Source organism: Pogona vitticeps, chromosome 6 (assembly GCF_051106095.1).
Source record: "Pogona vitticeps strain Pit_001003342236 chromosome 6, PviZW2.1, whole genome shotgun sequence".
Taxonomy (NCBI): domain Eukaryota; kingdom Metazoa; phylum Chordata; class Lepidosauria; order Squamata; family Agamidae; genus Pogona; species Pogona vitticeps.
The window spans coordinates 9,168,876-9,236,022 of NC_135788.1; the positions used below are offsets into that span (position 1 = coordinate 9,168,876).

Below are 67,147 nucleotides of genomic sequence, written 5' to 3' on the forward strand. Positions count from 1 at the left end.
ACAGGTGGAAAAACAGGGAAGCAGGCACTCACGCAAAAAACAAAGCCTTACTTGTGGTTGATGATTAAATTTTTATATAGCTTTGATATAACCACGGCAATTAAGCTCAGGCGATGAGCAAGGACTTGTTTTGCCCTTTAAAAAGGTACACATTGTTTACTAATCCTTCTCATTTTATAGGAGGAATCTATCACCATCTGGGCACAGCTGCCACTAGCCTTTTGTGAAGGACAGGTTTCATCACACGAGCAACCCATTTTAGACTTTTCGTCTTGCTCTTCGTTTTCAAAAGGAAAGCGGCTTTCTCTTGACACGATAGGTTCAGGGAATCCACAAGGTGTGTCATTTCGCAGCTGGTATTTTCAAGAACTATTTCCCCCTTTTATTCAGGATCTAGGACAAAGCCATACACAGTGTAAACATGAACCCAGGATCTTTTGACTGATGGGGTTGGGCCTTGAAAATGACCGTCAAAAGCCTGTGGGCCATGCTTTCCTCCACGAATGGAACTTCTCGAGAGTTTCTTGAGACATCCATAAACTTCAAGCATCCATCAAAGCTGGTTCTTTACCCTTCAGAAGGCAGGGGGGCATCCAGACAAATGACTTTAATGAGGAATTAGTTATGAGTGAATGAACTGTTTCTAATTATATCAAGAACCTTTCTAAATAGTTTCACTCAGGCTTATTTGATTTCTTAATTACTGAAGTACGGAAAGTCTCCCACACAAATTGCACTGGCTTTGGAAAAGATAAGAGGCTACCGTTGTGGCGGCTGATCTGAATTAACATCATATCTTTGCAAAAAAATAAAAATATATACATTCAATATATCCTCAATGGCAGAAGAAATGTTGTCCTGATGTCACCAGATATCTTGCTGTAATGAAACAATAGTGACCCTTTCCAGATAGGACACGCAGGAAGATGTTTTCTTTTTCTCCTCAAAAATTAGTGGATGCACCATCATTTCCAGGGAGAGTCGCCAATCCCACGGTGTTTGCTGGAATCTCGGGGGAAACTTTGCTTCCTTGGGTCTCCAGGTGAGGAGACACACATCTCATGTTGGAGGCAGTTGAATCTATTGTATGGGGTAGCTTTTATGCCTCTCATCTTCTCATGAGAAGAGAAGACTCCCTGGAAAAGACCCTGATGTTAGGAAAGTGTGAAGGCAAGAGGAGAAGGGATGACAGAGGATGAGAGGGTTGGACAGTGTCATTGAAGCTACCAGCATGAATTTGACCCAACTCCGGGAGGCAGTGGAAGACAGGAGGGCCTGGCGTGCTCTGGTCCATGGGGTCATGAAGAGTCAGACACAACTGAACAATTAAAAAACAACAAACTTTTATGCCCAGGTGCCCACGTCCAGGGCTCATGGGCTCAGCACAAAGATGTTTCTATGTGTGCTGTGGGAAAAATATTTGTGCTAGAAGGAAATATAGGACTTTTTCATGCGTAAATACACACAAACCTGACTGCCATTATGGCACACAGGCCTGCCTCCTTTGACATTACTAGTTTCAGTCCTTGGTCCCACATTTTGGTGCTGAAATCTTAGAGAAAATGATCCGCTTCCCTGGCGACCCTGTTTACAGGTTCTCTCCTCCTCCCTTCCCACTTTTGAAAGGAGGTGCTGCTGGACAGGGATTTTTTGGTCCAGATGTGCCAGGAGCATGAGTTGCCCACATGCTCTCCCTCCCCAGCTCTTTGATCACTGCCTTAATTCGAACACCATTAGGCAGAACATCTGCATCAGAAGAACTCCCTATTCTCTGTACCACCATCAGCCTTCTGGAGAGAGCAAAGTAGATTTTTATTTTGTCCTTCCGTTCCAAAGGAGGAAATAAAAATCTAAAGATCCTCGCACACAGGCACAGACCAAGCCATTTTATTGTTGGAGATGTAGCTCCGGTTGGCACACAATCACCACTGTATGCACATAAAAACTGCTGGAATAGCAAGTCCATCTTGCTTCAATCCCGGTGATGGAAGTATCTCCTAGTACCTTGGGGGCATCTGGCTAGTTTGAGAAGCCCAGGATGAATTGTGTGGCCTCGCTAACACATTTTGCATAAATTAAGGCACATTTAACTAAACATGGTCTGACCTCACCTCAGGGCCTCCACTGATGTGATGGACAGGAAAATGTAGAAGAATAGTGAGATGTCAGGACAATATTAAATTCTATTGATGATTCAGAGCAGAGTTTGGGGAAATTCTGTTTGACTACAACTCCCAGCATTCCCTAGCCAACACAGTTATCCATGCAGTTTACAGGATTCTTGCGTTTTAGTTCCATATGTAATGGTTCCAAACTAGAGATGGGCAGGAATCACTTCATGCCAAGTTGTCAAAAGTTGTTGGCATGGCACCACAGATGCCGTGTGTTCTCTTCCACTACCTCCCAGCCAGCTCCCCTACTCACAAGCTGGTGTGCACTGCTCGTTCCCTCCTCATTGTGCAATCTTTCAGTCCTGGCAGGAGCACGGCCTTCTCTTCTCTGCCTCCTCCAGCAGCTGGCCACGGAAAGACAGCACTGCAGGAATCCCTGCCCCGCCTCCTCATCTGAGTGGGCAGCTGCCAGAGAAGGTGGAGGAGGGTAGCCCATGCTCCTGCCAGGACTGGAAGATCATGCAAGAAGGAGGGAACAAGCAGTGCACACCAGCTTGTGAGTGGAGGAGCCAGCCGAGGGGTGGAGGGAAGGGTAGACTCTCCTTTGGTTTAAGTCAGACTTCTTTGGCTTATCCAACTATATGAGACTGTCATGTACACCTTACTTCTTTTTTGTCCTGAGTTGCATTCAACATCTCATGCAATTCACGGGGTGAAATGCTACAATTGCCCTCACTCTTAATTAAATGCCAGCAACGCTAAGATGCCGTATGGCTTTATTCCAAGGTGCCCCCTAAGTGATCCAGAAATACTCGCTGGTTTTCTCTCCTTCCTTCAGCCACCAAGTGTGCACCCATTTTCTGGCATCTATTTGCCAATGACCGAGTGCCTTCATGCTGGCCCCCACTCCTGAACACTTCCACTGGGTCTGTATGGCAGCCTGTTTTCTGGATTGGAAGCCTCTCCAAAACCTCCCTTGGGAGTCTAACAATTACACTCCATCAGCTTGACAGAGAAGGTCAATCGAAAGAAGCGCTCCAACATCCCTCCAGCCCCCCCTCCCTCCCCACTTCCCTTCCCTGTTTCCCTGTAAGCTATAAGAGCAAGTATTTGCCTCTGAATGCAACTCTTATCACAGGCCAGAGCATTTGAGATGCCACCACTTCCCTTTCCAGCTCTATCATATAGCTGGGTGGAGGGCTTGCAGTCTTGAAAGAAAACACACTAGAGGGTGGCTGAAGAGGGTGATTTAGTAGCAGAAAGGAGAGTTTTTCTTGGCATCAGGGGTGAGCATGCCATTCAGGAGGCAGAGAGCCTTTGTAAGAAATCCCCAGCCGTACAGTGGCAGGTGGCACTTTTTGCATACATATTGAGAAACCAAGGACCTGAAAGGTTGCATATGCTGCCTCACGTCAGGACAAATGTGCAGGATTGTACCCCGTGTAGTTGCGCTCTTACTATGTTCTTCGTTGTAATTAAACATCTTTCTATCGGTTTATAGACGTGATTCAAAACACTAGTGTTGAAACTATAAATATTGTTTATTCGTTCATTCAATCATTTTTTTTTATTTACTAGCAAATGGCTTTATTGATTTACTAGTTAGGTATCTTTATATCTTACCTCTCCCCCAAGAAGCCCAAGCCAGCACAAGGCGCTCTCCTCTTCCCTAAAAGGTAAAGGTAAAGGTTCCCCTTGACATTTAGTCCAGTCGTGTCTGACTCTAGGGCGCGGTGCTCCTCCCCGTCTCCAAGCCGTAGAGCCAGCGACGACAGTTTCGATGGTCACATGGGCTGCGCAACTAGACACGGAATGCCGTTAGCTTCCCACCGAGGTGGTACCTATTTATCTACATGCATTTATGTGCTTTCAAACTGCTAGGTTGGCAGGAGCTGGGACAAGCGATGGGAGTTCACTCTGTCACGTGGATTCAATCTTACGAGAGCTGGTCTTCCGACCTTGCAGCACAGAGGCTTCTGCGGTTTAACCCGCAGCACCACCATGTCCCTGCTCTTCCCTACATCACAACAATAGCAGGTTGTAAGTGTGACTGACCCACTGTCGTTCAATGAAGCTCATGGGGCAGTGAAGAGTAGAACCTCAATCTCTTAACCTCAACCATTACACAAAATTGCCTTTTCTTATACAACTGGGGGATAGGGTAACTCAAGGCCCAATTTGTTCCTGGATTAAACTGCCTGTACCCAGAAGTCAACTGAGGAGGCCTCAAGGCCATCTGAAGACATTTTGCTGCCTGAGCCCAAGGACAAGATGGAATCCCACCTCCCCTTTAGATTCCCCATCTACAAGCCTCATGCAAAAGCTAGCTAGAATGGCCATCCATTCTCACATTAACCCTGCAATTACCTCACCTCACCTCATGGCACAGCCCACCCCAGAGGGCCACCTCAGAAATTCTCCCCTTTTGGAGTAGAGCTTGGAAAAGTTCTACTTTTTTGGACGGCAGCACCTGGTCATGCTAGCTTATGAATTCTGGGTATTATCATCCAGAAGTGTAACTTTTCTAAGCTCTGTTCTGGGATTGAGCAGGGGAGGGTTAATGTGGGTGCCCTCCCACCGGGCAGCAGTTAGCTCAAGCAGGAGATCTGCACAGCGTCCAGAGTGGCAGAGGAATATACTGGAATACAGACTGATGTGTGTTGTAGATGTTTTCCTTCACACACTAAAGCTGGCCTACTGCCCACAGGTATGGTGGCAAGGTCAAACTGCTTGTCTAGTCAGCTTCGGTACATGAAACGCTGAGGAACACCAGCTTGTACTTTGATGCAATTCCCAAAAATATCTTAGCCAGCCCTGCCCACACAATTATGAGTTCTAGGTGCCAGGTAAATACAATTCTGGCTGCCTACGCATTTTAATACAGCACATTCTGGTTTTATTAGTTACTACTACCTCAGAGTGTCAGAATATTAAGAGTTTTAGCTAGAATGTTTTTCCTACTGGCCTGCTGGAGTATTTTTAGTGCTTGAAAAAAAAGTTTGCTTTATTGCTGTTCTCATCATATAGTTGCCAGTAATTATTGTTTTATGTTGTCTGCTTTTATAGTGCATAAGCCACCTGGGGAAAAATGATGAGATGGTGTATAAATAGAATAGCATAAAACAGAATGCTTTTTTGCAATGGGGCACCAGCCCAGACACCATTGGAGATGATGGGAGCTGTAGTCTAAGTCATCAAGAGACAAGTCTCTACATGCATTTCAACTATGGGAACTGTCACTTTCTCTAGAGTTGATTTGGATCCAGCCATTTTGCAGGCTGCATTCACCCATCAGCCATGCTAAAAGTCAGAACAACTCTAATAGTAGCAGCATATTTGTCACTATCTGTTGCTGTTATAAGAGCCCCCGTTTCCTTTCCAGCCTGTTGCCAACTGTTCTCTCGAAAAGTTCCTCCATTTTCTGACTTCCTGTGATCTTACTGAGCTTCCACTTAGCAACCTTGCTAAGCCAGCACTGATGTCTATTGACATCATCGCACACTTCGGTCCTGATGCAACGGGGACTCAAGTGTCAGGAGCACTTTTATGTCTCGTGACATTGGCCCCATCTGACTTTTTGTGATGACAATTAGGTCCTCTTAGACTTTTTCTATAAGGATTAACCATGTTCACTGAGGATGATACATTCATATTCAGAGGCAAGTACAGTACACCTTGCCAACAAAAGTATGCACAGTCAAAGCTATGGTTTTTCCAGTAGTGATGTATGGAAGTGAGAGCTGGACCATAAAGAAGGCTGACCAGCGAAGAATTGATGCTTTTGAATTGTGGTGCTGGAGGAGACTCTTGAGAGTCCCCTGGACTGCAAGGAGAACAAACCTATCCATTCTAAAGGAAATCAACCCTGAGTGCTCACTGGAAGGACAGATCCTGAAGCTGAAGCTCCAATACTTTGGCCATCTCATGAGAAGAGAAGACTCCCTGGAAAAGACCCTGATATTGGGAAAGTGTTAAGGCAAGAGGAGAAGGGGACAACAGAGGACGAGATGGTTGGACAGTGTCATCGAAGCGACCAACATGATTTTGACCCAACTCCGGGAGGCAGTGGAAGACAGGAGGGCCTGGTGTGCTCTGGTCCGTGGGGTCACGAAGAGTCGGACACGACTAAACGACTAAACAACAACAACAATAGTATGTGACCCTAAACACCAGACACTAAGTGGGCCATACAGTAGAAGACTATTATTCTTTTCCTGTCTATGGCTTCTCAGAGCACAGTTCAAGAGTGGGAATATTACACTATATGGACTTCTGGTCTGCCCCAGCCTTCTCCAACTTGATGACCTCCATATGTTTTGGAATGCAACTCTCCCATTGTCCCCAGTCAGTCAGAACTATCAGGGGCCTGATGATAGATATGACCCATCAAGAGGTCTAAATCACTGTGCTTCTTATGCAGCAAGGGGTGCAAAAATTCATGCTGCTCTACTTTTAGTGATGGTTATGAAAGCATAAATATATATACACAAACACACCTTTACAATGGAAATCTGGAAGGCAAAGAACACTGTTCAACCCCTGTGTACCTTTGCCCACGCCTTAGCTTCTGCTGTACCTCCCTTTCAGATAAGTGCACTTTATTTAAATTAGGGAGGGGGGTCCCCTTTTGACAGCAAGGGTAGGTGTTTGCCGACATCTTATCTACAAATTGCTGTTTCCTTGATCTTCTCAACCAATACATTGAGCAGCTTATGTTACTATTACCCCGGCCAATGTTTTCGTCATGCGCTTGCCTACACATGTCTACAAAGATGTGATTTTTTAAGTTCCGAGAAGAGTCCAGACAGGGAGAAAAATGGAGCTCAGAGTGAGTGAGCACCTTGCTGTGCTGGCAAATGATGGAGTCTTATAGTCTGAAAAAACATGCCACCAGCATGCCTGTAAATGCTGGCGTAAAGATTTAAAACAAAAACAAAAAAACACAGAGAGTGAGTGGCTTTGACATGCAGTGCTTTGGCTGAACACTTTGGGCACCTGGATGTCAGATATTTCCAGTCTTGATGAAATCAAGAACGCCAACCAACACATATCAACTCATTTATCCCAAACTAATAAACAGAACATGAATACCAACATGAATGTGACCCAATTCCGGGAAGCAGTGGAAGACAGAAGGGCCTGGCGTGCTCTGGTCCATGGCGTCACGAAGAGTCGGACACGATTTAACGACTAAGCAACAACAACAAATAAACCGAATCCGACTGGCATTTTATGCTTCTGTTAAGTGAAACTGCATAAGAGGGTAGCAAATTGCTGCTGATTAACAAGATGCTGGTTGGATTGCTGTGTGTAGGATGCCAGATAAAAAAATTACAGTGTAATGGAGAAATAAGAGCCTATATATCTTTAATATGAGCAGAAAGAGCACGCTTGTAGCCCTTTAGATGTACTTGCACCCAGACCATTGTTAAAGTAGGAAGAAAATTTGGTTGGTGAGCAATCCCAGACTGTGAATCTCTCCCTGCATCTTCTCAGTCTTCACCTTCATGAGGACTGAAAGACAAATTTCAGGACTCATACAGTATAGACCAGGCTTGTCCAACCTGCGGCCCGAGGGCCGCATGCGGCCCAGGTCAGCTCATAATGCGGCCCAGTGCAACTTTTTATTTTTAAAGAAATTCTAAAGTTTCAAGTTACACTGCCGGTGCTTGCGGCCGGAATGTGGCTGGGGCATGTTACAACAGTAGAGGGAGAGAGAGGGAAGGAAGGAAGGAGTGGGAGGGGAGGGGAGGGGACAGGGGGGCTGCATGACTGCATTGCGCTGTCCCCGTCAATAGGTGGACCCCCTCCCGGCCCCATAAAGCTGCTGGAGTCAAAGCTGGCAGCGTTTGCTGTCTGAGATTGCAGCTGCCAGTAAGCGCGCTTGGAGTGGGGCTGCGGAGGACGGCTAGGTCTGCCCCGCCATGCGGCCCAAACCAAATGTAGGTGCGGCCCAAACCAAATTTTCATCTTCTAATGTGGCCCAGGGAAGGTGAAAGGTTGGACACCCCTGGTATAGACAATGGTTCAATATTTTCCTATATGACATATGTTTAATCCATACTTCCTCTTCCTATATTCCAAAAAAGGACTTCCAGCCTTGGAGAAAACATTGTTCTTCAATAATCCCTTCTCTGAAATTAATGAATTCAGCAACTTTTGGTTAAGGTTGCCACTTGACATGTCTTAATTAACCATCAGTCCAGATTTCCTAATTTCTTCATTTTGTAGTTCTCTGTATCCTAGCAACAGTTAGCAAATTCCACAATACAGTAATTCCTGATGAGTTGGATGAATATCTGATGTTCATTCACCCAGGTCTTGCTTCTTGATTAGAGGGGAGAATTAATTCATCAGCCACCAATGCCACCCCCACCACACACAGGTTCCCTTCTCCCTTTGAATTTGGCCGCAGTTCTTCTGCTCACAGAAAGTAGGGGGATTTTTCAGTCTCCCAGTTGGAATCTGAAAGTCTTCCAATTATGTTGGTGGGAGAATTCTGCAAATTGAGATCCAGCTCACCTGGAAGGCCTTGCATTGGGGAACACCTCAGCAGGGGATCAGGACCTCCACTTAGGTACCACTTAGCACAAATGATAAAATCTATTTGCACTGCAGTGCAGCACAAACATTACAGACATATTAAATTGGGCATCCTACTATTCTTTCTTGGAAAAAAAAACATCATTCTTTAAAAGTTCACCTTTAGTCCATAACATGGGTGAGGCATTCTGCTCTTTTGAGAAAGCAAAGTGGCAAAGCAATTAACATCTGAAAATTGGCTGGATCTTTTATTCAGCACCGTAGGTTTCTGTCAGCAAAGCTTGCTAAATATGCACCCCAGTTCCTTGAAAAGGCTCCTAACTCAGAAATCTTCCCCCCCTCCCCATATTTTACGGAGGCCTGAAGGAAAGGTTGAGATCAGGATGCAAATAGGAATGACTTGATGGGACAAAAAAACAGAGGATCAGGAAAAAACATCCAAAAGTTATATTACTTGTTTGAGTTCCAGTTTGTGTTCCCAGGGTCTCTACATTCTGCCTCCCTGAGCAAACCAGAGAACTCAGTCTGCCTTTAAAGGCCAGAGGGCGGAAGCGTCACCCCATTCCTTCCACTTCCTGTCCAGGAGAAATCAACATCCTGCTGAGTTTATTCATTAGAAAAATAGTAATGGCTCCAATACTTTGGCCATCTCATGAGAAGAGAAGATTCCCTGGAAAAGCCCCTGATGTTGGGAAAGTGTGAAGGCAAGAGGAGAAGGGGATGACAGAGGACAAGATGGCTGGACAGTGCCATCGAAGTGACCAACATGAATCTGACCCAACTCCGGGAGGCAGTGGAAGGCAGGAGGGCCTGGTGTGCTCTGGTCCATGGGGTCACGAAGAGTCGGACACGACTAAACGACTAAACAACAACAATAGAAGACAAGGTGATTGTTCCACTCATGGCCCAGCCTTCCACAAAGCCAACTGTTTCAGATAAATTTGGAATTTTTATCATTCTTTATGTTTATGCTTTCTCCCAAGCAATGAGGGGGAGGGTCTCAAAAAGGGATGTGCCTCCTCTGAACTCTCAGGGAGCACATATGCTGTTAGGTGGATTTTGACTTCTGGCAACTTTTCTACATAAAACATATTCAGTAGTACTATTTTGTGAGTACCTCTGAGTAATTTTTTCCCTAGTATTTACCTAGGTCTGAGCCTGTGCAGCTCACCCGAGGCTACACAACCTTTCTCTCCTGCACAGTGGGGGAAATCGCACCTCTGGCCTTTCAGTCAGGTTTCACAACTCACTGAGCTACAAGTCAGCAAATCTGTTGTAGTTTGGGGTTAGCAGGTGATCTCGCCCCAGATTAAATTGAGCAGGTCAGATTATGAGAACGTTCCATGTATTTATAGTCTTCTTGGAGTTGTCCACCAACAGTTAGTACTGAGGGTGACTGCCACATCAACAGCATCTATTTTCCTGAGATTTCGAGGCCAGTGCTCGAAACTAGGCAATAGGCTCTTGTGGAGGCACAAAAGTGATGTTATGGGAAGGCCCTCATGATGTCACAGAGGCAAGGCAGGCGAGAGCTCAGAGAAAAGCAAGCAGCACTTTTACAGACATCATTGCAATGAGGTAATGATTCCAGATGCCACCTGGAGTCCATCTTCACTGGAGATGGGTGCTCTGGCTCCAATAATAAAGTGTCCGGTCTCATCCAGAGATCTCTCCCCATGTCAGAAGACCCACCAACCTGGATATCCAGATTGATCAGGACCATGGGGTTTGCCTGGCCACCATCTTCCTCAGCTCATGGACAGCTCATGGTGATAGTGTTGGAGGAGGAAAAAGGAACTGTAAGAATACAAGGGGAAATAAAGGCAGAAAGATCTACCCATACTGTTTTTTTTTTCAGTTTGGGTAGACATATCTCTTTCACTGAACCGTCATGCTCAGAATACAGGTCTGGATCATCATCATCTTAGAACTGCAGTGCTGGAAGGGGCCCTTCTTCAAGTCCAGCCCCTGTCATGGAAGCCCAGTGGGGAATTGAACTCCCAACCTCTAGGAATGCTACACATCAAGACTCACATAAACCACCTCTTCTGTGTCAGCATATTCACAACTAGTGTACATGGGTATCCTTCCATCTGTGTCCAGGACAGTAGCTTTCTTTCTCATTTAAAAAAAATTCAAATGGTTTTAGACCATCCCTCACTCTAAAATCAAAGCAAAGACCCGACCCTCAAGTGATGTTGTCATTTGAGACATGAGCCAAATTTGCCCAAGTTGAATCAAAAGGCAGGCGAAACTTTCAGGGGAAGACCAAACCCTAAACTGTCTTCTTACGCTGCACTCTTGAGGCAAATTTTTATAACTCTGTCTGCACGTTCCAAGTTTTGGCGGTGGGGAGGAGGGGATCCTTATTATTTATTTATGCTTGTTGAGTGTAAGAAGTTAAATCCCCAGAGCATCTCAATTTAGATCAAAAGCAAGCTACCAAACTTCACCTGGCACACCTGGGCCTTATGACTTCTTAATTACCCGCCTAGCATTCCCAAAGCTGGAAGGCAACGGGGCAGGACCCATTTTCGCACATGTACAAATCTCTGAAATGCACCGCATGTAACAAAGCCCTTCCAGAATGCCCGAGGTGCGAACCAGTTCAAAATAATCCCAGCGATCCCAATCCACTCAACATTCCAGCAACCTGCCTCCTTCCAGGTTTTTTTTTTTGTTGCTGTTAAAAGGCGAGGAAGATGCCATGGGGCTCTCAGGCTACGGCCAGTTCTGACAGTTCATTTCTGGGGATTTCCATCCATTCATTCGACTTGGCCACTAAAATGGCCCAAAGGGTTCTTGAATCCCGGTTTCAGTGAGAATCCGGGGAGGAGTGAGGTTCTGGAATTGGGGAGTAATCATCCTGGTTTCTGTTGGCTTGCTCTGGGTTTGCATGAGGTGCATCAAAGATTGCCAAGTGCCCAAGGAAACACCGACGGACTTTCTTGACATTTCTTTATTTTATGGGTTATATTTCTACCCTGACTTCTCTATCATGAGCTCAAGCATACCCCTCTCCTCCCCACTACCTTACTCTCACAATAGTCCTGCAAGGCCGATAGAATGTGACTAGCTTAAGGTCACCGTTTTGTGACCAGGTGGCTTTGAACCCAGATCTCTTCAGTCCTGGATGAACGCTCTGATCACTATACTCTACTGTTCCCCCACCCCACTCTTTTATCTCCTGCCCTTTTCCAAGGACCTCATGGTAGTACACATAATTCTAGGAACATTTCTCCTTTAGTCAGTGGCTACCCCTGGCAAAGCAGATGCCTGCATTCAACCAAAATCAGCTGGCAAAAACTTTTCACAGCCTGCAAATTAAAGGGCAGTTACCTTGTACCTTGTACCTGTCGGGCTGGATGGAAGGCAAAGCTACAGCATCTGCTGAGAAAGCTCTGGAGGTTGGTAACCTCAGGCTCAAGTCTTGCTATTCTGCCTGTTCCAATTGTATTTTCAGTCATGCACAGAGTTTGCAGGTGAGTCCGGTCTGGCATCAACGTTGGCTTTCTGTGACGTGACTGCATTATGCCATGACGTTAGTTTCATCTAGAGATGAGTGCGAACCTTGGTTCAGAGATTCATGCCTGTTTGTAAACACGATGCCATGCGTTCCCTTCCTGCACCCCCTCCGGCTGGATTCCCCCATTCACCACCTGGCACACATTCCTCTCCTCTTCCTCCTCGGCAGTTCAGCCAGTCCCCGGCAGGAGCACAGGCTTCCCTGCCCCGCCTCCTTGGCTAATTGCCCACTCAGAGGAGGAGGCGTGACAGGTAAGTCCATGCTTCTGCTGGGGACTGGCTGAACAGAGGAGGAGGAGGAGTTGGGGAGGAGCATGTGCAGGCTGGTGGGTGGGGCATTGGCCAGGGGAGCAGGACGTTTACAAACTGGCACGAACCTACGAACCAAGGTTCATGCCCATCTCTTAGTGGCTCGTCCCATACAATTCCAGGATCTGTAGTTTTACGACACACTTAAAACTCTCTGCTAGACAGCCTGCTGCATTGCCTGTCTACAGAGAGATTCAAATACCTCTCAGAACGACGAATCCCAGGTAGTTGCCAAATCGCAGGAAAACACAGATGAAGGAGGGAGAGATGTAAAATTCTTGGACAGCCAGTCTGGTATAGAGGTTCGACTGTTGGTTTATGATTCAGGAGAGCAGGTGGCTTATCTCCACTGGACTTTCATGCTGCCTGGTGATCTTGGTTGGTCACATTTTCTCACTCTGACCTACCTTGCAAGGTTAGTGCAAGGAGAAAAGGGGGATGGGAGCTATATATACTTTAAGCTTACTGTAGGAATGCAGGATATGAATGAATCAAACAAACAAACAAACAAACAAACAAACAAACAAACAAACAAATGTCCCCCCTTCTGGCAGTTTATTTGGGGGGGGGAATCCCTGGTTCTTTCTTCTTCCCCCTGCAAAAAAAGAGACACACATATTAGCCATATACTTTCTCACAAGGGAAAAAGCATCTGAGCTATTTTTAATACAAAATCTAACAGAGGAAAAAAGATCTCCTGCTGCAGATTAGAGCCTCTATGTTGTTGTTTTTTAAGGGGTGGGATGACTAACAGGCAGTTTAGTGTAGATTAGACAGACATTACTGAACAATGGAGATCTGGAATTAACAAATAGCATCAATTAGATACTAGATCAAAGAACCAGATCTGGGGTTTAGGTTCTATACACATCAGTCTTCTGCTCTCTAAATCCACTCCTTCTACGGCATTATAGTATTTCTAGTAGCTTGACAAAAATACAAAAAGGGTAAAGGAAGCCCATTCCAATCAACCCAGACTGGAACAGACATGTTCGCTCACAGTATGGTCCGGGAAAGGCTGCTACTTCTGCGAGTCTAAATTAACTCAGCCTCTTACAAATCAGAAGAAGCCTGCAATCATTTTAACTTGAACCATTATAAGAGTGAAGTATCTCATTATATCTGAAGACAGGAGCATCAGAATTATAATTATAAAAATGTGCATCGGTACATTTGCATGAGGAGGGATTCCAGATATGGATTCATCCTGTGAGGGATCAGAGATGAAAATAAAATCTACCCTAAATCTAACACTATTCGGGTGAAAATCTCCACCTGCACAGTTGCACTAGATAGCTCCATTAGACAAGCAGTTGTGCCAGGAGTTACCCAAGAGGTTTTACAACCACATGGGCATCTGCTTGTTCAACAGAAATTGTACTGGTTCGCTCTTTGCACAATCTCCGAAAATGTGCACACACCAGCCCAATGTTTCTTGCATGGGTGGTACTTATTTATATATTTATTTAACGGATTTTCATAGAATCATTGAGTTGGAAGGGGTCTATAAAGCTATCGAGTCCGACCCCCTGCTCAGTGCAGGATTACAAATCAAAGGATACCGGCCCGGTGGTTGTCTAAATTTCCAGTGTTGGAGCCCTCGCCACCTCTCGTGGTAATTGGTTCCATTGTTGTACTGCTTTAACAGTTAGGAAGTTTTTCCTGATATTCAGCCATAACGTGGAAACATTTACCTCCACTTTTCTCCTTAAGAAAGATCCAATATTTAAAGACAATATTTAAAACTAAAAACAATAAGTAATAAAATACTAAAGAGGATCGAACAAATACCACACTAATAAACAATAAACAAAAGCAACAACAAAAACACATTCAAAGCAGCAAGGCATGATTATCCATTTAAAAACTCCACCCAGGCAGCCAGTCATTAAGGAAAAGCTTGCCTGAAGAGAGAGGTCTTTGCCTGCTCGTGGAAGGACAGCAAAGATGTGGCCAGGTTGGTCTCTTGTGGGAGGAAGTTCCAAAGCCTGGGAAGCAGAAACGGTGAAGGCTCTTCCCCATGTCCCCACAAAGCGCACCTGTGAAGGTGGTGCAACTGAGAGAAAGGCCTCTCCTGATTATCTTAACAGAGATGGATGCAATAATGCATACAGGCCCCTGGATATGCACATAAGCAACCTTATTATTATCATTGCCGCTATTACTCCTTCAGATCTTACTGAGACAGAGCATTGGCCAACCAACATAACTAAGCCAAAGCACTACACAGTAGATTCATCTTGCTATCATTATAATAATTCTCATACAACTTCCATCTTACTATAAATCTATGGAATATATGCAGCATAAGTCAACATATAGTGTAAGTCAACCGTTGCCTCATCTTAGTTCTGGGCCCATAGAAAAGTACCCAAAGACTTACCATATTTTTCTGTGTATAAGACATCACCATGTATGAGACCCCCACACACACTTTTCTAACCCAAATGTAAGAAATCTAAGTGGGACTTAGAAAGTGTAAGGGGAAAGGGATCAAAGCCATGCAGGATCACTTTGATCCCTGCTTTCCTTTCCACTTGTTTTTGTTCTCTCCTCAGCTTACTTCAGTGTATAAGACGACCCTCAATTTTTATTCTAAAGAATTTAGAAAAAAGTATAGTCTTATACACAGAAAAATATGGTATTGTATTAGAATGGGACATTATGAATTAAACCACAAACAATCGAAGATTTTGCAAGGGCAAAAACTAATTCAGCTGCTTATATATGGGGACTGATATGCTTCACATGGAAAAACTTCAACAAACCTATAATGATTGCAGGAGGGTCTTTTGGGATTCAATTCCTTTTATTCTGTGCCTCTCCCTGGTTGAATCTCTTGAACACGGAGACGGCGGGTGGCTGCTTGTGCCTCTTTAATTTAAATAAACTTGGCATGAATTAATTTTCGTTCTGAACTGCAAATCCAATTTCAGCTAAACAGCGTTAGCAAGGACACTTAACAATCAGTGCTACAATGAAGTTAAATTGGGCAATTATGATGGCGTTAGTCTGAGGCTCTCTTGCTCTCTCCCTCCTCCCCTCCCCTCCCATGCAAAATGGAAGGAAAAAGGACACAACCCACTAAACCAGGCCTGGTGAACGTGAAATGTTCTTTTTTAGCTCAGGGTTGTCCTTAGTACTGAAGACAAGCTATCTTTCCACATCTGGAATTAGAAACCAGGCTTCCAAACAGACTTAAATATACTGCAAGTCCCAACATGTTCAGCTGCCTGGGGATTCTGGGAAATGTAGTCCAAGAAATAACACGTCCGGCCTCTGAAGAAATATGAATATATTGCTCCTCTTTACATATTATCACCTAATCTTTTAGCAGCGATCACGGTACATCCTTACAGGACAGTGAGCCCGCCCTGCAAGGCATTTCCAACAAGCACATTAGCTTGGAGCATTTCCTAGTTAACACTACAGTTCTAACCTTTCTGTTCAAATCTGCAGATCTAGGTTTTAATCCAACATTACAGTAGGTTTCCTGGGCTACGGGTGGCTCAGGCCGATTAGTCAAATCACTGAGTCCATCTTGTTAATCTCAATTTAATTGACATTTCACCCCAGTTTGTAAGAAGCTGAACAATGTGCTTACCTTCCGAGAGCTGAAGACAAGATGGTCTTCCAACTCCCAGCAAAACATGAGGTGTTTACACAGAAATGGTATTTATTTTTAGCTCTCATGTCTAACAGGATGGGAAAAATCTGTCAGGGTCGTTTTCTTCCACAGTGGCGGTTGTTTGCAAATTTTTGGCAAATTCTTCTAAAATGTTCTGAAACAAAACTTTTTCCCCATCCACAGTGGCCAAATTCAATTAGAACAAGCATTCCAAGTGAGGAGAGGACTCTGTATGCTACCTAATTCTTACATAAGTGTTTAACACACATACACATACACAAATGAGCGCCACAAGCACGGTTGAATATATAGATATTCAATACTAAATTGAAAGACTTGGGCTTGAATTGCTTCTCCCACACTGGATTTTTCCAACAATCTTGTTTTCATTCTGTTATTTCTACCCCAAAGAGCAACGGGGTAGACATAAACTATTCATAATGACCACATAGGTGCGGGTGAATCACTGTTTCTAAGCAGTACTGATTTCAGTACGTAATAATCATGTGGGATTTCTGAATCCTGATGATTAAATAGAACCTCCATGTTCAGCAGCAGTGTTCTGAATGCCAGTTACTAATCAGCAGCAGTTAAGAGCAGAGAGCTGCTTTTATGTCCAGCTGGCCATTGCTGGTCCCTTTCAATTGAAAAGGAGCCATGAAAAGGAGGCACATTCCCACCCGGCAGGTTCCAGAGGGGTCAAAGTCACTCCAAGTTACCCACCCTTGGACTAACCTGGTTGAACCCTAAAATGGTCTTTTTAAAAAGAAGACCTTGGGTATTTATTTACTTAAAAGCAAGTATTAAAAATATCTTGTAGTAAAAGAAGCAAACAACACATGCTAGTTCATACCGTATTTCCCATGTATAAGACTATATTTTTGTCTAAAATCTTTAGACTAAAAATTGAGGGTCGTCTTATACATGGAAGTAAGACGAAGAGAGAACAACAACAAGTGGAGGGGAAAGCAGGGATCAAAGCGATCCTGCAGGGCTTTGATCCCTGCTTCCCCCTCCACTTGCTAAGTCCCACTTAGATTTCTTAATGTTGGGTTAGAAAAGTGGCGGTCATCTTATACATGGGGGCATCTTATACATGGAAAAATACGGTACCTCCTTCCCCAGACAAGCCACCTTCAATGCCAAAGATCAGCCTGAATATAAACAGCAAGAAAATGGAGGACATTGGGCCCTTCTTAGTGTGGCACTCTGCTGTAGATCACTCTACAAAGGGTGCCCGCAATTTATCAAGAATGCATCTCAAAGATGCAAATGTTCTATATTGTTCAAAAAGAGAGTGGTTCCAGCTGTTGTTTGGAGAAGTCATGGTCCTCAGTGCCTTCCAGGTATTTTCTGGGCCATGTTCCCCCCTCACTTGATTGCACAACTTTATAGGAATCGAGGCTGAAACATGCTGAGTCCACGGCAAAATGATCAGGATTAAAGCAGAGTCAGAGCTGACTTGGTCACAGTGCCAGGACACATTGATTAAGAGTAGTGCCATTATAATATGTCCACACACACACACATACACCATTCAGCTTTCCTGTTGTTTCTAAGCTATGGTGTCAGTGGTGTAGTGGAACCAGGGCTCATAGAGTATCTGGGACTATGATCTCTTCAGTCACTTCCCTCAAGCTCATGGAACCGTTGCAACCTATTCCTCTACTGATACCAAAGGTCTGGATCAGTAATTGGGAGTCATTAGTTTTAGAAAGATCAGCTCCTGGTTGGGAAAAAAAAACTTTTGGAACTTACCTGTTAATATGGATTGCTCTAACTGCAGGATTTTTTTAAAAAAACTGTTCTTGGTGGGGGGACTGTCATGATGAGTATCTATACATCCAAATTTAGTACTCCACCTCTTAAGTGGGCTGAATTTTTGTAGCCATTAATACAATGTTGGGACAGCTTGATCTTGAATGGCCAGTTAAGCACCCTTGTCTTGTCATTGTAGAGATTCCTAGCTGTTAGAAATGATCTATTGTAAGGAGAGGAAATGATTTTATTCAAGTTTGTGGGAATTATGGGTTTTTATTTTAAATAATCACATATTTTTTCATATTCAGAAATTCAGGAAGAACCTGATTTTTTTAATGTGGAAGAAACTGAAATGGACCGATTCTTGCATCCCGGCCTAGGATTTTGAGTGCCTAAAAGTCTAGATTTAAACCCCTCTGTATTAATCCTTCTTCATCCTTAATTAACACGGCCACTCCTCTGTCTGAGATGTTTCTCATGTTTAAAACGCCTATTGCAGCGCAGGTACAACATGATCCTCCCTGTACTGGGAATATTTCCAGCTGTTGAATTTCGCCAAGAGAAACAGCTGACAATTTCATTTCAATTGGTTTTTGAAGAATTTGTCAAAATTTGGAAGTCACAGGATGGAAAGAATTTGAGTTTTTAAAAAAAGAAATGCAGGAATAAGTGAGAGTGGTATATTTTCCCCATCCCTCGTCAATTGTTATGGATAAGTACAATCGTCTGTACAGTACTGTATTTGCAGACTCTCCTTGGGGGTGTTGGAAATGAGGACTGTCATCAGGTGTGGCTGAGCTTCAGCATCCTCTGCTATGTCATTGATGGGCCAGTCTGATTTAAAACACTTGATCTTCCACAGTGACCCATTCACAAACACAGTCTATGCTCGGCCCTGTGGTTCCTCAAATGATCATCAATAGCCATGTGTGTACTTTATTGTCTTGCAGGTCAAACTAGGAAGAGCATCTCCCAGGACAGAGGGCATACGGGCACCAGGTGACTAAGAAGGGGAGCTGACACTTTTCACATTTGGGAGGAGGCAAAGCCCTCCAAATCCTAGTGGGGAGAAATCCGAGCAGGCAAAAGGAACTTGCTGGCAGCCGAGAAGAAGAGATGTTCTCCGCGTAACCTTAATAATCTCTAAACATTTAAGAAAAAAAAAAGATAATGAATTCATCTCTTAATGCCTAGAGGAAATTCTCATCCAAAAGCAGCGTGACGTTGAGATTAGCTTCTAATGAAGGCGGCCAAGTTAGAAGGAGCAGGGGAAAGCCAACACCTGGCATTTACATTTACCTTACCTTTCAAGTAATTTATTCGGTAAATAAATAGCTGATTACCACAATAAGCTTTCCTTGGCTTTGAGAGTTGGGCTAACGATTGGAGGCGATATAATTGAAAGCCTGCGTACATTTCAAAGGGAGGGGAAACTGGGCGAGAGAGCGATACTTTTGAAACACAGCTGGATGTTTTAGTGGCGAAGAACATTCTTTATACTCCCTCGAATTTTCCTTTAAATCTCACCTGTCATCGCTGGGTAATATCCCCACCCTATCGGATTTCATAGATGCCCTAAATTTCCCATCACCCTCCATTGACTTAAAATGCTTCGGCTTTCCATCTAATTGGCTGAAGATCAGATAGTGGCTGTCTTCAAATGAAGTCTGTTGTTTTTAGAATGTTAACAGTCTGAAACAGAGCATGACAAACAAGCCAGCCTCTTCAATTGTTTCACAGGGTCTTGAGGGGAGATGCACCTTGGCAGGAACTAGAAAGACAGGAAAGTTGGGGGTAACGTTTGCCCAAACCCAACTGCAATAGATTTTCCAGGCCTGGACAATGTTCATGGCCTCCTAGAATAGGCTCCCACTCCAGTGTGAATTTCAAGTGCCTCCAGAAAGAGCATTGCCTGGTTTCCCATCACCTGTCGCTCCCTGGAATCGCAGTTCGCATGGCAGAAAGAGAGACAGGTACAGTGAAAACAGGCGGTGCTGTCTTTGGAGAGCATGAACCCTATGACTGCAACATGAGAAAACACAGGGGCGACACTGTTACGTAGTTGCTGCTCCTCAGCCAAAGGACAGAGATTAGAAAGTCAACAGGCTTCCACGGAGGTGGCAATGTTTCACTTCGAAAGCAATTCATCCCCACGATTGGTGACAACATTTAAAAGCAAAAAGAAAAGAAAAGCGTGCTGCTTATACATGTGTATATACTGCCCAGAGCTCTTTCTGAGTGGTTTACAGTTTAATTATGCAGGCTACACCTTGGGGCACCCAGCAAGCTGGATATTCAATTTACCAACCTCAGAAGGATGGAAGGCCATTTCAACCTCGAACCAGATACCTGATCCTGGTATAGTACTCAGGCCGTGAGCTGAGTCTTCACTGCAATGCTGCAGTTTAACCACAGCGCCATGAGGGTCCTTGAAAAGTCCTGGTCAGCATCAGTCAGTGCCCAAAATCCACTTAGGCAATGTCTGTGCAATGGGGAAGAGGTCATCAGTGGTAATATATTGTCACTGATTTGAGGGCTCCTTTTGCCATTTCAGAGGGCATGCAACTTTGTTGGACTGCATGGAGACTGCGCACTACGAAATCACAAAAGGAAGCTTTTATTCAGCAGCAATCTACCACCACTGGTGACATCATAACTGTTGCATAGACAGTGCTGTGCAAAAGGATCTCAGCTATTAAAGTGCTGAGGAAGTAATTGTCGTGTTATTTGCACTGCTTGTTCCTTCCTTCCTTCCTTCCTTCCTTCCTTCCTTCCTTGATTCATTCATTCATTCATTCATTCATTCATTCATTCATTCATTTATTTAGATTTACATCCTGCACCATCTTGCACATACTTGGGAGGGGAGAATGTAGGATCAAGGATGTCCAAAAAAGACAAAAATATCTTGTCCCAATGATTCTGAAAATGCCTTTTAATGCCAAACAGCTAGAAAACATTGTTTGTTACACCCAGAAAATAACTTCATTCCCTGTTTGTTACATTTTTTTAAAACTGGAATTTCATGATTTGTTATCCCTTTCCAACCCCAAGTCACTCGTATCACATGAATTTTCTTTCTTTTTCCCATCTTGAACTACATTACTATTGTTTTTTACTTTATTATATATTTTACTCTATTTTTTATTGTTAACTCCCCAGAGTAGACTTTAGTCTAGATGGGTGGGGTATAAATTTAATAAATAAATAAAATAAATAAGTATAGGTACAAGTAAATACTATGCCGTACAAAGGTCCACATAATTAAAGCTATGGTTTTCCCAGTAGCGATTTATGGAAGTGAGAGCTGGACCATAAAGAAAGCTGACCGCTGAAGAATTGATGCTTTTGAATTGTGGTGCTGGAGGAGGCTCTTGGGAATCCCCTGGACATGCAAGGAGATCAGACCTATCCATTATGAAGGAAATCAACCCTGAGTGCTCACTGGAAGGACAGACCTTAAGCTGAGGCTTCAATACTTTGGCCATCTCATGAGAAAAGTCCCTGGAAAAGGCCCTGATGTTGGGAAAGTGTGAAAGCAAGAGGAGAAGGGGACAACAGAGGATAAGGTGGTTGGACAGTGTCATCAAAGCTACCAACATGAATTTGACCCAACTCTGGGAGGCAGTGGAAGATAGGAGGGCCTGGGGTGCTCTGGTCCATGGGGTCACAAAGAGTCGGGCACGACTTAATGATTAAGCAACAAAATACTATGCTACTGTACTTGTAATTCATTATTTCCAAGCTTTTGGCCTGCACTGCATTTGGGATGCTCAGCTGATTATAAGTTCCATCTCAATGGAAACAATGGCTGAATTTTGCACTCCGGGTTCCTGTAGAACTCAACCCATCCTGACTGTATGGATCCAGCTATCTGAAACCTGGTGTCTGTTTTTGGATTCAGACATGCGGTGCCAGCTGCCCCTCAGTCTCTCTACATTTCAAATGGCAAATGAGCGTAATTCTAAGATTTATTATCATATGAGATAATGTGATACTAGGGCAGTCATGTTGACTCAAACGTATGGTGACTTACCCAGGATTTTCTGGGCATAAAGTGATCAGAAGTGGTTTACTAACCCCTTCACAGTGGCACTGCGGGACCTTGCAGCTTGACCAAAACTGCATAGGAGGCAGAGTGGGTCATTCTATCCACCATGCATGCTCTGGTTGAGCTTGGCTGGCCCTCTTTGAGGATGCACACTGGGGATTCAAGTTCCCAGTCCCTGGTTCCACAGTCAGGCACTCCAGCCCATTAACTGTACCGTATGGTTCCCTTTTTTGTCCCTCTCTCACACACATATCATTGATATATGCGAATGTACATAAACGAAACATGACTCAAGTATCTAAATCTGATTTAAAGAAGTAGCTAACCTGATGAAGAGCTCAACTGCTCTTCTTATTGTGTGTGTGTTTCGAAACAAATACCCGCAAGCAAAATACCTCATTCCTTACAGCTACTTTAGGCATTTAACTTGTCCGTACATGACTACAGCCACAGTCCCTACTGAAACAAGCGTTTTTCTTTCTCCCTCAGATTTTTGTCACATCATTAATATCTTCATTCAGAGATCATACGTCTTTACTTCAAATAAGCCACTCAACCATACAGTCAACATCTTACGACCTCACTTACAAACAACATTTGACAACTGGTAGAAGGTGAGTAATGGGGAGCCACCTGCCCTTGGTCTCTTTAAGAATTCTTGTACACTTGCTTATCTTTTTTGCTTTGAATTATCACACTGGAATCAGCCACTTCCTAATTTTAGCAGTGATTTTCACAAACGTCTTAGTTTTTCCGACCGATCCAGGATTTGGAGGGTCTTGTCTTCTTGAAATAACATTGCATATTTCAGTGGAGAAAATAGTTCAGTTCTCATTAACACCTAAAGTTTTGAAATGGAAATGCCCTTATCTGTTTTGGTTCCAATCCAGCTTTAAGTCTCAGGCAATTAGATGTGTGGTAACAACTGGTCGGCCTGCAGAGGGGTGGGGGTGGGGGGGATGTGCATCCCTGAGGCAAATCATATGATCCAGCAAGGCAATTCACTGGAATTCAGATTTATTTATTTATTTTATTATATTTATACCCCGCCCATCTAGACCAAAGGCCTACTCTGGGCGGCAATGATGAGCTTTACAATCAATTTTGCGATAGACATCTGCATCCACATTGATGCTTATGATTTGCTTAGATCTCTCTTGGTGAAGTGGAACACCTGAGCATAAATCCTCAATGAATGACTACTGCATGGCACTCTATATGGGGCTGCCCTTGAAGACTGTTCAGTATCTATCGTTTGCACTGTCTGCTACAGAAGGGCTAGAGGTGAGTGCTTTCAAATGGGAACACATTCATTTGATTCTGCATCAATGTTGTTAGCTGCCATTGCCATATGAGGCCCCAAGAGTGTCAGTTCTTATTTTTGAATCCCTTTGTGACTTGCAACTCACATTTATTTTCCAAGCTGCCTCTTCGGCATGAGCCCAACAGTGATTAGGTTAGTTTGCAACACAGCATCATTGTGCAAAGTTACTACACATCAAAGTCAATCTATCTTTAAAGTCTTGTATGAGAAGAAGATGATGATGACAAACAGGCTTTCTCAGGTTCTTGGAATGCCTTCCCTGACACATTTCTTCTGTATTCTTTCTTCTTAGGGATGCCTCCGTGAGACCCATCTGGTCCAGAAAGGTTTAGTTTGGATGGAGGACAATTCATGCTTTGGCTTTAATGACACTACTGTATCGTGAGGGATGAGCCATTGAGGGTCAAACCAGACGATATGCTTAGCATGTATTTAGAACAGATGCTTTCTCAAATGGTGAATAGCACATGTTTGACATAGCTAATGAACCTAAGGGCTTCGGTCCAAGCTAACTCAAGGAACACCTCTCCCTTTATGAGCTTGCGTGGGTGTTCAGATCATCAGGAGATGCCTTTCTCTTGGTCCTGTCACCTTCAAAAGTGTGTTTGATGGGGATATGGGAAGAGGGCCTTCCCTGTTGCTGCTCCCAAACGTTGGAGCTCTTTCCCACACGAGGCTTGGCTGTCCCCATCTTTACTGTCCTTCCACAAGCAGGTGAAATCCTTTCTCTTCCAGCAAGCTTGGCCTGAATGACTGGCTTCCTGAGTGGGTTTGCTTTGAATGTGTTTTGGTCTTGCTTACGTATAGTACTTGTTTGCTCCTTTTCAGTATTTGTAGACTCATTTGTTAGCTTTAATGTTGTCTTTTAATGATGCAAGCTGCCTTCTTAAGGAGAAAGGTGGGGCAAAAATATTTTAAATAAATAATAAATAATAGAATGGAAATGTGCATTTTTGAAATTCACTTTATGAAAACCCTATTTTAAATTGACAGTTAAGCTTGTTTAACTGTCAATTTATCAAATCCACTTTGCTTCAATGGGTTTTCTCTACCAAGGATTATCAAATGAAGGTAGGCCTCTGTTTTCTTTAGTATTTTAGGAAGTGGCACCTCAGATGGACAAGAGCCAACATTGCCGTCATCGTTGTCGTCATCATCATCAGAACAGGACGTCAGAATCCTTTTGAAAGCCAGAAATATCTCAGGAAACTCATCTGTTCAAAAATTTTATGCCTCTCAAATTTGCTTCCTTCCACTAGATCAAAGTGATTACGAGTATAGGAAATGGAACATATATGCAACTTCTAGCCAGAATATCATTTAGTTATAACCAAGTATACATTATTATCTCAGAAAGATCAATCTAACAGTGTAGTTCTTTTATTAATTTATTTACAGCAAATATAACAGTCTGTGATATTATCCAGAGTCCCACCTAAGCTGGTAAATGAAAAAAAATAAGCAGAAGAACAGTTGGGGGATTTGAATACAATACCTAACCTTGTTTCTACTCTGGAGTATGGTCTATGGTTTGGTTCTTACATAATGTTTATGTCATGGGAAAAATATATAGGCGACAGCCAATTTTGCCATATGTGCTGAGATGGAGGGAAATAATAACCCTCACACTGATTTTTGATATGGATAATTTCTCATGAGGTAACTCTATCATTCTAGTGCTGTGGTAAGGGATATATTTATCTCAACGTAGCAAACTTCAATTTTCAATTAATTTCCCTCAGATGATGCCGAATACTAGACAGTATAATGCAAAATTTTAAATGAGGTAGGAAATCATTTTGTTCTGGCGTTAGAACTGCTGTTAAGCTCTGTGGTTTAGCCACCTGGCTGCAGAACCAGAGGTTGAGAGATTGATTCCCTGCTGTGCCTTCTTGATCAGGGCTGGATTCAGTTATCCATAGGACCCCTTCCAGTTCTGCAGTTCTAAGATTATGATGATGATGACTATTAAAGGAACACAAGTTAATATGAAACCATGCTACTCACACCTGCACAGTAAGGATGAATGGAGAGAATAGAGGAATATAATGATAAGGATTATACTCTTTAAGCACTATCCTAAATTCTTCACCTGTCCTGGCCAAAGGACAAGCCAGATCTGCCTGGGATCCAGAAATCATTGTGTGGTGACTAGGTGTATGGCAGAATTAATACGGTCTTGCTACTATGCTCTGTAACATGCATGCACGCACATACATGTTCATATGCTTCTCTCTCTGTCTCTCTCTCTCTTATTTGTGCTGTCTGACAAGCCATTCCCACTACAGAGTAGAAAATAAATAGCATGCCTTTTCCCGTAGAAGACAGAGCTACAGAATATTTCCCCCCCCCCCTTATAAGTGTTTTATGAAATAGTTCATATTTATGACGTTTGTGTCTGGACTGAATTATGGGAGGTGGGGAGGAATGGAACTACGGTTTCTTTAGACACGTTTATGACGTTCACAATCAGAGAAAGGAAGACCATCATGTTCTCTATGGAAAATCAACCATTATTTGAGGAAGTGGATGTGCTGAATGAAACATCTGTTTGAGAGGCAGAAAGAGAATGAGACTCCTGGAAGAGTCTATTTCTTTTCCTAAATCTATTTATATATGGCCCAAAGCTTCTCTGTGGAATAAAACAGCCAACACAAATATTACTAGTTCTATCATAGGCAAAATGGTATAATTGAGCCAGCAATACAGCACCATCTGGTGTAGGAAGAGTGGACATGCAATACAGATCATCAACATTTATTTATCTGCAATGAGAGTTTCTGATAAACAAAAAACAATATTGAAGGAAAGAGACTTGAAATTAGGACATGGTATCCAGCTTTTTAAAAGATCAAAGATCTCTGAAGTAATGATGTAGCATCCAATTCTAAAGTATCAGAATATGAAGATTTTAAAAATATCCCACGGGTATCATGCTTCTAATTCATAACACGAAAAGGTTTCCTAGGCACCAAGCTAAGCAGCACTGAAATCGTTACAGAGCAAAGCAGTTACACCTTATAGTCCCTCACTCATCTCCCCTTCCTTGCCTTCACAACGAACATACAAATTGTTCTTCAGTAGAGCGTGAGAAGGTAGATTTCTGTACAAATTCTGAAATTTGCAGTTACCGCAATAAAGGGGTTGAGCTAGCAGGAAGTCTGAGAGCTGTAGTTGAAAAGATTACTTTCAAGGAAAATTGAAAGCAGAAGTTATTCTGGGCAGAGTGAAGGAAGGGAAAGAGACTTTTGTCTAGCTATTTGTCCACTTTTGTTGTTGTTTAGCTGTTTAGTCATGTCTGAATCTTCATGACCCCATGGACCACAGCACGCCAGGCCCTCCTGTCTTCCACTGCCTCCCAGAGTTGGGTCAAATTCATGTTGGTCGCTTCGGTGAGACAGTCCAACCATCTCATCTTAGTCCTGTGTAATAATAATAATAAACTTAGTACTGCCAAGCTGGAAATGACCCTATGGAAAATTTCCTCAAAACGTCCCAAGAAAGCATTTTTGCCCCCCAAAATGAATGAGTAAATGTTACTTGTTATATGAAAACATTGCGTTAGTAGTCATTATTGTATTGCTTTCAAAAGAAAGTACCATAAAGCATTACAAGTAACCCATCATTATGAACCATAGTTAAAACTAGGCAGGCAATGTGCAAAACTGAACCAAATCAGAGGTGGTGTCAGAACCGCTATGGGACACATCAAGTAACTGTTGCTCCTCCCGAAATGGTGAGACACCACAACAAATCTTTTATATCTCATTTGGCTTTTGTAGGGTTTTGTGAGAAAACTCACAAGCCTGATAAATCCGAACAGTGCTAAGGTTGACCAGATAAAAAGGGAGGCTGGGCTTATCCTGAACTTCTACTAATTGTGTAAGCAAGGAAGCATTTCAGCAAATGTTGCATATGTCCTTCCAGGTGTCTGTGCAATGCTGAATGAGAGAAATATTATCTTCTGTTACGAGACAGGTCCTTCAGCCAACTGTGCATAACACAACATATCTCTCTTGCATGTTCAGGTCCTTCTCCTTCTGACATCATTTCCTGTTTTACAGGAAATACATGAATCCAGTTATAGATTTCTTACAATTCCCTCCCAATTCCCCACCATAGTGTTTCCTGTGATATGAGAACAGAAAGTAACTGTAAACAAGCTTTTAGAAACAATAACTGACTTTTAGGTCATTGAACACCTGATTAAATTCATTAACCTACAGAAATTGACAGGAGGAGGGTCCCTTCTTCATTTTTAATGTACAATGCCGAATGAGATTTTCCTGCTATTTGTCTCTAATTTACTCCTCATCCTCTCCAGAGGTTATTGGGGGCTGGGGTAACTATACAGGGAAGAATATGATATAACTAGAGGGGAAATGTCATCTGTAAACAGATTCAAAGACAGGAAACCTGTAATACTTGTATACATTCAATCTGATTTAAGTATTCTGTCAAACAATTGGCATGATTAAAGCACGACACAGGAGTGATTCCTTCTTGAAGTCCATATTCATGAGGTCCTTCTCAAAGTCTCTTGCTAATCCATGTCTTTTATTCTTGATTAATCTGGAGTGTCCTCATCATCATAGAGATTAAAATCATCATTTTAGCCTTCAAATACTCTTCACCAGACGAGAGAAGAAATACACAGTTTTACTAGCCTCTGATGACGGGCTTTGCATAAACAAAAGATCTAACAATTGCCCAAACTATTCACATTTCGGACTTTTGGAAACTGGGATTCTTATGTTTTACGTCTAAAGCTGAAATGTAACCATGCCAGGCAAAGTAAATTTGAATTAAAGGCAGACCTTCTTTCCATCTTTTTAATTGGCTTGATTGTCACCCTAGTCTGAGTGAATGTGAATCTTGTTCTTGTTTGATGGTTTGGTTCAGCTTTTTTTTCCCCCTTTCCTGTCCTTTTTCTTTTTTGATTTTTTTCCACATTTTTAAAGAAACACAAAGCTACTGTATCTCTAAGAATGGAGTAGCTAATAAACATTTCTAACCAAAAGTTTTGAATGTTCAAGAAAATGCTTCAGTTTAAAACATATACTTCTGTGACTGGAAGATATTTGCAAATTTAGTCTGAGGATTCATCTTTTTAAATAAGCATCAATTTGTGGAATCACATATTGTCCTGGGGAGCAGGAGAAAAGGTTCAGGTTGTAAAACTGGCCACAGAATTCAGTCTATGATTATTCAAACATACCAGATACAGTCAATCAAAATTATAAAACCATTGACTGGTATTCTATAACGGATACAAATTTTAATCAAAAACCTAAGTATCTGTTAAATATTGTCACAGTATATATGCTGTTCCTAAAATTGTCAGTTTTTTGTATCTCTGGTGGTGTTATTTATGAGATCTGCAACTGGTTATAATACTGTGTGAAATTTCATTATATTGTTCCCAAAGCCCCGATGATAACTGAGACCACTAAAGTGTGTTCCATCCACAAGTGAGATGTTTCACTTGCCAGGTCTCTGTATTTTGTTAGTTTTTTTTCCAATTCTTTATTTTCAACTCTAGCATCCCCCGGAATTGCAATGTCAATGATCCAGACATTTCTTCATTCTATTACTAGTATGTCTGGTGTGTTATGTTCAAGGTGTCTATCAGTTTGGATCCCTCCATCATTTTGGACCCCTCCATGGGCACAGGCCTTGTTGAGGTGGAGGGGCTTGCGTGCTTCAGTGAGGATGAGAGCTGTGCTGAAGGATCTCCCAAGCCAGACAGGTCTCAGCTGAGAAGCCAGACCAACTGGATCATTTTGGATCTGGAGATCCCATAAGATCTTGAGTTCCTCATTTTCTGATACCTTCTCTACCTGATGTTCCCACGGATTTTAGGGGGCTGGCAAGTTATATTTTTTTTGCATAATGACTAGTGCACTACTTTTGCCACTGTATCATGTCTAATTTTGTAACCTGTGCAATCTTTGGACATTCACAGATGAGGTGTCACACAGTTTCATATTTTTCTTGGCAGAGTCAACATTTGCTGTTAGCACTAATTCCTTGGATTTTAGCTTTCATCACTAACTCCCAAGGTAATTGGTTCCATTGTTGTACTGCTCTAACAGTTAGGAAGTTTTTCTGAGATCTGGCTTCTGAGATCTGAGCCCATTATTATGTGTCCTGCATTCTGGAGATGACTGAGAACAGATCCTGATCCTCCTATATATGAAAATCTTTCCAGTATTTGAAGAGTGCTATCATATCTTCCCTGAATCTTCTTTTCTCAAGGCTAAACATGCCCAGTTCTTTCACTGTTTCCTCGTAAGGCTTGGTTTCCAGTCCCATCATCATCATCGTTGCCCTCCTCAGAACTTGTTCCAGTTTCTCTGAATCATTCTTAAAGTGCCTTGTCCAGAACTGGACATAGTACTCAAGATGAGGCCTAACCAATGCTGAATACAGAGAAACAGGTACTTCACAGGACTTGAAAACTGTACTGCTGTTAATGCAAGCTGAAATAGCATTTGCCTTTTTTGGCTCATATTCACCTTGCAGTCTACATTAATTCCAATATCCTTCTCACATGTAGTATTATTGAGCAGAGTATCCCCCATCTTGTAACTGTGCCCTTGGGGTGCTTTCCCCCTAGGTGTAGAAATTTGCATTTAACCCTGTTAAATGTCATTCTGTTGTTTTCAACCCAGTGCTTGAACCTATCAAAACATTTCTGAATTTCATTTCTGTCTTTCAGGGTAATAGCTATTCTACTCAATTTTGTGTCATCTACAAATCTGATAAGCCTTCCCTGCATCCCCTATACTTTGATTTGGATTCTGGCACTGACTGGGGTTTTGGACTTGCTGGAGGCCTCCTCCAACTCAATTAATCTATTATTCTATGGAAAATTTGTTTAAATTTGCAAAATTTCTACAAGAAAAAAATTTGGATGGCCTGTATTTTTGAACTAATATTCCCCTCCCCTTTCAGCATTCACCACCTTGCAGTTTGCTTTATCAAAACCCAACTCTTCAATAAGAAGGTTTTAATGTCTATTTATGTACCTACTGATGTTTTCCAAAGAGTTGACCCCAGAGTGGTTATTATCCTGACATTCAGTCTACTGGATACCCAGTTTGGTATAGTAGATGGACTAGAACTCACTGGGGAGGAAGGAACTGTTTAAAAAAACCACTCCGTAAATATCTCACTTACCTTGAAAGCTCTGTTAGGACTGCTGTAAGCCAGTTCCAACTTGACTGCATATAACACACATTCAGTTCAAAGTTCTTCTCCAGGTACCAAATGATGCCCAGTGGTTTCCAGAATTTAGCTAAATTCATTCATTCATTCATTCATTCATTCATTCATTCATTCATTCATTCATTCATTCATTCAATTTATATCTATCTGTGTCCAAATATTAATAAATTTCTTAGATTCAAAAACATCACGGTGGTATACCACAATAATAGAACATAAAAATAGACAAATAGACAATGTGATATACACAATACCTAAAGTGGTATCAGCAGCAAGAACCAGTTGTTTATTAGTGGATATTCATTGCTGTTGTGTGCCATCAAGTTGGAACCAATTTTTAGTGACCGTAATTGGGCTTTCAATGTAAGATCAGAAGTGGTTATACCAGTTCCACCTCCCCCACTGAGTTTCGATGGCCAAGTACAATTTGAGCCCATATCTATTGCACTACACTGAGTAGACTTATTACAGTAGCACTGAAATGGCAAGTTATGGCATTACCAAAGGAGGCCATGTAGTGTTTCCAAATCATTACAGGGTGTGTCATTTGATTAAAATTGGGAAGGGGAGTGTCTACAGCAAAGATATGTGGATTTCATAATCTTCCCCTTATCAGTAATTTCAGCACTCGATTACAGAACCTCAACAGGCAAGGAGATGGAATTTCTAGGATGCAAGATATGGGACCTCTGAGTGGTACAGAGCAGAAGTTGCATCATTGATTGTTGTTTCCCTTATTTCTTCTCTATGGAATAAATAGAGCACTTATCGCCTTCAAAATGCATGAAGCAGTCACCGTAACTCCTTTCATCACCTCTTCCTTGTTCGCCATCTCCTAATGTTGAAGACATGCTGTCCAGTGTAAAGAGTGACTGTATGCATCTCCTTTCAGAGTTACTGTGAAGAACACTTCAAAGGCAGTGTCACGTCAGTAGCTTAGGCACAAGAAAGGAAGTCCAGACAGGATTCCCTGAAATGTTTATGAATGATCCTTCTCTTAGCCATCATAGTGAGAACAGGAGTTTTCTCTCGTGCCCTGTAGAAGAGCCAGCCTCTGTGGTCTTGGGCGAGCTTCAAGGCCCCAGACCACCTTCAGAAGAAGAGAATGGGAAGCTACTTCAGATTGCTCTCTACCTAGAAAACCCTAGAAAAGGTTGCCATAAATGAGAATAGACTTGATGGCATGTGCTTAATTTTATGTCTCTGATTATCAGATGCAGGAAGCAAACATACGGGTCCCTGCTCTCCAGTTAGTCCTGGTTTTGTACGCTTACGTCTGGGTAACGTCTGTTAATCCAAAGTCTTGTCTTTGCTTTCTTGGCCTCAGCATTTCTTCTCAAAGAATACTGGGACACTGGGAAATATTCTCCAAGGAGTTTAAATTTTTCTCAGGCCAGAACAGTGACAGAGATGGTGGCCCCCTGCATTTTTCCTTTCTTTACCTGAACAATAGTCTTCATTGACACCACATCATGTCCAACTCAGCTTTATGAGTGTGCATCTAATAGCACATATGTAGTATACAACATAATTTTGGAAGGTACATAAAAGCCTTAAGGTGGAAATGGATTCAGATCTGCAGCAATGACAAACAGGATACTATGCAAAGATGTGTATAAAGTTGTTTACAAGAATGCCATTATTATTACTGTGCTATAAATGACATTCCCCCCCCCCTCGTGGATGTACACTCTAATGTGGTGCATGGAGATGACTCTTAAAAGGAAGATTGTGAGAATTCTGCCAGGATGCTAGATTCTGTTATTAATCTAGACTCCTAGCAGGGTCTCCCAGGTCAGAATGGTTAAAGATGAAATACCAGACCAAAAGACATCCATCTTCTCCTAAGGAACTGATAGTTGTATCAGCAGAACAGAACTGACAGTGCCACTGGTAACGTTCAGCGATATTCTTGAAGGGCAACTACTACTGCTGTAGTGGAAAGTGACACTGGTGGAGGAGCTTTTACAGGCAGTGCCGCTGACAATTCAGCTAACTCTTGTTAGTACTGCACAGAAGGCAGTAAGGGTAAAATGTTTCTGAATATTTTATACCTCAGATAAGATCCTCCAAAATGAAACCAGAGATAATGCTGGAAAATGAGACTACAAGTTCTCAGCTACAGTGGAAGTGTAAAGGATAAGTATGAATAGCATTGTCACTAATGAAGCAACTGAGTTAAAGCTCAAGGCATCTGGATGATGATGTTGAGCGGTGCAAGAAGTCCAATGTTGCACGTTGTGTATAGCTGGAACATGAGAAGGATGGATAAAAGCAAGTTGAATCATTATAAAAAGATGCTGAACATTTAAATCATACAGAAAGTTGGATTAGATTCAGATGAAGGAGAAATGAAATTTGGCGGAAGAAACATCAATAGTGAAAGATATGGAGATAATACCAAATTACTTGGCAGGAAAAAAATGACTTGAAACAATGACTAATAAAGAGGAAAGAAAAAAGTGCCAAAGCAGGACTGCAACTGTACATTAAGAAGACAGAAATCATGTTTCCAGAAGAACTACATAACTTTCATGTTGACAAGAAAAAAACTGATATCATTTTTTCTTTACATTGGCTCAATCAATCATCAACCCAAATGGCAACGGCAGTAAAGTAATCAGAAGAAGACTGAAACTTCAAGGACGGCTATGAAGAAGCTAGGAAAAATCCTGAAGTGTATGTATGTTTGTATTCTCGAAGGCTTTCATGGCCAGGATCCGATGGTGTTGTAGGTTGAAAGTTGAGTGACTCAACTATCCCACAAACTGCACCAGAGCACAGAGTTCGGACTCCTGTCCTCTGAAGATGCCAGCCACAAAGACTGGCGAAATGTTAGGAAGAAAAACCTTAAGTACACGGCTAAACAGCCCCAAAAAACTACAACAACCATATACGTATGTGTCATTGGGAACTAAGTCCAAGATGATCCAGACTCCCAAGAAAAGCCATCATGCATCCGATGAGCTGAGTGGTAGTACTCAGAAGTTTTTTGCCAAACCACTGTACTCTTCAGTATCTTTTGTTGGCTCACAAGGAGAAAATAATAAAACATGGTCTTGAAACATCTTAGCCATAAAGTGCTGCACTGCAATATGAAACGGCCAGCAGGTCAGTTTCATAGCAGAAGTAAAACGGAAAAACACAAGGCATACATTACAAGTTAAGTGGCAATCTAAAGAGGTTGGGAGGTGGGATTTTAAAATATTTCATCTGGTACTGAAATGACCAGAAAGCAAGTTCCCACAAACCTTCTCTACAGAAGATGTTCCACAGCTGAAACATCTTCTGTAGAGAAGATGTCCCAGCTTGAGAAAGATGCTTTCTCTAGTAGCCACTTGTCTCATTGCCATGATGGTAGCTCCAGGATCGGGGCCTCAGAAGAGGATCAAAATTATATGGGGGAACACATAGATTGTGGGGAATAAGGACAGAGGCCAAACCTGTGACTTGTCATGAAATGTGAGCATAGAAGGCAAGTTTATGCCAGCTCAAACTAGTGGATGACTACAATCCACTCTAGCTGATGGCACTCCTCTGGACTCTCTAGCAGAGGACTTTCCTAGCCTTGCTAGTTGAGATCCATTGAATGGAAAAGAGAATCTGTGGTTTTCTGCATGTAGAATGAGTGCTCTGCTACAGATGTGAGACCCCCCATTGTATTTGTCCAGAGTAAATGGTATTGATCCAGACAAAAGATATGCCTGATATAGGGCACAGCTTGAGTAGAGAGACTTCTAGGCCTCAAGCAATCCAGCAAATCACAAATTCTAAAGAAATCAATGCAATGCCTTTCTTTGTTTAACAGCGCAACAACATGCGTAAGCAAACAGCACAAGAATGTAATGTACACTAGAATCTCTGTTGTTTTCTAATTTTAAGGGGGGGGGCAGAGAATAACAAATGCTAGGAAACTCTGCCAAACAACAAAGCGTTGATTTTATACATGCACATCAATTTAGCCCTAAAGTCTTAAAAGCCTGAGGGTCATCCCAACCCCTTTAATACCAAAGGGTCCGACGGCACCGCGGTTAAAGCACCAAGCCCGAACCTGCTTTTGTCTGAAGAAAGATGAAAGCTCCCTAAAACAGGTGAAGGTTCCTTTTGAATCATCACCTGCAATTAAACAAAGGAAAACTTAGAGGAGAGGTAAGCTGAACTTGCTTTTAAAAGACACCAGCAGAGCAGGTGGATGCTTGCTGTGGGGAACCGTGCGGTGTCTGCTGTCATTCTTTCACCAAGCACTCTGTGGTCGCCGGGATTTGCTGTCCCATGGAGGCAACAGGTCAGCTGCAAAGAAGGGGCAGAGCAAGGAAGGGAAAGGGAAGAAGAGGCCATAAGACGGTTCGATGTCGTCACCCTGAAGTCTCTTCTCGGTAGGGCTGCGCACTAGATCTGAAGGCGTCACAATTTCTGAATCAAGCAGGCTTGATCCGGACTGATGAATGCAACATCCAGACTGAAGAGGAACAATCACATGCCACTCACAGACAAAATGAACTACTTACTAATCTGGATTGGGATTCAGATTAAGTGCTTTGGAATCAGACGGGACACCAATCACTTCTAGCCACTTCTAGCGTGTGTGTGTGTGTGTGTGTGTGTGTGTGTGTGTGTGTGTGTGTGTGTGTGTGTGTGTGTGTGTGTGTGTGTGTGTGTGTGTGTGTGTGTGTGTGTGTGTGGTTTTCAGTGCATCAGTTTTCCAGATATACAAATTAAATAGGATATAAATTGCTCTGGAGTGAATTTTTTTCAATGCCTCAAACCGACTTTCATATTGAACTAGGGGGATCCCTAGATGGCCCTAATTCTCAGTATTTATGCATATGACTTGGAAGACTGTTCAAGCCAAAGGACTTTCTTATGTTTCAACCTGTTCTCAAAATTAAAAGAAAGAAAGAAAAGTGGTAAACCTCTTGTATCTTCTTTCATAAGAATGAACAAGCTGGCCTCCCTTTGGATGAATAGCCATACAACAAATATCAAAAGTGTCTTCAGGAATTTAGGATGGGTAATTCATGCTCATAGTATGTGCCACTACCGTGTACAGGATGAAACAGCCACAGTGGACTTGCCATTTGTGATCAATTTTCTATGCACATGACTTTCCTTATGGAGCAGTCTTGTAAGAAAGATCCCACAGAGATCTAAAACAGCAGAAAAAGCTGAGTGGGGTGTGGACAGCTGTTTATTAGAGGGAACAACCCTGGATTCATTCACTCAGAAACCCAGGCTATATCTACATGCATGCACACCCACACAAAAACATGTGTGGCTTTTGCCTTTAGCTTTTCCACAGGAGCAGCTCCCAGGTTCACATGCCAAACTTAAGAGTTGACCTATATGCTCAGCGAAATCGACATCATCTTAGAACTGCAAAGCTGGAAGGAATCCTCTGATCATCAAGTCCAGTACCTGTCAAGGAAGCAAAGTGGGAAATCAAACTCCTAATACCTAAACCACTGAGTTATATAGAAGCACCCATGATTGATTTTGAAAACAATCCAGGATGATCCGGAGAATCACAGAGTGTCTCTCTTGCCTCTCTAGATGACATGTGAACTGTCACATGTTTACTGACTCAGCAACAATGATGATGATGAGAGAGAGAGAAAGTTTCAGAGAAGATTAAACTAGCATGTTTTCTACCCAATACATACATTTTCTGCATACAGAATAAACTCCTCTCCCAGTAATCCAGTCCAGCAATGACCGTAGCATGTAATATTTCTGATTTTGTCACTTGATTATGCTTAGGTGTCTTCAACTTTAATGTGTGAGCATGTGCAAGTTCACATGAACATATAAAAAGACATAGCTGCCTTGGGTCCTTTTGGGGAGAAAGGTGGCATAGAAATATTTAAAATCAATCAATCAATCAATCAGTACTTTCTCACTTGGACTCCAAGACTTAAGTCTAGCTGTGGGTCATAACTAGAGTTACGACCCCATTGAACCTTCAGTTGGCAGTGGATGTTAGAAGAGTTACTCACCTTTATGTCTTTGGAAGTAGAAAAACATTCCTTTTTTAAAAAAAAAACCTAAGATACTGTTCATTGCCAGAATCAGTGTCGCCACTACCACTGTTCAGCTGCCACTGCACATTCCGAAAACCTACCAGGGAGAAGGGCAGTAAGGATTCTCAAGCACAGCTCTCAGTACAGTTCTGCGCTGTGATCACTGGGATTCATGGAGGGCATCCAGCGAGCATGGCGTTTCTGCAGCCCTCCTTCACTGCTGTTCATCAGACTGTTGATCAGCACACTACGATCCAAGTCTATTTCTTCTATAATTCTATGTTGTCCAGGGCAGAGGCAGTGCCATCAAGACGCAAAAGATCTCGATCAAAATCCCTGCATGGGAATACATAAAGGAGAAATCAATAAACCATCAAAATACACAAATACAAAACAAACAGGAAGATCTTTCCCAGTTCTTCCCCTCCCCCACGGCCCACCCAAGGCTCCCCCGCTTACATGGGAACAGTTTTAGGCCAAAGGACAATGGCAGTTCCTCTCTGACTGGACCGCCGGCCTCCTGCACACATTCCCTTCTTCTCTCCTTTGTATTTTTATCAGGTCACCCTGAATTATAGAAATCAAGTGGCATTTCTTCTGCTTTGCTTCCTGTAAGATCAATAGCGACAATCAATTAAAACTTCTTTTGTGCCAGCTGCCTCTCCTTCTGGGATAATAGTGCACAAGGAGAAAAATGAAGGCTGACTTGTTTCTCCATTGTTCTTCACAACCCAGTAAGAGGAGCTCATCCTTACACTGCTTTAACATAGTGCCGGATGATGACGCAGAGTCCAGAGACGGGGATATTCTCTGTGCAGCTAAAGTACCAGTCTATTAACCTCTGTTGGATGCAAGGAGAAAGTGTAGGCTAGTGTTCAGTTAGGGACTAGATTTGAAATGGGCTGAGGAATCCATTCCTTTTGGAGGCTAGAATCCTGTTGCGTCATTTGATCACCTAAGAGCAACCACACGGTATTGACTGCCCATCAGATATGCAGCCTTCCCCTAGCTGTGCAACTGAGATCCAGAAAATTGTGAAAACTACTTGGGCAAGGGAGCTTACCTGTGTGGTATTTCAAAATAAAATGTTGGCCTTGGATTCCACTTCCCAGAATCCCCCAGCCACCTCTGCTTTTCCAAGACCTAGGAACGAGATATTGGAAATGTTACATGCACGACTGTAGCTCTTCTCAGAGGTAAACCACGTGAAGTTCAGTGAGGTGGATTCCCAAATAAGCCACTGCAGAACTCATTCATTGTTACTCAAACTCAATTCAATTCCTCAAAACCCCTCTGCTCTATGAACGTGGGATACTGTGCTTCTGTAACTACAATTCCAAATGTCTGGAAATGGCCTGATATTGCTGCATAACATTGTGCCCTCGTGGCCAGCAGGAAAAAGGATGTCAAGTTTTTACACAGCAAAGGGCAGCCTGAATGTTGACAACAACAATGGCAGCAGTCAAGATGGTTTACAGCAGTGGTCCTCAACCTTGGGCCTCCAGATGTTCTTGGACTTCAACTGCCAGAAATCCTAGCCAGCAGAGGTGGTAGTGAAGGCTTCTGGGAGTTTCAGTCCAAGAACATCTGGAGGCCCAAGGTTGGGGACCAATGGTCTACAAGATAAACTCTTCTGCTTTTGAATCTATACAATCTGTTTTAAATCTGGGGATGTTTAGGGTTGCTGTTTCTGAATGGGGGGAAAACAGTTTTATTTTTAAAAAATCATAACTCAAAAACACTTTCCCCAAACTTTCCCAGATTAGGCTCTCTGCTACAACTGTGTCAAACTTAGTACTGCTCTAAAGCCCTGTTTAAAAGTTAGATTTTTAAAAAAAAAATGGGACTGCCTCATAAAACATTGACTTCCCATACCATTGCTGCTTTCTTGTGAAGCAATAATGGGTCACCCTACAATCGAAGCGCTTGGGGTGCTTCACAAATATAAAGACAGGTAAAGTCAATGAAATCCCAAAACACAAAATTACGAATGTGTTCTTAAACACTACACAATCCAAACAAATTCTATCTTCAGGGACAAGTGAAACACATTGGAAAGCTATTATTACTTTTAAACTACAATGTATTGCAGTTTGTACTTTTAAGAAGCTAGTTGAGGTATTGAGGTCCACTGTCATGTCAAGTCCAATTCTCGAGTGGTTTTTGGTGACAAGTCTACAACTGTACAGAACATACAGCACAAGAGGAAGTGGGATTCTGATGGGCTTTGTCCATTGACCTATCTCGTATCCCATGTACTCCGTTTCTTAAAAGTACTCAATGTATTGTTTGTGCCAAAGATTGATTCAAGGAACCTGACACACCGGGATTTAAGCTCCAAACAGAAGGAAAGAGGGAGAATGCATCCCAGTTAACAAAAATAAACATTTAAGCCAGCATTCCCCAATTTAACCCTCTCCCGGTGGTATGCTGACTGGGGATGTTGGGAGTTGTAATTCGGCATATCAGGTAGGTGCTAGGCTTGGGGAAGGCAAACTTCATGGGCTCGTTTCCCCTGTTGCCTCTCACAGCTTTGCTCATTCTAATTCTGCTTTTAATTTGCAAGGGGAGCCGTTAAGATGAAGACGTTTTTCCGCCATCGTTAGTAACCGTGGATTCGTTTCCTCGCTTTCAGTCATATGTTCCTGTGGCAGCCGTCCAAGGCTTTGGAATATGAAACCTGCCAAACAGGTAACTGTACTTAGTTTCATTCCCCAGATCTGTGCAAGAACTTGCATGTATGGTATTTGAAACATGAACAACCCCGACACATTCAGATACATTTGGCCAGCGTGCAACTATCCCAATAGTTTCCACCCTGGACGCACTGATCAGGAGATTGGATTTACTCTCTAAAATTACTTTCAGTGGTACCTCACTCTCTCTTATTTTACTCTGGTTTTGGCTGCGATGCTTAGTCAAATTAGTCCGTCAAGGGCATTTGAAAAAGCCCAGTAGGCTTCAGTTTGTCTAGAAAATAGTTGCTACGTTATAAACTGGAACTGGCCATAGCGAACACCTCTTGCCAGTTTTGAATGGCTCCACTGCCCATTGGTTCTTTTCAAAGCCCAATTCAGAGTGCAACATTCCAGCAAGTTTACCTGAGAGAGTCCGTGTGGGATAGGGATTCGTGAGCTGGATTGGGCCTTAGGAGGTCTGGGTTCGAGTCCCCACTGAGCAATAAAATTCACTGGGAGATTTAGGGCTCATCCTGACCTGTCTCAGATATTGTTGTGAGGAGCAGGTGAGCCACGAGTCCTGGTTTGTGGAGTTCTTTGGAGCAAAAGTGGGATTAGAAATGTTGACAAACAAGTACCAGAAGGATTTCCGCCGCCCGCCTGCCCCATATGCACCTGCAGTATGCTGAAATCATAGGAGAGGGTCTTCTTCCGCCCTTGTGAGTAGCTGCCCAGACACATTCTAGCGATGAATCTTGTGTTTTCGTTGTTCAGCAAAACGAGTAGCTATTTTGAGACGGAGCACAAGCCGAGAGGTAAGTTTGAACAGGTAAAGGGGCTCCTTCAGATTCCCAGATCCCAAACTCTTTAGGACTTTAATGGCTAAAGCCAGCACTTTAAACTCGTAAAAGCTATCAGACTGAAGCATGGCACAGTAATTCAGCCAGAACCAGGGGCCAAATTGCTGAGATGTTCTTTCCCCCTCACACACACCAAACAGGGCTGCGAGTTGGTGAGCCAGCCACAAAGCTCTCTATAAAGCAATTTATTCATATTTGGTGGGACTGAAAATGGAAAGGGACAATGGGGTCCAGAAGCCACATCTTTGGCTGTTGAAGACTTTCCTAATATGTGTCTCTTCCCAGGAAATCAACCTGCAAAGAGAAGACTTTGTATCTGCACATCAGAGACCTTTTCAGGATGCAGGCTGCTGAGCTGGGGAATAAATTCTGCCACCGATATTGGAAACTTGAACAGTGTCCTTCTGTGTTGGTGAGAAGGAATAGGAGATACAATTCAGAGTCCAATGACTGTCAGTGCTCAGATTACTGGGGAGGAACGTTTGAATGAATGACATGAAGAAGTGCCCTGCCCTGGTTTCAAACATATACAAATCATGGTGATACCCCTAAAAGTAGTAGCCAAAGGCAGACAGAAAGGTAAGAATACTGGAAGGACTGTCCCCCTGCCAGTAATCTGAGGATTTCTCCCTCCTCCTCCAGACTACAGTGCTTCCAAATTATTCAATGTCAATTTATATGACCTTTTCCTTGCAAGAGCATTGCGGAGAAACTAAACCCTGTATGCCACTTTGAGCTCATCAGAGGAAAGCTGATATATGGATGAAAATGCCAAACACATTGTTTGCGTGTATATCGTCTATAGCTCAATAGTTTAGATATTTGGCTGTGGAGCCAGAGGTTGGAAGTTCAATTCCTGGCTGTGATTCCTAGGAGAAGAGCCAGCCTATGTAGCCACGGGCAAGTTGCACAGTCCCAGAGCACCCCTAGAAAAAGGGAATGGTAAACCAATCCAGAGTATTCTCTACCTAGAAAACCCCGGGAAGGGTTGCCCTAAATCAGAATCAACTTGACGACACACAGTCATTTTTATTATACAGTCTATCAATTCAATGCATCACGTTCAGCAAAGATTAAAAAAACAATTCTGTCAAGCCCTGCTCTCCAAACTACAAGGTTCAGATGAATATGGTGTTCAGATGAATATTCAGAAGAGGGGATGGGAGCAAGACAGAGGAACAATAAATACTACACACAACAGTGTTGTGGAAAATACATGACGTTGAGCCATTTTATTACTGGGATGACAGAGAAGACAGTGGCCAGATTGGCAGCTGAACCTTCAGTCTTCTCCTATTCCTGAGGGCCACAAGCTAGTTGAGGGATCACAGGAGAATCTGTGGGTGACACAGTGCTATTGTCCAGTATTTTGCTACAGCTCCCTACTTTCAGCATCTGACACATCAAGGAGCTGCCTTGCCCTGCCATGTAGTAGCAGCTGAGGAGCCTAACACTGAAAGAGGTCAAGAAAGAAAAAAACAAGAAACTGGGCCTTCTCAGCAGTGGCTCCCCACATTTGGAATCATCTCCCCTCTGAGATCCATCTGGCCCCTTTGCTGGGCATCTTTAAAAGCCAACTTAAAACCTGGCTATTCAGGCAAGCCTTCTCCTCCGGACACTACTTAATTTACCTTTTACTTTCCATCTTGAATGACTATCTGTTGTTGTGAAACTGTTGTAAAATTGTTGTAATATTACTATTGTTTTATTCTATTTGTTGTGAGCCGCTAAAAGTAGACATTGTCTAGATGGGTGGCATATAAGTCTAATAAATAAATAAACTGTAGGGCCAGCCTACCGTGCATGAAACTACAGTATTTAGTTCACTTATTGAAATGTCAACTATCTTATGTAGGAGTAGATGCAGGTATGAAACCAACACAGGAGATTTGTTGACAGAACAAAGTGAGTGGAAGTTTTTATGGCTTCACACAAATACACTTTTTAAAAAGAGAAAGCAAGAAACCTTTGTAACAATAAAGAGTGCATGTGAAATTCAACATATACCCCCTTAAAAAATTCACTGCACATCAAATTCTGCTCTCTAGTGCAAGCCAAATGCCACCAACTTCAGAAAAAAGCCGCCCATGCACATTCAAAAGAAGAACATGAGCCAACATTTGTGTGGTTGTTGAAGGCTTCTGAAGGTAACGTGTTACTTCAACATTCCAGGAGAAGAAAAGGCCTCTCGAATAGATAAATCCTGTGCTGGAACCTGGGGAGAAGGAGTAACCTTCTTGCTGCAGTTATGGGGCATGTTGTAACACTCTGCCTGCTGGTGCTTCCCTGGAGCATGACGTGCAGCTACAGAATAATGAAGACATTGAATGGCTTGATTGACAGCGGCATGCAGAAAAGAACAATGATTGCAACATCATGGCAACCCCCTCTTGGATTAATTTCCTTCTCATCGAGAATTAGCAGGAGGCCAGAGTTTGTAAATATTTCATTGAACCAGTCGTATGCATAGACACACATCCGAATGCAAGAAGGACCTAGGAAGGCTTCATAGAATCACAGATTAATTGAGTTGGAAGGGGGCCCATAAGGCCATTGAGTCAACCTACTGCTCAGTGCAGGAATCCAAATCAAAGCAGATCTGACAGATGATTGTCCAATTTTCCCTTGAATGCCTCCAGTGCTGTAGCACTCGCCCCCTTACAAGGTAATTGGTTCCCTTGTCATACCGCTCTAGCAGTTAGAACATTTTCTCTGATATTCAGCTTAACTCTGGCTTCCTGTAGCTTGTATTACGTGTCCTACACTCTGGGATGTCCTACACATAGCTTGATGCCCAATGCATTGATATCAAAGGTTGCTGCAAGAAACCACCTCTAGAAGCAGTCTTTTGTGACACACTGAACTTGTAGAAACTAGTTGGTTTAATTCTAACATACCAAACCAGAAACTGCAAAACTTACTTAGATGGTGATACCTATTACATGGTACCATCACCACTATTTCAGCCACAGTATTTCTCAATTTCCTGGAATGGCTGTTGGATTGAAAGCTGGACAGCATTCTCCTCTACGTGTTGAGGAAAACTTCATCCTTTGTCCTAGATAAAACCACTGCTGGAACTCAGAAGACAAGATATTTTTCCAAGATTTTTTTAACCACGCTATTACAAATGGTCTGAATTTAAAATTGTTGGTTTGTCACCTCTTGGGTGCAAAAGGACCACTTGTGATGGCTCACAACATTGTTTTAAATGGCAGCTTCCTCAAAAGAGCAATACAACACAACGCCCCAAAGAAGACCAGGCCAGGCTCTAAAACCAAACCTTAAGAACTCAAATATAATCAAACTTTTCAGCTCAATATTTTGCTTCCAGGAACTCTTCTTCTTACCCATGGACATTCTGGAGCAAAACCTTTGGCCTCTTATTCCATGACACATCTGTTAGAGATTCCCCCCCCCTGAAAGTGGTTCAAGCATTTATTCCCTTTGAAGCATTCCCAGCTGGGTAACTCGGTGGGCCATATGAGAATATGCCATACACCGCTGGCAGCTTGGTGTCTATATCCAACAGTGCTCTAGTGGTGACAATGGAATACTCTTCCCCTCCCTTGACCTTCCATGCCACTTGAAACCTCCCCCCTATGAGCCTTCTTGGCCCACAAGTTCTTCAGAGACCCTCCTCTCAATCTCATTGCCATCACAGGCCCCATTGATGGGGACATGAGAGGGCAACCCTGGTTGCTCCCAAGCTGTGGAATTCTCTTCCTCGAGAGTCTCGTTAATGCCCTACCTTTTACTTTTCCACTGACAATTGGAGACCCACCACTTCAGTCTTTTAATAATCATAGCTGAATCTCTGGATGCTGTTTTTTAGCTACTGTATTTGCTGGTGTATAAGACTACTATTTTGCCCTGAAAAACATGCCTCCAAGTGGGGAGGTTGACTTATACGCTGGGTGCACTTCAGTTGGGATAGACATAGCTGCCCATAGTGGAATTCCGATGCTCGCCCGGTGCCCATAGTAGCCTCCCAATGCCTGTCCACCTCATTCTACATACCGCCCAGTATCGCGTGGTATCCAGCGCGGCAGCGGCGCACATCAGTGTCGAGACAGGGGTGCCAGCCTTTTTGATGTGACTGGCCCATTCTGCTCGGTGGGAAGCAGTGGCGCTCCAACCCGCCCCTTGTCTACGCAGAGCTCACACATGCGCACTTGTGCACTAGTGCCAGTCACAGGGAAATGCAGGGGCGGGCTGGAGGCACTGTGGTCACGCTGCAGCCATACAATGGTGACAATGAATAGCATCTTTTATTTGGTGTGTGGAAGGTGTACAGAAGAGGAGGTAGTCTTATACGGCGAGTATATAACAAACTCTATATTTTGAGTGGAAATGTTGGGGGGTCATCTTATACGCCCAGTCGTCTTATATGCCGGCAAATACAGTAAATACTTTCTCTGTTACAGTTTTAAGTGTTTAAGTCACTAGTGTGTTTTAGCTTAATTTGTTTCTAATGCGTAATTTATCATCTTTTAAACTTTATTTGTTTTGCCATTCTGAGCTACCTGAAGACCCCCTCATTGGGAGAAAGGTGGCCTGCCAATTAATTAAATAATAGATCCAGATCCAGAAGGGTCCCCAATCTTCCAGAGCAAGTTTGAGGAATGTACAAACATTTGCGATGAAGAAGACTTTTGCCCTCAGCCCAGTCCTACTGGATCTTGTCTGTTTGCCCAGCAGACGTTTGCCTATGAATGCTAGCATTTTCCTTTCTGCAACAGCAGTACTCTGTGTAAGAGTGAGCATCTTTTGATGGGAGTGTTCATTCAAGTGGAAAAAGTGTAGGGGAACTTGGGACACTGTGTGGAGCATTCGCTTGCTGCTTTTGACAACCCCAGCCACTAGCAATCAACTGGGTTTGGCTTGTTTTTTTGTGTTTTCATCATCCTGCCATGTGGTGAAATACTGGGAACTAGGTTTGACAGACAGATGGATAGATGACCCCAGTGTGCCTTGTTCTGAAACACGAGTCAAGTATTTATATTTTCCACGGGTTCCTTTATAAAGGCAACTTGCAACATGTCATCACCTTAGGGATATGATTACTGATTAGAAAGCGGATTATTAGGCAACACTGTAGTGCCCCAAAAGGCACTGATGTTTTAATCACATTACCAAGCGGTGTGTCTGTTTACCTTAACCCATCAATGATCGGTTCTTCAAAGCTCCTTATTTTTTTGGGTTCTCACCCTCTGAACTCATAAAGCATCTAGATTTCTCTTTCTTCCCCTTCTCCGCCTCTTTTTTTTTTCAGGTGGAGAGGAGGATTGCGTACGAACCGCGTTACTGTTGGCACAACACCACAGAACACATTGGCAGACAAACAAATAGGGCTACATGAGACCAAACATAATTGTGGGTTAGTGGGAAATGCTTCCTGTGCGTGAGTGGAATTCCCCTTGTGAGCAGAACAGTTTCTAAGCTGGCTAAAGTTCACTGTCAGGAGTGCCTGAATGCCTTCATGCCCCACCTTGCAGTATGCATATGATCATGATCCATGCTGTCTAAGATCAGCTTTACTAACTGGAGGCATACCTTGTCCAGTGTGGCCCAACCAGGTAACTCACCTTGGGCTGAGGGCAGATACTTGCCATGCAGGGCAAAGACAGGGAAGCAGGTAAAGGGTGGAAAGGGGGGAATACAGCCGTGAAAGGGGGAAAGGAGCAATTTCCAGTGGGGTAGGCCTGTTAATTTGCATCCTAAGGAAAGAGAGTCAGTACAGAGTCTTACTGTAAATTTAAGAGGAAAATGTTTTCTTTAGAAGAAGTTTTGGGGGACTGTAAACCAAGTCAATCTTACTGGTTTCGAAGGTGCCACAAGAGTCTTTTTGTTTGTTTGGCAGAAAAAGAACAGAATCCCTGTTTCTGCAGGCATACACCTTTACCCAGAACATGGAAAAGTGACCTTTTTGAACGACAACACCCAGAATCCCCAAAGCAGCAAATTTATGCTGCCTTTATGCCTGTGATGGATAGGGTAACCTCCAGTAATAAAGTCGTACTGGGTCTCTCATGTCTGTGATCCCCTATACAAACCTGTGAAGCATCTTCTGCCTTAAAGTTACATGCTTGGTGGTAATTTTTCGGCTCTAAGCTCCAAGGATGATCCGAGAATTTTTCTCTCTCTGTACCGGACACCAAGCTGTTTCCACCCTCTCTTATGCATACCTCCTAACTGTCTCCCAAAGTTAGGAAGTGGCTTGCGGTGTATCAAAGGAACACAGATAGAACACAAAACACCATTAACCATTAAAACGTAAGTAAATTCCAAGCACATTCTAAATAATGGTTGTTGTGGGTTTTTCGGGCTCTTTGGCCATGTTCTGAAGATTGTTCTTCCTAATGTTTCGCCAGTCTCTGTGGCCAGAATCTTCAGAGGACAGCACTCTGTGCTCTGGTGCAGTTTGTCAGGGAACTGAGTATTTATGGCTGTGAGATCAGCTTTTTTCTTTTCAGGAGATGGGTGATTATGGTGATCAGTGTGTTTTTGTTGTGGGTGTATTGTTGTGATAAGGAGGAGAGATTATCTGTCACTGTGATTGATGGGTGTCGTTAGCTGGTCTTTTGTGTGTAGTGATCACCAGTCCTTGTGGCTGGGTAGAGTTCGTTGACCTTTTGCACACTTTATTTTTCAGTGCAATAATTTCAATGCATTAATTAATTCAATAATTAATGTAATTAATTAATAATAAATGAATAGTTTAAAGAACAGATAAAAACATGCCACTAAGGCAGTACAGCACCCAGTTTGTAATAAGTCCCATCCTCATCAGATGGCCCATGGTCGAAAGTCTGCTCCAGTTTTTTAAATGAAATCTTGCCCTGCTATTGGAAGGATAAAATAGATGGGGGCTGCTAAAAGGAAGGCAAAGCATGCTACTTAAATACTTAAAGTGCTCTCTGGATGGTTTACAGTTTAATTATGCAGGCTACACATTGCCCTCCTAGCAAGCTGGGTAGTCAATTTAACCTCGGAAGGTGAACCTCAAGCTAGCTGCCTGGAATTGAACCCTAGTTGTGAGCAGAGTGTTGACTGCAGTACTGCAGTTTAACTGCTGCACCACAAGGCTTAACTTCCTTTAGGAGTTCCAGAGCCCAAGGAACTATGAGAAGGCAACTGGATGGACATTTGATTCATACTTCCAGCAACATCCTCCACCTCTTTTGGAGGCAGAAGCTTGACCTTTGACAGGCGAACATATTGTCAAGAACACACAGCCTTATCAACCAAGCAAAGAGAGAAGCCAAGACGTGACAGCAACGGCCCTGTCCACTTGATGTCTGACTCCTTCTACCGATGAACTTGGTAAGACTCAAAACCTCCCTGATGGTCGGGTTCAGATCCAAAGCAAAGCAAAGTGTGCTGCTTATATACCGCCCTATAGTGCTTCAAGCACTCTCTGGGCGGTTTACAAGTTAATTATGCAGGCTACACATTGCCCCCCCCCCGCAGCGAGCTGGGTACTCATTTTACCAACCTCAGAAGGATAGAAGGCTGAGTGAACCTTTAGCCGGCTACCTGGGATTTGAACCCCAGGTCGTGAGCACAGTTTTGGCTGCAGTACAGCGGTTTTACCACTGCTCCACGAGGCGCAGAGACAGAATATTTTACCAAGCTGGGAAAGGTATCTTTTCAGATTGCAGTCCTACAGTTTGGAAAAGATCTTCCTGAAAGTAACTTTTCCAATCTCTGAAGAAATAAATAAGACCAGAAGTAGAAGTTCTTCCTATTTGACTCAAACTGGTGAGATTTTGCCAAGTGTTTTCTAGGGAATACATCTTGTCCCAGTCTGTTCCCTCCAAGTTCTTCTGGATAAATGCAGGATCATGCCATGCCTCCAGTTCATATTTCTCGTGAGTTAATGTATTCATCAGCATGCAACAATTATGAAACTGGCTCTTGAATATTCTGCTGTCACACTCCACCCCTAACGACTCTTATCAAGTACATTTTTACCACAGATTTATGGCTCATGAATTACATTTCAGATTAAACATTAATACTTCAGGCAAAACATATTTTCATAGTTTCTAAGGCATAATGTCTTTCTCCTTCAAGTTAAATATTCCCCAGCTTTATGCCAGATCTGGCATAATCTGTATTGACTATTTCAGTGTGAAAGAGAATCTTGTTATAAGCCATACAAGGATGCATTGGGCCTATCAATGTATGTTTCAGTCACAAGGCTTGGCTGATCTCACCTGGAGATTTATCTCAGCTGGCTTGTGTTAGAAGCCAGATTCTTCTTTTTCTTCCTGATATCTGTTCTAGAACCGGCTATCAGAAAGTCACTCGAAAGTTAAAAAATGGCTACACCCTGCAATCATCAGCTACCAAATGCAAGTCTTTACATCAGTGATGAAATGTAATACAGTACATGTCTGTAATATGCCATTGATGAAACCCATGTTTAACCTTCTATGGAAGTTGGAAGTTCTGCTGTCTAAATAGGCTGTTGGGCAAGATTGTGTACATGTTGGCATATGTTTGTGTGAAGCTAGATGTTAGCCTCAACTAGATGAGACTTAAAGGTAAAGGTTCCCCTTGAAAATTTTTGTCCAGTCGTGTTCGACTCTAGGGGGTGGTGCTCATCCCCGTTTCCAAGCCATAGAGCCAGCGTTTTGTCTGAAGACAATCTTTCCGTGGTCACATGGCCAGTGCAACTTAGACACGGAATGCTGTTACCTTCCCACCGAGGTGGTCCCTATTTATCTACTTGCATTTGCATGGTTTCGAACTGCTAGGTTGGCGGGAGCTGGGACAAGTGACGGGAGCTCACTCCGTTACGTGGATTTGATCTTACGACTGCTGGTCTTCTGACCCTGCAGCACAGGCTTCTGCGGTTTAGCCCACAGCGCCACCATGTCCCAGATGAGACTTATATAACTCTTAATTTGGGAGCTAGAATCCTATTGGGAATTTAAACTGGTATAAAAACAATTGAGTAAACTGCAGCAGTAAATTGCCACTGATTAACAGATTGCCGCTTCCATTCCTGGTCATGCACCAGTTATGTGATTTGGCACATGACCATGAATACAAACGGGAGCTCACTAATTAGCAGCAGTCTGCCACTGTTATTAAGCACCATTACACTTAAACCAGGCTAAATCCCCAACTGCATTTTGACCAACAACTCCTATTCATTTGGTGGGTCAACTCTTATTGAGACTAGCTATTGGATTTTGCCTAACAAATTCAGATTCTAAATACATGTTTTCTCTCTCCTCCCCTATTCTAAAAATATATGTTCTAATATGATTACAGTTCTACATCGTTTTTACATATTCTGCTGTAAATGATTGTTAATATCGCTTACAAGCAATAGGTGATAAATAAAATGAATAATTTCAGCTTGCACATACAATCCATTTTGCACATACAAAAGCCCTTAGTACTTTGGCTAATGGCTACGTCCATAGAGCACTTCCTGTCTTTTGCTCAGCAGACCAAGAGCAACTGCTATTACTTTAGCTATCATGGCTGCATCCTATAGAATTCTAGCATTTCCACTACAGTCAGATGCTCACAGATTTCTGGTGTGAGCGTTCAAGGGAGTGCTTTAAAACTGTCTCTCAGAGATGTGTAAGTATTTCACCAAACTTCAAATCCCAGGATTCCATACAGTGGAATCATTAGCATTTAAGCTGCATATATGTAACTAGATAAGATAAGATAAGATAAGATAAGATAAGATAGGATGGATGGATGGATGGATGGATGGATGGATGGATGGATGGATGGATGGATGGATGGATGGATGGATGGATGGATGGATGGATGGATGGATAGATAGATAGATAGATAGATAGATAGATAGATAGATAGATAGATAGATAGATAGATAGATAGATAGATAGATAGATAGATAGATAGATAGATAGATAGATAGATAGATAGATAGATAGATAGATAGATAGATAGATATTGACACTATTGACACTATACAACAAATATCCTTGCCCAAAGGTACCATATTGAAAGATACAAAAGTAAAAACAATAATAACATCCATTAAATAAAACATGTTAAGGAGGCAGGAACATGGATATAACAGGTTAACTAGGCAAATGTTATGTACCAACATCTCTGGCAGCTGCCTAACATTTCCATGTGCGTCTTCTCTACAGAGTAATCAGCTAAACAAAGCTGATTAGTTTGTATGATGTAATGGGATTCTAGCCAAGTACTGCAGCAATCAAAGCAATCATAAAAGTACATTTATTAATAAGATAAGCCTTTTTGGGGCATTCAAGCAAATAAGCTCCACCTTGGCCCCTAAACTGTCTTTTCAATTGATAAATAAATAGATAAATGAATGAATAAATCTCCCACTCAACTGATCAGCATCTGTAACAAGAGAGAAACAAAACAGATTGGTTGGAATTTAAGGATAAAACAAGCTATAATTTTTAAATTGATGCAACATAACATTTATTGTGAAATCAAGGTTGACAAAGTATCTTAACTGGAATTTCTAACAGAATGCACCGCAGATATAAACACCAATGTGCCAGACTTAGAGTTTATAATGTGCAGCAACTGAAACCGGTACAAACAGAGGGCATTTGGCCTGATGCGCAAAAATGCTTGAAAGCTCTGAGTGTTCCAGATTTGCTTCAGATGTCACTGGACTACAAATACTATCATTACTAGCCCATGTAGACAATGTCCTCTAGATCTCTTCTGGGAAGTCTTTCAAACATCCCCAGTGTGTGTGACTTCTTATGGGATGAACAAGATGGAAAAAAATAGGAAAAAAGCTTAATTAGATGATGTGAATTTCTTTGATTTTGCTGACAAGATTAGTGGTATCATCCTCATTTCCTTTTTCTTTCCATAAGGTTCGGAAATGTTGACTGCTTTATTCCTTTTGCAAACGTGTAGTTGTTTACTAGACCCCTATCCTTTTAAGTACTTCCATTATCTCCAGTAATCGGGATGAACTCTGAATGTATACAGTCTTTGTACAGCTCCTTAATCTGATGACCCTGTGTTGTTCAATATTTTTTTAAAGTCAACTTTTGAAATACTGCAGTTCTTGCTCAATCTCATTTTTTTAAAAGAACAGAGTTTTCACTTAAATAACTAGTACCACCATGTTTCCATGTGCCAGTAATAGGTGATTGACTGTTTGTATTTTAGAACCTATTTCTATACATGAAGTCTTAGGAAATGTAGTTGGAGTCATTAAAACCATATTGGTTCCAGAGTGACATTGATGTGGCCTCAGAAAATATATATTGGGTTGAGTCTATACTTCCATAAAGCAGGCCTGGTCTCAGTCATTCCAGAGTGTGGGACATGTAACAATGGGCTCAGGTTATAGGGAGTTAGATACCCAAACATACAGCAAATCTTCAAAAAAATAAATAAAAGGAAACTTCCATTCCTTACACTATAAGGCACCTGATACATTAGACAAGGCACACATCATTCAACCCTTTCAAGGTATTTGAAAAATTAATTTGAGTGTAAATTCATCCATTCAAAGCAGATATTTAACTGAACATTCTTCAGGAGATTGATTGATAGATTTGAATACGTTTGGCAGAAATTAACACAACACTACAACCGATGAGTTGTAAATCGTTCAGTGTAAATCCTCTACCAGTTTACAATGGGTAAGACTTCTGGAATACATTTAATTTCTACAGCATATGAGATATTCTTTTGTTTTGTTTGAAAAGGAATTACACCTTATTGCAACCTGGCCACTGGCACTTCAACACAAAAGCTCTTCTAACTACCAGACTTGGCAAAATGCTTGTTAATATCGTAGTTAAATGCCTTGAGCATATGCATTATTATAATCTCACACCAATTTGATAATAGCCATTTAAATGTTAAATGAAGGCAAATCGATCAATATAAACAGACATTGACTCTCCTGGGAGGCTACGGGGCAATTAATCTGCAATTAAAATGCAAATAAAGACACAGCAGGAAGCAATGGGAGTATTGACTTCAGTGTAATATTTGGGGGGGGGGGGGGTAAAGCTCATATATAATAAAGTAGGGCTCTTTTCGCCAGCACCCAGTCTGATAAGTTTCACAGACACTGGACAGTGCATGTACGAGTAGTAGATTCAGGAATGTTATTCCGGTTATGACTGATGATGTGTGACAGCCAGCCTCCATACCCAATAGGAACACTCTACTTCATGCATTGCCAACGTTAGGTAGGATTTCTGATACACCCAGAATAGCTTTCTTCTTTCGTACTTGAATTCATTCATGTTCTCTTTCTGGAGCCATCATTAGCATATAAACAACTGTACATTTGTTCCTATCTTTTTCAGGAGGAATTCTTCCTGTGAGCTTTTTGGCTGCAATCTTAGACTGCCATATGTGCCGTTCAGGGACATGCACATGCATGCGCAGCTGGAGACATTGTGGAGGCTTTGGCTTCGGCAGCTCAAACAGCAGAATGTTGTTGTTGTTGTCATCAAATTTCACCGCATTTCATTTAAAACCAGCTCGCTTGTTCAGCCAGTTGACCAGATGTATTTTTTCTTTTAAAAATATCACACTTCAGAACATCTACCACTGTCCATGCCTGTTGACAGAGTGTGACTTTTGTCCCTCAGTCCTCACATCTTGTTTTTGACCCAACTTGTCTTCATTAGAAGGCACACACATCTGAAACAACATGTAGTGACAGCTCTACAAGTAGGCTGTCAGGAGGCCAGGCTTACTAGTACCTTTCAAATGTCATAAAAGGGCCACAAAACTTGTTATGCAATTTGTTTTACTTCGCTCTTGTAGAGTCAAAATGATTCCAATGGCCCTTGATTTGGGAACAATCATCATACTAAAAAGGAATACAAGAATGCATCTTAAAGGCGATCACGTTTTATTTGGCTGAAGCTGTTGTGGAGCGCAGACCATTTCATCACATGCATCTTATTAATAAGCTTATTAGTCAGAATCCTCTTGCTTGCATATGTCAGGATAAATGCAGTGGCGTAAATCGCAGCATTGATTGCTGCAACTGCCACTGTTCGTATTCCTCCATACAAGCCAAGTCATGCAATTGGCATGTGACTGGGAATACAGTCAGCGACTTCTTCACTAGCTGAAACTTGCCAGTGTGATTTATGCTGTTGCACTTATGCCAGAATATATAAGCAACAGGATTCTGGCCAAGTCCCAAAAGAGTGTTCCTTGGTTTTGTTAGAGATGCATAGCTACTCCCGCTCCTCAAAAAAGATGAATACCTGAATGATCACATTACACTAAGCACATATTTGCATGGCTATGTCTTAGGAGATCTGGGTTCAAATTTCCACTTGGCTATGAAGTCTACAGGTTGACATGGGCCACTCACTCTCTTAACTTGACCTACCTCACAGTATTGTTGTGAAACTAAAACTGGACAGGAGAAGGCCACATACCACATTTTTGCCCTCATGCATGCTTTTAAAAAGTGATAACTGCAAAGTAAGAAACAGACTGGATCAGGACCATAAAATGGATACAGAGAATTTAATATTTTATTCGTTCATTCAGAAAACCTTTTGAATACTGCAAATGCATTAGGCTCATATTTTTAAGGGCAAATCAACACACTCAAGTGTTACCATAAATAACCAGTCCAGGAAGCCAATAGAAAGAAAACGGCTTATGCAGGTTGAAAGAGCTGTGGCAGACCTAAAGGAAGAAGGGTGCTCCCCCAAAGAACAGGTACAGCATCACTTCCAGGACCTGGCATAATTTCCTTCATCTTTTCTTTCTTCAGGGGGCTTGACTGACTTTCCCAGAAACAATTCAGGATCCAGTAATCCCCCTGCTTATTCTCCCACCCGTCTGCCCCACCTCTGGATCCTTCCAATTACGCTCTGCTTTCTATTTTAGACAGAATTCAACATCAGCTTTCTCCCCTGTGCAAACCTAGCCATTCTATAAGATCTTGCCAAAGAAATATCCCAATTCTTTGGAAATATAAATCTTGGGAGCAGATCAAATAGTGCAGGGCAATGCACACCTATGTTCAGTTTACTTACTTGGGTGTCCGTGGCTGAGCTACTCCCGTCCACAGATCCTTGAAACCTGCACAGCAAACAAGCACATCTGAAGCCTTGTGGCTTGGAAATCAAGCCTCAAGTGAGAGCTTTGCATTCAATTTCAGGGATGAAATATCAAATTGAGTTTCTATTTATAAACTCCCAGGACTTTTCTTTTCCCCCACCATGCTAGTAAAAATCACCTGATGAATCCAGATAAAAGAAACATTGGCATGAGCCCACATTCTGATCTCATCGCAAGCCAGCCTGCTGCTGATTAATGGGTTGTGATATCATAGTCTGTGAGGGTGCATACTTAAGCAGTAAAAAAAAAAACACAAGGGAGACCTTAGAAGGTGGAGGCGCTTCCTTTTCAAAATGCACTGTGTAGCTTCCCATACAAAACCTGGATGACTATTGGGGTTCATCCGAGACTAGATTTTGACAGAAATGTGTTGTGTGAGCCACCCTGAAAATACTGATCTTTCTCTGTGTTTGGAAGATAACCAGCAATGATGATTACTACCTGCCTGGGGACCCTGGGGATTGAGGCAGGGCTGAGGAAGAATCCTGTCTTGAAATGCTGGAGACTTGCTTCCTGTCAGAGCTGCCCATATTAGGCAAAATGGACAAGAGGCAACTTTCTTAAGTTGTGGTTGCAGGTGTAATTGTTAGGAAGTCTGGGAAATGACAACACACACACACATATACACACCTAGGAGGTGACAACCTGCGGCCCTCAGCCTTAATTTCACACAGGACAAGAGGAAATAAACAGGCATAATAGTCAAAGTGGTTGGAACTACAGATTGAGGACATTATTGGGGCACAAAGAGTCCATCCCCAAGAACTTGAGAAAATTAACTTTTTGACACAACAGTTCCCACAATTGCCTAAACTGTGGAATTCTGGGAGCTGGGGTTTCCAAAAAAAATGTATTTTTTCCAAACGCTGTCTGTCTCTTGCCTGAGAGCCTGCTGAGAAGAGAGAAAATGAAGACGGCAGGTGGACAGGAAGGCAGGTCCCGCTCATTTTTGACTCCAGCCAGCATGTGACCCACACTAGATTGCTTGTGTGGAGATGCTGCCTTCGGGATGAAGCAAAAGTCACCCGCCCCACTTCTAGTAAACACTGGCCTGAATTACCCACACAGAACCTGTGATAAACCCTCCTAGGACTGAATCACTTCAAAATGGCGGTTGTTATTGACGACGTATCCCTCTGTTTAAATCAGCACAAAACATTGAACACATTAAGGAGAAAAGCTCTTCCCCAACATGGTACATTTATATAGAGAGCGGATTTTTAAAAGCAGCAGGAAAGCACGTAAGATGTGATGCAAAATGCAGGCAACCTTCATAAGATGACGATGTACCACTCTTTGCATTGGGTAAGCCCACAGTCTCCATCAGTCTACCAAAGGCGAGGGGAATGTTATACTTCCTCTGCTTCCCTGGCTGATGGCCCTAGGTAAAGTCTCAGCCAGAATAGCTTTACATTCCTGCTAATCGCAATGAGGAAGAGTTTAAATAATCATGTGCTGTCAAGTCAATTGTTACTTATGTGGTTTACCATTCCCTTCCTCTAGGGGGCACCGTGGGACTGTGTAGCTTGCCCAAGGCTACACAGGCTAGCCCTACTTGCAGGAAGTACTGTACTGGGAATCAAACTCCCAGCTGGAAGAGTTTAGGCTTACTTTTATTACGACATTCCATTAAGTTGATTCCAATCTATGGAAACCCTCCCTGGTTTCTTTGGGTATAAAAATATCAGAAGTAGTTTCCCAGTCTTTCACTCTAGTGAGACTCTAGGATCATGCAGCTTGCTGGGGTAGTACAGGTGGCAGGGCCCTTGCTTGACCTTGCTTGACCTGTTCAGAGTGTGTATATTCAGTGCTTTCAGGGGAAAGAGCAGAGCTGTGCCCATTGGCCCCATTCTAGGTCTTCATGATTTTTCTTCTACTGAGAGCGTACAAGGATAGAACTGTTACAGACGTGCCATGAAAACTTCAGGCCACCAATTTTGTGTAGAGACTCCAGGCATACACAGATTGTGGGCAGGAGGGTTGATTGACATGTGGCAATTTGGAGTGGAGACTTTAGGTGCCATCTTGCTCCTTCTTCCACGTACAGTTTATATGCCTTTCATGGGTATGCTGCCTCAAAGGGCCCCAAATAACACTGTGGTTCAGGGATAACATTTAAATTGTCCTAGAGGAGACCCAAGAACACTAATGGGCTGATCCCTAGGGAGGAAGGCAAGACTCTGGTCTTTGCAACATAATATGAGAAAATAAGTAGTTACATACCATTCATAAATTGATTAAACTGGAGATCACACAGGTAAATTAGATGCAGAGGTGGGAATTAGCACACATAACGGCTTTTTTCTTTAAATCTAACCAGCTAGCCAATTGATTTTTTTTTACTTTCACAATTCCAGTTTATAGCGCCATTTCTCTAAGTGATGTTTCTTCACGAGGGTCTAATTTAAATGATGGATCCCTCTCAATTACTGTCCATTAGAAGACAGGAAAACATTAAGATCAACAGAGTATGGTGAGAATTATGAGCCAGCCTTTAAGTGAGGAGATTGTAAGTGAAAATTAATTTAACATGTTCATTTCTGACCTGAATATTTCCGAACGGTGTGAAGTAGGAAGGCTTAAACAGGAGTTTGGCATTTGATCGAGAACAAGACTGAGAAAGCATTACATGGCACATTGGCATTTGGGGCCAGGACAGTTAGAATGCCAGCCAACTGCTCATACTCTTCCATATATGAAGATTCTCCTTTTATTATTAGAGTAAATGGGAGAATTCCTGCAAGCAGAAGACTTTGAGTGCTAGAATACTGTTGTTCAAAAGGAGGCATCCAACCAGGTAATTATAAGAAAAAAAGAAGCTACCCCCAGGCTTAATCCATTTATATTTAAGTAGATTTCTACTCAGTCCATATATATGACTGGACTGCAGGAATTACTGGTGTGTCTGTATGTGTGTGCATGTGTGCTTGTGCATATATAGGACTGGACTACTGAAACTCTGTGTGTGTGTGTGTGTGTGTGTGTGTGTGTGTGTGTGTGTGTGTGTGGTGCCTCGCTTGATGAAGGTAATCCGTTCCAGCAAAATCTCTGTTAAGTGATATCCTTGTCAAGCGAAATAAAAAATCCCATTGAAATGCATTGAAAACCCGTTCAATGCATTCCAATGGGCTGAATAACTCACCGTCCACCAAAGATCCTCCATAGGGTGGCCATTTTCTGCTCCCTGTCTTGCGAAAAAGCCTTCCTAAACACAGTGGGGAGCCATTTTGTACACCCGGTGGCCATTTTGAAACCCGACGATCAGCTGTTTTTGATCATCGTAATGTGAAGAATCGGTTCCCGAAGCAGGGAACCGATCATCGCAAAGCGAAAAAAACCCATTCAGACATTGTTTTGTGATCGCAAAAGCAATTGCAAAAACTTCATCATGAAGCGGATTCTTCGTCAAGCGGGGTAAGCATTAAGCGGGGCACCACTGTACTGTAAAATGCTCATAATTTGGCATGACAAAAAACAAGATCCAGGATAAAGTCATGCACCTGAAATTGGTAGGGCTATGTAGATAAAAGCATCTTTAGCTCTCAGATAATCTAGTGAAGTGAGAGCTGGACCATAAAGAAGGCTGACCGCCGAAGAATTGATGCTTTTGAATTGTGGTGCTGGAGGAAGCTCTTGAGAGTCCCCTGGACTGCAAGGAGAACAAACCTATCAATTCTGAAGGAAATCAACCCTGAGTGCTCACCAGAAGGACAGATCCAGAAGCTAATGCTCTGATACTTTGGCCATCTCATGAGAAGAGAAGACTTCCTGGAAAAGACCCTGATGTTGAGAAAGTGTGAAGGTAAGAGGAGAAGGGGAGGACAGAGGACGAGATGGTTGGACAATGTCATTGAAGCACCCAACATGAATTTGACCCAACTCCGGAAGGCAGTGGAAGACAGGAGGGCCTGGCATGCTCTGGTCCATGGGGTCACGAAGAGTCAGACATGACTTAACGACTAAACAACAACTCTAGTGAAATTTTATGGGACAAATTTGAACAATCAGCAAGTTGAAACCAACCCTTAGACCAGAAAGATCACACAGAAGCTTGTATGAGGTGTGGCATAGAAAACACCAAAAATGACCAAGAAGGGGGACATGCTTTAGACTGGGCCACCTCCTAGCTTAATTATCGCAACAAGTTCCAAGGGTGGAGAAAGGTAGCTAAAGGTCTGTCTCAGGAAGGATCACAATGAGCAAATGGAAATATAGGCCAGGGCAAATATGCCTAAAATCTGACTTGTTGTCATAAAACACATCTAAAAATCATGGAACTCTTAGCTTAACAGATTTCTACTATGTTGCCATTTGTTTGCCAATCAAATCCATCAGATATATCATGTACTTATGTGGATGGAACATGTTGAAGGAGCTCTTTCTGCTAATGGGCATATGGAACTTGCTGCAAACATTATTAACTCAACAATGAAATTGATTCCTGGTGATGACATACTCTTTTATTCTTGCTTCTTTATTAATATAAGGATGAGTCAAATGAGTCCCCAAGAAAGGTATGTAAATAAAATAGCTGGTGTAAGTTATTAAGCATGCCGGAACTTGCAAGAACGGTACAAGTGCTCTCCTGCAAAACAAAATACATCATGAGCCTCAACAATGCCCCACAATGTGAAACAGATCAAGCTAAACAAACAATAGGTAGAGTCTGACGTCACTGTGTTTTACAAATTAGAATATGTGCGGTTGTCCTACATGCTGGAGTTCTAACGGCTGCGCAAGCCATTAATCGTTCATGAATTGTGAATTTCTGATAACAACAACAAATCTCAGAGATATTGTAAGAATATTGGAGAATATACTAAACATTGTATTACAGTTTGATCTTGCTCTGTGCCATGTCTGGAGATGTTTGGGCAAAAGATATTTCAGTTATCATTTGCTAAAAGTAAAACTTTCTCCCTCCCATTCAGAAATAGGTGACTCTAAATGTCCCCAGATATTAAATAGCAAATGCAAATTGAAAAGAGCAGTCTTGCTTGTCATGAAAGATAATGGTTGGCCCACCCCCACCCCACTGCTTTTTTTTAAATTTGGAAAGAATCCAAGCTGGACCCTGGTTTATTAAGGTTCAAAATCTGGTGAATTCCAGAGTGGATTCACCACCCCCTGAAACCAGTGTCAGCGAGCCTTTCTATTGGCCAAACCTGTGGGAGATAAGGCCATCAACAGCTATTGATGATGATGAGATCTATATGTTTCCTCCGAAGAAGGCAAGACAATTCTAAATATCTGCTGCTAGGAGAAAAAACCCTATAAGTTGAACAGGGCCCTAAATAAAAGCAATGTACTGACAGGGGGCTTGGGGACAACCTTAGTTCTACTACCAGAAATGGAAATTTATTCTTTTTCCTCTTACATTCTAAAGAGAATTTAAAAAAAAAAATCTCCCAGCCAGCCATAATTCTTCAGAATATGTATAAAAAAAACTGAAATTCAGATTCTCAAAGTTGTTAAACTGAAAGCAAGCTGCTGGATAAATAATGATAATATTCTAATTAGCTTGATGACATCAGTCAAAGAATTTCATGTAACTGAATCTGAAACTATGAATGAATCCAGAGAGTAATGCTGCAAAACCCCTGCTATTTGCACCCCCTCCAGTGGCTTTAATACTACAGGGACCTATAAAAGATTAATCAAGGTAAGCAATCAATAACTTCTCAAGTGCTAATAAGCGCTGCCATGTTCCATGATATGTTGAGCACTTTATCATGTTTAACCATATGAAGATTTATGGAAAATCCATTGTTAAAACTAAAGGATGAGGTAATGCACCACTTAGTAAATGAAGCGCAATTGCAATTTATGCTTGATATTTTACATTCCAGAGATCTGTTTTTTAAAAATCATTTTGATTTCTCCCTTTTTACAGACAAGAAACTGAGTACCGTGGTCACACTTCGCCATAAGCAGTCCATGTGCCAACAACAACAACAACAACAACAACAACAACAACAACAACAACAAACAACAAACAACAGCACCCTTCAAATTAAGACCCATCTCTTGAAAAGGAAGACTAAAATGGAGCTCTTTTTCACAAAACGACAGGTGAGGGAACCAAAATCTATGTTATTCGATTCTTTAACTTTTACTTGACAAATCCAAAAGATAAAATATAAAACCTATTAGCATTATGAAGGCCCCTTTTATTACACATCATTCTGAAAGATTTGTGGTTCGGTCCAGTGAAAGGCTTAATAGCTTATTAATAGCTCATAAAACAAAGGCCCTGACCCATGAGGTCACTGACAAGGACCCTATGGGGTCTTCCATTCTATTGTATATTATTAACTAAAGCTATCTAATGATGTGTTTAAGAAAGCTGCAATATCACTTCACCCTTCAAGGGTTACCATGATCGTGAAGACTGATAATCAGCTGGCAGTGTTTACTCATGACAGCGTCAAGAATGTGTATTTATTTTACAGTCATATGTTTTAACTGATTTATCAGTGGCTTAATTAATTTGAATCAATCAAGAATTATGTGGCAGGAGTTGACAATATCACTTGTCCAGGATTTAAGGAACCGAGCAATTACCTCCACACCCCCAAATAAGGTTCCAGATCATCTTTGTAAAATGTCAGATCTGTCCATCACACTGTGTGTTTTAAAAATCTGTAATTTGCTTATGTGGGGCACATTACCATTATTTTTAGCCAGCATCAGTTCTGAATTAATGAATCAATTTTTCCGAAAAAGAACCCCATACCTGAGTATACACAAAGCACTAGGCATGCAAACACATAACAGAGAGAAAGCAATTTCTCTTGAATTTCTTTCACCCAAGAGGCCATTAATAAGTGCAATTATAGGCCTTCAGGGAGACAACGTTCAGCAGTGTGCACACAGAAAATATGGTGAGGGGGATATTTTTAAAATGGCAAACACACAGCTTTAGTAAGTTATGTAAAACACACCGTTCATATATCTCTAAAGCAACACTGCAATGTACACAACAACCCACCATTTCATGGACTCTCCAGGGAACAGAATACATACTCCTGGATTTATAATGACACATCTAATGTATGCTACATTAAATTTCCAAGGCACTTTCATTTACCTCTTTATAATTAAATATTAATCAATTTCACAATTGTATACATTAAATTTAGCTCAAGTGTATTGATCCCTTCCATGTTTGAAAAGCAAAACAACTCTGCTCAGCTTTAAAAACAGGTTGTTGGGATTGCCTATTGATTCAGTTGTCAGACATCCCCTGTAGACCGATGTCATGGCAGAAACAGGTGGTTTCAGAAGCTCATTGTGTGGATTCAAGACTTATTCCTGTTGTGTTAGTAGATGAATTGCATTTAAAATAAATAAATAAATAAATGTACAGATGTCTTTGAGAACAGTTCTGCATTGCTTTATCATTTTAAAAAAATTCAAAGCAGTTTACAATACAACACGTACAATAAAATAAAGAGCTAAATGTAATAACAAGACGTAAACAACAAAATATATTTAAAATATCGCATTAAAAATCGAGATATTAAGAATAATCTAAAAAGTGCCAGGATCAATATAAGATCTTTAGTAGGTAGTGTGAAGATCAGCCAGTAGAAGCCCATCTAATGACAGCGAGGAGGCCACTCCACTTTGGAGAGGAGGCATTATGGCCAATAGGCCATGGTAGGATAAGTAAAGGCTTTCCCCAGAACATTAAAACACTACACACAGAAAAGCACAGAATAAGGGAGAAGGTGGTACTTTGACCCACACCTGTGCTTTATGAGCTGCAGCTGATGCCTTAAACTTGACTTGATGTCTAACCAACAATCAGTTTAGACATTTCAACACATACTTATGATAGGAGGTTTCAGTAAACAGACTAACTACCACATTCTGCAGTATTTGCAGCTTCCAGACCAAGCCCACTGGTAGCTCCATATACAGGACATTACCAGTGCCTTGCGGTACCAACATATGGATAACTACAGGCATGCTGTGAATTAATGAATGGTTGTAGCTTCTGTATCAACTGAAATTGGTTGCATGTGCTCCTTGACATGAAAGCTACCCAGATCCACCCAGACAGATGAAATCCAAGAGCAGTAAAAAAAAAACTGTCCTTGTAGAGTAAATGCAGTCCTGTTCAAGACAGGAAAATGACAAGTACCCACAGCAAGAAACCGTCTTGGGCTCCATCTTTTAGGGGCTCAACTGTCAACCCACAACTACATCCAGGCTCTGGTTCAGATTGTCTGTAGCCACACCTGACTTTGATATAACACAGCAACAGCTGAGTGTCATCTGCAAACTAATGACACTCCACCATCAGCTCCCTAATGATCAACCAGAATTACCAAACCACAATCGTCCAGCAAGAGAGACACTATCCCCCAGTAACACTCTCTGAAACCAATTCATAATCCTATGCCACTATGTTCTTGCACACAGAGTCCACTTAAAAACGTAAGAAGGGTCTTGCTGGCTCTGATCCGAGATGGCCTGTCTAGTCTAGCATTTGGCTCATGCAGTGGGCAGTCTCTCGTCTTGCCTTTGGGAAGCTCACAAGCAGGATGTAAGTGCAGAAGTACCCATTAAAGGTTCGATCGCACCAATTAGAAGACCTCAGTCCAATGCACAAACACCTTTAACCTCTCAAACAGTACGATCACTGGGATTCTTCGAAGCAACACCTGCAGCTAAATGTGAGGGTGTAAAATTTGTCCTCCATAACTGTTTGCATAGAGTTCATCGCCCGGCTAGGAAGACATACTCAAGACCCGATTTATTCAGGCAAATTCTGCAGCAGGCAAAGAATACAGTTCAACTCAGGTATGCAGCTTGCCCGTCTGACCTTCTCTAGGAGTGGGGGAAATATCTGCAATTCGTATGACTCAAAGGTTTTGGGGAAGAATCGCTTTTAAAAGGGAAGCCGAGCCACCTCATTTGAACACTTCTGAAGAAAGGGGCAACAGATGTTGCCTTTTATAGCCATTTACTAGACTCTCATTATCTAAGCCCAGGGTCAAGACATGTGCTCTTTTCCCTTCACAGGGAAAAAATCTTGTAAGTCCCCAAACGGATGAGTTAAATCTAACAAACTAAACCCGATGGGTTTCCCAATCACCTCCAAACCCAGTCAACCTAATGCAAATAAATTAGTAAAATAGTACTATGGCAACAGTTGACCTTTCAATCTGAATTCAGCAATGATGTCTGTTGCCTAGTAGAGGTATTTTTGGGAGCTTAGGGTAAGGAAGTCTGGGGTCTAAGGTTGCCAGGTTACCGTAAGAGGACTGTCCAATTTCCTTTAAGTCTGATGAACGATGGAATTCTTCCATCCACTTTCCCATCAAACCGAGGCTTCCCTGAACCCTTTTCCTCTAGTGTTTCTGTTTAGTCTCCTCCCGCACCTACACATACGTCTGTAAATGGCCCAGTTTATGGGATGTAATTGTTCAAATCTGCCCCGTGAACTTCAAATACATGGGCCAGTGCAGTATAGGAAAGAATATTTGACTATACAGTGGTGCCTCGCTAGACAGTTACCCTGCATGACAGTTTTTTCACTAGACATTGACTTTTTGCGATCGCTATAGCGATTCGGAAAACAGTGATTCCTATGGGGGAATTTCACTGGACAATGTTTGGTCCCTGCTTAGCAAACCGATTTTCGCTAAACGACGATTTTGACAGCTCCCTCCGCGCTCGCAAAACGGGTGTTTTCGGGACCTAAGCTTCGCAAGACAGCGATTTAAACAGCTGATCGGCGGTTCGCAAAGCGGCTTTCCTATGGTCGATCTTTGCTAGACAATGACGATTCTTCCCCATACGCATTAAACAGGTTTCAATGTGTTCCAATGGGGAAATGCTTTTCGCTAGATAATGATTTCACTTATGTTTAACCAGATAGGTGGGATATAAATAGAATAAATAAATAAATAGTGATTTCAGTGGAATGGATTATCATCGTCTAGCGAGGCACCACTGTATAGGATATTCTATCTTACTCAGCTGCAGTGGAGCACAGCTAACCTCAGACAGGGAAATCTAAGGTTTTACTACAGTGTATAATTAAAACAAGGTTATTAGAAGGACATCATAATAAATGAGATGGAAGCAAATTAGGAAATGGAAAGAAGGAGCCTGGCACAATCAATATTAGGCTGGCATTTGCCTTTGTCATAGACGTATTAATTTATTAAATTATTTCATGTTATATCCTGCTTTATTGCAAAGCTCCTTGTCGACATGCAAAATATTAAAACCAAATATTAAGATGGGAAATAAAAACAAACTTAGATCAGTCTTCCACTCACTTAGCTTCACAACCATCAGTCTATACTTGGGGGGAAAGCGCAGTTTGCATTCATAGCATAATCAAATGTGAAAAGTTTTTCCTAGAGGCAACCACTTCCCCTAAAAATATCAGCCAAAATCATGTTGATGAAATGTGGAGCTGAAAGGCAGTCCCTCCACCAGGCCATCCTTCATGCAACTGGTCATGTCTTGGTTGCAAAACTGGGTGCACCACCAGTCATATATGCAGTGGTACAAAGGACAACCCAGGGAGGAACGTGATTACAGTACTTGATTGATTGTTCTTGAAGGCATGGTTTTCCCCAACAAGATTCTGACCACAATGTGTGAATGCTGTCAAACAACAAGGACGCATTCCAGAAAACAGAGAATGAGTCAATAGGAAGTTTCCACCAACTATTTTTGGGAAGTTGAAGGTATTCTGGGATACAGGCATATTCAATCTGGCCAGTACAGTATATGGGGGAATGTATACAAACACCCCCAAAAAGCTGCCAAAATTCAACAGCCTAACTTTCCAGCCACTTTCTGGGCTTTCCAATGGCTATCTCGTGTTTATTTCAACTTTAAGTAGATAAGTAAATAAATATTATTGTCTTTTACTGTAAAATGAATTTCTGGGCCTCAATTTTATTAATTATATGAGGACATTGTTGATACAGGCCATCAGGTCACTCTTGACAATTTTTTTTTTAATTTCAAGGCATGAGATTGAAATAAATGTTTTCCCCACTCGAATGACTACAATGGGAACTACAAGGTGTTGTGGGAGTGGTTGTTTTTTGGAAGCCACCATGGATGGAGCTGAATGAACAGAGAGATTGGCAGTCCTATAACTCCTTGTAGTTCCCATGGAGTTTAACAAATCCCACCCATTTTCTCCTTTGCAATGGCTGCTAAGAAGAACATGCTAGACCCCACGTGTGTGTGCTGAAACTCCTCTGAGGACTTGGGATATTTTGGCTACCAGTGCCAGACATCTGGCAGTGCAAATTCCTGTGGAAGGAATTCTGTGCGAATCCTGTGCAAATTCCCATTATTCTCCCATAATGCATTTCTAAGGCCAAACGGGGATATGAACATAGGTCTCTTGAGCCCTAGTCCAACACTCCAACACACACACTAGCTCTCATGAAGATATGCTTCTGCATATTTATTTAAAAGATGATTATCAATCTGATACTACACTTCCCTTCTTTCTCCCTTGTCCACTGCGCTGTACCTTGGATGGTTCTATCTCCAATCTATCAGCAGTTGTCCACTTACAGGAGACTGTTTTCCCCCAGAGTGTGCATTGAAAGAAGATGTTGGGATAGGACTTGGCTTTAGTATTAGTATTAGTATTAGTATTAGTATTAGTATTAGTATTAGTATTAGTATTAGTATTATTTATTTATTTATTTATTTATTTATTTATTTATTTATTTATTTATTTATTTATTTATTTATTTATTTATTTATTTATTTATTCCTCCCTCCAAATACTATAAGCATTTTTCTTGGAAGGGGACATGTGCTTAATGCTCTTGCACTTTGATAACTCCCAGACTGTACATTTCAAATTAATATCCTTTGGCATATTAATTTTAATTTTTGCCTGAGTGTTTTCGGCATGTTACATTAACTTTCCATGAGGATTTTCCAGTACAGGGAATATTCAACATTCCAGGCAACCCCACTGCCTTCGGAGAGCAGCTAATAGTATATATGCGCTTCCAAATGGTTGAATTGGGCCAAAGACATCTTTGCAACAAGTCAAAAGTGGGTGTCAGGAAGAACATATCTAAGGTGATAAAAGGTTTTAGACAGGAAGGCTATTCGGATAATTTGGGATGAAGCACAAAGAACAATTCATCTAAATAATGAAACTACAGTGGGATCAAGAGTGGCAGAGGGTGATTATCCAGCTGGCACTGAGCCAGGTCACCAAGTGCGAACACTTTTGATCTTCAATCAGCAGGCCTTTCATATAGGGAGTAGGGAGTGTGTGTGTGTGTGTGTGTGTGTGTGTGTGTGTGTGTGTGTGTGTGTGTGTGTGTGTGTGTGTGTGTGTGTGTGTGTGTGTGTGTGTGTGTGTGTGTTAATGGTAGTGTGAATGAAAAGATAGCTGAAGGCGGAAATTGTAGAATTTGATCTTTTGCCCCACCTTCATTATTTTGTGACTACTTATTTTTGGAGATGGGATTTCCAAAATATTGATTAATTTGCAGTCTTTGCAGTAAAATATATGTGGCAAATTATGGTGTCATAGCCTAGGAAGCATGATATGCCTTTCGGACAGGTGCCGATATTTGCCACAAGCTGAAATCTTTATGCTGGTTTGGTCTGTTTTCTTGATCAGCATATCTCCCCAACTCATTATAAGCTGAACAGGGTGGGAAGATCCTGAGTACTGGATCAAGGGGCATTTTCTATTTATTTCTATTTTTCTGACAGTTATTTGAAATTTGAAAATTAATTCCTTGGCAGGGTAGGGAAGGCTATAACACCCTGGGTGGAGAACTCTGCAACTTGTTTTGAATGCCCTTCAAGAGTTTGTGCATCTTAAATTATAGCCTTCCCTCTCCAAGGCAAACTGATTTGGAAACTGAGAAACATTTTTAAAAATTTGCAATACAGCACAAGACTGCTGGTTTGTTTTTTTTTTTTAATAAAGGCAGGAGTGTTAAGGAGACAACAGATTTTGAAACCATATGCCT

General features: G+C 42.1%; 1 long non-coding RNA gene across 1 annotated transcript; it reads right to left on the reverse strand.

The window, feature by feature from the left end:
• Positions 1-21,647: 21,647 nt before the first annotated feature.
• Positions 21,648-54,160, reverse strand: LOC144583787 (uncharacterized). Its single transcript, XR_013537729.1, has 2 exons — positions 54,065-54,160; positions 21,648-37,642 (listed from the first exon to the last, which is right to left on the reverse strand). It is a non-coding gene; the product is annotated as an uncharacterized LOC144583787 (long non-coding RNA).
• Positions 54,161-67,147: the final 12,987 nt, after the last annotated feature.